Here is a 71,701-nt window from a genome sequence, read left to right as displayed (position 1 = left end):
TTTAAAGGGATGCACACTAAAACGGTGCGTTTTTCTAAGCCTCAAAAAGTGACAATTTAAACATGCTGTAGATAATTATCTGTTGGGTATTTTGAGCTAAAACTTCACATACACACTCTGGGGACATCAGAGACTTATTTTACATCTTGTAAAAAAGGGGCATAATAGTTCCCTTTAAAATAGCTTGAATGTAACGTAACTCTACACCCTTGCCTAATTTAATATACTCTGTTCTATGAATACGCAAATGAGCCCGACTCTCACTCTCCCATACCAGCTCAAAGATCCACTCGTTGATAATCATGTTGATGTGATTGGTTACAAGGTAGTTTGTGACGTCAGAAACACCAGCGATTTCAAATTGCGTTTTTGAGACTTTTTTTTTTACTGCAATTTTAAGGATAAAATACTCAGCAATGGTGTGGATTTTGAATGAATTTGCTCATGGTTTGTCTTAAAGCACATTAAAATCACTACATAGACATATAAACAACATTGCAACAAAAGCTTGATTTTGCCCACAGGGGGAATTAAACTAAATGTAATTTATTTAGGAACCATTTTAAAGAGTATTTTTATTTTAATAATGTGCTGTTTTATATTATATTGAGGCCAAAATATCCTATCCTTTTTCTCTTCTGTGTCATTTCTTGATTAAAGATTCCAGTTTTCTTTTTTCCACAAAGGAATCACTTCTACCAGTTTGGGGAGATTCGTACCATCACCATTGTTCAAAGGCAGCAGTGTGCTTTCATCCAGTTCGCCACACGGCAGGCCGCAGAGACGGCTGCAGAGAAGTCCTTTAATAAACTCATCATTAATGGACGCCGGCTCAATGTTAAATGGGGCAGGTCGGTGACTGACTGTGCAATAACCCGAAAATCACCCAGTCTCATGTATGTGGTGGCGGTACTGAATGTTGCTGTGTGTCGTTTAGGTCACAGGCGGCTCGAGGGAAAGAGAAGGATGGGGTGACGGAGAGTGGAATCCGCCTGGAGCCAGTGCCAGGGCTCCCTGGTGGTATGTGCCAAAGTCTCTCATGCTTATGTTTTAGTAAAATAATATGAATTTATGTCAGTGGTTCTGACTAAAATGTATGCATGTTATTAATTAATTTTTTTATTTTTGGAGCTTGACCTGTCAGTTACACTAGTAAATTAAATAAATTTACAATGGTCATTTAATGATAAATTAAAATAAAAGTATGATTAATTGCACTGCTTATAAATGTATTTTATATTTATGAGGAATTCAATGGATTGCTTTTAAATATTTATTTTATTTATTTAGACATTTATTTATTTAGTTATTAGACCTTTCACTAGTAAATTAAATACAATGATCATTTAATATTAATACTGATTACATTTATTTGTTAAATTAATACATTTTTTGATTTACTTATTGTGAATTGTATGGATTGCTTTTAAATATTTATTTATTCATTTATTTTGGAGCTTGACCTGTCACACTAGTAAATTAAATTTACAGTGATGATTTAGTAATTAAAATAAAACTAAGATTAAATGTACTGCTTATAAAGGTTTTGATTTTTATTTAAATAAATTATTTTGTAATTTATTTATTATTGAACAGTATGTATTTTATTATATATATATATATATATATATATTTATATATATTTATTAATTTTAGTTTGACTTGTCACACTAGTAAATAAAATGGTACTTTTAAGATTATTCCAAAATAAACTTGGGCCCACTGTATATTGCATAAGCTAAAGCAGTGTGTGAATTTTTCCTTTCTCATATATCTTTTCAACAGCTCTGCCTCCACCCCCTGTGTCTGATGAAGATGCCTCCACCAATTACTTCAACCTGGCTCCAACCAGCTCTCCTGCTGTCATGAACCTGGGACTTCCTCCTCCTCCTGGGGTTGCCATGCCCCCACCACCTGGTAAGCTTCACCCCACTCACTTCCCCCTTCCTCTTTTTTTGGCCTGTTAGTAATCCAAGGTGAAGCGCTTCATTTATTCCCATTAACCTCATCTGTTCTTTCCAGGTTTTGGTCCTCCAATGTTCCACACCATGGATCCCATGGCCCCATCAATGCCCCCTCCAATGGGCATGAGGCCCCCTGGACAGGTCCACTACCCATCCCAGGATCCTCAGCGGATGGGCGCTCATGCAAGTCGCCATGGAGGCCCCTAGATAGTCATACAGCTTACCTCACTGTTCAGTGAGGTCCACTGAACAACTGAACCCAGAGTGATGTCATCTCTGCTCTCATTTTTTGGAATGTTTTTTATGTCACTCATTTTCAGAGCAAGTGAGTAAGATGGAATGCAAATGCATACTGAAAACATTAGAATTTAAACCATGAGAGAAAAACTTTTCTTTTTAAGCTTTTGTTTTATAATGACCCTTGATGAAACCGATATCATGCCTTTTCTAGGGCCAAATGGCGAAGAATTGGTTGCAGTGACCAACAATTACCAAATGGGGGCACTATTGACTATTTAAAATGCCTGACATCTTCATTTTTGTTTTTGACACTGTATTGTCCTACACCTCTAGAATATTCCATTGTTCCATATTACAGTTCCCAATAGTGTCCATTTCTTGTCCTCTAAATATAAAGAATGAAGTGTCATCCCGAATTGCTTTTAAGACTTTTTTTAATGTACAGCTGTCTGTTTGTGCTTACATTAAAGATGCTTCACATTTTGAAATACTGTGTGAATGTTTACGTAAACCGTATCATAGCACATAAACAGATAATGTATGTAAACGCTAAATTGGTATTTGATGGCTCAGCTCACAATTCACAGTGGCGTCTTAGGCATCCCTAAGAAACTTAGTCCTCACTTCTGTTTTGCCAAAATTCAGCAGCTTCACAAATCCAGAGACTCTATAACGTACTGGGTTCGCCAGCCCTGTGGCGTACGGTTGAAGTTGGGCCGGTGGCACATCCTGTCCCAGGTTAGGTGTGGCTCTGTAAAAGCCTGCAGCATCTCAAAACCTGGTAGCGGCAGAGTCCTTGCCGTACCTGCTGTCCCACCAAACGGCGTAGGAGCTCTGTAAAGAACAAAAGTGATTAAAAACAATACGATTTTTCCTAACTGATGAGTGGACATGCTAAGAAGCCATTAAGTGCACAGTCTTGTACCTTTGCCCTGTGTCCGATTTTTACTTTAGCTTTATAAAAAAAGTTTTTTATGTTGTGATTCTCCACATAGCTGGTTGGGTTGGTTCATATGGCTTATAACTCTTAAATACTTTTTAAAGATACATTTGGCTTGGGGGAAATTATTGGGAGAAATACTTTCAAAACCAAGGCAATTAAAAAAAGTGGGCACTATTGCTGTTTGAAACCCATTTTACTTCCATAATCTTATGTTCAAATTAAACACTTTTTAACCGGAAATATGTTGGTAGCTAACTAGCTGTTTGTTAAAATTATTCAGTAGCTTGTGTAAGTTAAAGGGTTAGTTCACCCAAAAATGAAAATTCTGTCAGTAATTACTCATGTTGTTCCAACCCCGTAAGACCTTCGTTCATCTTCGGAACACGAATTAAGATATTTTTCATGAAATCTGAGAGCTGGATCACTCCTCCATAGGCTTCTTAAGGGATTGAAACTTGCCAGCCCCGAAAAGTTATTAAAGACATTGTTAAAATAGTCCAAGTGACTGCAGTGGCTCATTCTTAAGTTTATCAAGTGTGACGGCCCATGGGTTTCCATGGGAGATATGGTATGACCATATTCCAATGACCTCTATTTGTTGTGGCTTTTGAGCTGGGCCATAACACAAGCGATGAGAATATTTTTTGTGTGCAAAAAACCCCAAAAATAACAACTTTATTTCAACTATTCATTTCCTTCTCTGGGCCTCGAGTCAGTTCACGAAGTTTAACAGCGTAGAGCTTCTGTTGTTGTACGTCACACGCATCACACACATGACCAGCGTCGGCCAATAGTGAGCCTACGTGTGATATACAACACAGAAGCACTACGCTGTTAAACTACGTTAACTGACTCGAGGCCCACAAAATATCAAAAATATCTTAATTTGTGTTCCGAAAATGAACAAAGGTCTTACAGGGTTGGAACAACATGAGGGTGAGTAATTACTGACTGAATTTTCATTTTTGGGTGAACTATCCCTTTAAGTAACATCAGCAAAACATCCATCAAAGATTACATAACCAAATGTTTTTTTATTTTTTATTATGTGAAGCATTTACAATAAGACCAGGAACCTATGTTTAGAAAGTAAAAGGAAAAAAGTTTTACTTTAATTTACTTAATGCTGAATTTAATGAGGATGCCAGTAGTTGTGCTTAATGGGTACCTGTTGAAGCATTTGTAATTGGCTGGGGTGAGTTTGTAAGGTGTTTCAGGAAGGCTGGTACTTATAGTAGCCAAAAGTGTTACTCTGTCAATGGGCTTTTCCTCCCAGGGGGATTGGTAAGACTTGGGGATCACAGTGACATTGAACTTTTCAGGAGGAACCTCTTTCAGGTGCCCCCCATAACCTGTGTGAAAGAAATGTGGGTTTCCCTTGATTATGGGCACAAAATTGAACTTAATATACTCATACAGAATTAAGATACACTTTTTTCATGTATTTACCAGGTGCAAGCAAGCTTGGGTTTCTTTTTTTAGCGACTGTGCTCTTGAGTGTGGTGACCAGGTTATTTTTTCCAGGCTGGGTGATGTAGATTTCAGAGGTGAAGTACTCGCCGCCTTTCTCTCCTTGTTTGTCTTTCTGACCTTGAAGGCTTTCCACTAAGGGCTAGGTATAGTGTTAAAACATCATCCATTATTTCTGAACCTCACTCTTAAAAATAAAGTTTCTAAAAGAGGGTTTTTGCAGCGATGTAAAAAAAAACTTTATTTTTATGAGTATGGGATTTATAGTTACCTCAGGGGTGTCTAATACTTTCTGCTGGAGGGCCTGAGGAGTACCTTGATTAACTGGTTGATTAAATGCTGCTGGAAGGTGGTCCTCCAGTTATTTCCTAGTTGGTTTACCTCAGTAAACATCTTAAGTTTACCTCAGGGTCTCCAATCCTGTTTAAACACCTAAACTAGCTAATCAAAGTCTTCAGGGCGACTACAAACGCCCAGGCAGCAGGTTGGAGATAAACTCTTCAGGAAGTTGGCCCTCCTGGAGCAGGATTGGACATCCCTGGCCTCACACTCATATAGCTTTCACAACACATTTTACTTCTGTAAAGTTAAACTCTCACAATTCTGTGAGAACAGGATATTCAATGAGAAGAAAATAGGGCAGCGTGTGATTTTCTCCATAAGAGATTGATTGGATCATGAAAAGTGGGGATTGCATGGAGCCGGACCTAAATGTGAGTTTGCAGTTGATTGTGGAGTTTCCTCCTCAATATTTGAAGGCTTTTTGACGTGGAGGCTTTAGGTCACCCTCAAGATAGTCCCAAATGTAACATGATTTATTCAAATATATTATTTGTTATCATTGCCGCAATCTTAAAGTTAATCCGGATAGAAATAATATTTGATTATTCACATTATTCACATTAGGGCAGTCATGGCCTTATGGTAACAGAGTTGGACTGGTGACCCAAAAGTTGCTGGTTTGATTCCAGCACAGGCAGGAATATGGCTGTTTGGCTGTTTGTTAGGTGTCCTTGAGCGAGGTGTCCTTAACCTCCAATCGCTCCCCGGGCGCCACTCAAGGCTGCCCGCTGCTCCAGGTGTGTGTATCCACGTTTGCGCTGTGTGTGTGTTCACTACTCACTACTCTGGATTACCATACTTGGCCATCACGTGTCACTTTCACTTTCACATTACACTCAAATAATAGCATAACTATTTGACTATTGGTTAACATTGGGACCAAATTCATAAATGGAAACAGTATTAAACCAGGAACATTCCTTTAAGTAAATGGGGTCCATTCTGATTTCATGTTGACTTTAACCTTGTGAACACAGTAAGATATCTTACATTGATGTGTCTGTTTGCTATATTCTCCAGGGTGAATCTCTCCACTCTTTTGAGTCTCTCGTGAAACATTATGGATCCTCTGTTTGACAGTAGATTGAGCTCTTCCATCATCAGATCCTGAGGAACACTGATCTTCTTTCCCAGATTCAGACATGCTGATTTACATGCACAGATATGTTGAAACGCATTTTATATTAATCACAGATCCATTAAGAAACAACATTAGAATGTTATAAGCTAGTAATTACAGCACTATAAACTAGTAATATCACATTTAATTCAAAGGTTTGCTTTAATACTGTGTAATCATTCATACTTAATGTCAGCAAAAGCATGTCTAGGATTCTCTGTCACCATTTTGACTCCAATCATGAGCACAATATGTGCGGCTGATTAAATCATTAAATTTGACACAGGCGTCTGGGTGTAACCTCAGCCTGCTGTTTGTTCTGTAATGTTTAAGAGGGTTCAGATCTTTCCCAATCAGGCGTGGATGAGTCATGATCTCTTGGAGTAAAGCATTTAGTCTCCGGCTGTCATATTACATTACAAATACCCTTACTGTTTTGGGAACCGAGTCAAAGCAGTTGAGACATGCCAGAGAAGAAGGTGAAAATTTGGCTTTGTTTTCACTTTACAGACTGTTTTGATTCTTTCCCCACACGTCATAGTGCTGTTTCTTTCAAGCTGCTTTTATTGAATCAGTAATATCCATTGAGATGACATGCTGTTTGAAGAAACTCTGCTTTTTTTTTTTGCTTGCTTCTGATGTATCTTACCTCCATCTGTGTCCGAGCACAGCTCCTGTTGATCTTTCTCCTTAGATACGTCAGTGTATGGCACAGGCATGATGATATTAATAGTGTCCAGTCTTCAATAAAATCAGCCCAGAAGAATCATTTATTTTGAGATTTTTTTCCCACTAAAATTAATCTATTTATTTATTTATTTATTTATTTTAACAAATCCTCTCATTATAGCAAAACTTACCAATTTTAAAATGATGCCAGTCTATGATGTATCCTGTCCAGAGGTAGAAACGCTTGTGTGTCAGATACACTGTGGACCTTCTTTTTTGCCCTGGTTAGATCACGGTCTTATTATAGCAAGTGAAGTGTATATCTAATGGACATGGATTAGCACGGTAGAGCTTCAGCATCCACACTAATGAAAATTTGATCCACTGGCCATAACACTAAGCATTCAGATCAGTGACCGGGGAGGAAGGCAAGACTCTGAGTCATGCCCAAGTCTGTCTGCCTCTGGGGTTTAACACCTTTTGCTGAAGGGATGCCATGGGCCAAGGGACTTCATTTTTTGGTAACATTTTAGTTTATGATCCAATTCTCACTATTAATTAGTTGCTTATTAGCATGCATGTTACTAGTATATTGGCTGTTTATTAGTAGGCCTACTATGCCTCATTCTACATGACCATATTCTACACCCTTAAAAATCCCACCCAATTTCTACCCTATACCTAAACTTAACAACTACCTTACTTACTATCAAAAAGTAGTAATTAGGAGTTTATTGAGGTAAAAGTCGTAGTTAATAGTTAGTTAATGGTGAGAATTGGACCCTAATCTAAAGTGACTCATTTTTTAATGTTTGTCTAAATAGACTTCTGCAGGGATGACATATATTCTAGGCCAAAACAGGTTTTTTTTGTCCAGAAGTTGATTTTTTTAAAGGGTTTTTGGTTGAATGTCTGAAATAAGGTCTGTGGTTAACACAAGCTCAAGATATTTTCACGTTTTATTCTACAACATAAGTATTCTAACACATAAGTAATCCACCCCTTTGCTATTATTTGTCTTAAAGGCGATTGCTAACAAGTGGCTAAATTGGAAGAAGTTGTTGGCGACGATTAAACGGCATCACGCTGAACAGGTAAACTACTCATTAATCCATTATCACAGCCTATAATTTTTTTTTTTTTAAGTTAAGACTGAAAAAGTTGGAAGCGTAATGGTTGTAACGTTGAAGTCAAAGTTCAAAGTTGTGAAGATTATCCTGGAAAAATAAACATGTAAAAATCAAAATTGTGTTGATCACAAATCTAGTTTTCTGCAATAATGCAAAAGCCAATGGAAAAATGCAACTGTTTTTGTCAAGGGAACCAGGGTGATGCTAACTTCCGGGTTGCCCTACAACCATCATCACTGCAGCACTGTGTTGTATCCGCTATCAAATATGCAAGCTTAATTGAATAATATCAGTCGAGCCAAATACCATACAAAAAGTTTTAGAGACACTGGATCTCATTCACTAATTGTGTGTACGCACAAATTAGTTTGATATCTGAGTATGAAAGTTTTTACAATCAAATCTTGAATCATCAATAACTTTCATAACAACGAAATGTATGCAAAAGTTGTATGTATTTGAACTTGTTTTGAGGATGTGGATGGAGCTTGAAGGTCTAGCCACACCCAACCCTACCCATAATCATTAAACATAACTCCACCAATCAGGTCTACAGAGGTGGACCTGGACTAGCAAGACAAAGCAACTAGCAATATTGCGTCTAAAATGTAAGTTATTCAATATTAACTTTCTGTTTATTAATGTGCTGTATAAAAACAATTATCACACTCACAGTCTTATTGTTGATTCCAACATCACTACGGCTGTGATTACATGTTATTCAGAACAACAGCACTCTTGCTTCTGGGTTATTGCTTGAATATCTATTTTAGATCTTCCATAAAGGTTGGAAAACGTGGATAAAACGAACTTGACTACTCCAGGATCTTGCTTGAATTTGAATTCAAGTCATAATCTTAAACTATTAGAAAATGTAGTCACAATTTCATTTCACATAATCATATTTTGATTATGCCCACACAGGGTAATCATATAGAAACAACCAAATCCAGTCATACTGAGACAAAAAACAAACAAACATGGGTTTCACATATCACCTTACAAAGTACAACAGTTTTGCTCAGTTTCAGATAATTCTTTGGTGTGACAACTATCAAAACAACTGAAGAAGACTATATATATTTGTAATGGATACAGGAATGCGTCATCCTTATTTTAGGCTGAAAATCTTGCTTGTGTCCATTATTTATGCCCTGGTATGTCATATCCCTAAAAAATGTAACGGCAACATCTTGATTAAAAGATTGTAATAAAACTCATCTTGTCAAACAAAAATGCTTTGTAAGAGCATAAGAGATGAGAGGGGGAAATGCTTTGTTTTGTTGTTTTCCTTTGTCTCTTTAGGCAGCTAATTTACAAACGGGAAGAAAGATTTTTAATATTATTTCTGTCATGACAACTCTCGCAGAGATTGGCATGGTAATGATCATGGATATGGCAATGTTAATGCATTTGGTCTTGGCGGAATAGATCTACACTGCTGCAATGTAGTCAGTACATTCATGCCAATACATTCACGGACATTGCTGTGAGCATGTAAGACATGCTGTGCCGCACATGTAACATACATGAAATAACCCCCTGTAGCAGATCTATACAGGTGGAGCTGGGGAAGGAGGAGGGTTTTTGAAGGCGCACTGCAGACTGCTAACAGCAACACTAACAGTATTTGAATGTTGAGCAGAAAGCTCTTTGACCACTGATGCAATAGCAACCAATCAGCTGCGCTGTAGATAACGATGCTATCGCTACCAAATTGAGTTAAGGGCCTATCAGCCTGCACCATCTAGAGTTTCATGCCAGAACTTTGTATTACAAAAAGAGCTTTCCAAAGTAAATACTTTATATGTGGTTTACATTAACAGAAGTATTAGAGCAATTGTACAAAATAACACCTGGGAGTAAGCAGATTCATTTCTTCTTATTTACAATATTGTTGCTGATCCAGTTCATGCCATCCTGAAAGAAAAAATAATGAATTAATGTCTAATCATTGGTATTATATATATATATATATATATATATATATATATATATATATATATATATATATATATATATACAGGTCCTTCTAAAAAAAATTAGCATATTGTGATAAAGTTCATTATTTTCCATAATGTAATGATACAAATTAAACTTTCATATATTTTAGATTCATTGCACACCAACTGAAATATTTCAGGTCTTTTATTGTTTTAATACTGATGATTTTGGCATACAGCTCATGAAAACCCAAAATTCCTGTCTCAAAAAATTAGCATATCATGAAAAGGGTCTCTAAACGAGCTATTAACCTAATCATCTGAATCAACTAATTAACTCTAAACACCTGCAAAAGATTCCTGAGGCTTTTAAAAACTCCCAGCCTGTTTCATTACTCAAAACCGCAATCATGGGTAAGACTGCCGACCTGACTGCTGTCCAGAAGGCCATCATTGACACCCTCAAGCAAGAGAGTAAGACACAGAAAGAAATTTATGAACAAATAGGCTGTTCCCAGAGTGCTGTATCAAGGCACCTCAGTGGGAAGTCTGTGGGAAGGAAAAAGTGTGGCAAAAAACGCTGCACAACGAGAAGAGGTGACCGGACCCTGAGGAAGATTGTGGAGAAGGACCGATTACAGACCTTGGGGGAACTGCGGAAGCAGTGGACTGAGTCTGGAGTAGAAACATCCAGAGCCACGTTGCACAGGCGTGTGCAGGAAATGGGCTACAGGTGCCGCATTCCCCAGGTCAAGCCACTTTTGAACCAGAAACAGCGGCAGAAGTGCCTGACCTGGGCTACAGAGAAGCAGCACTGGACTGTTGCTCAGTTTTGCATGTCATTCGGAAATCAAGGTGCCAGAGTCTGGAGGAAGACTGGGGAGAAGGAAATGCCAAAATGCCTGAAGTCCAGTGTCAAGTACCCACAGTCAGTGATGGTCTGGGGTGCCATGTCAGCTGCTGGTGTTGGTCCACTGTGTTTTATCAAGGGCAGGGTCAATGCAGCTAGCTATCAGGAGATTTTGGAGCACTTCATGCTTCCATCTGCTGAAAAGCTTTATGGAGATGAAGATTTCATTTTTCAGCACGACCTGGCACCTGCTCACAGTGCCAAAACCACTGGTAAATGGTTTACTGACCATGGTATTACTGTGCTCAATTGGCCTGCCAACTCCCTGACCTGAACCCTATAGAGAATCTGTGGGATATTGAGAAGAGAAAGTTGAGAGACGCAAGACCCAACACTCTGGATGAGCTTAAGGCCGCTATCGAAGCATCCTGGGCCTCCATCACACCTCAGCAGTGCCACAGGCTGATTGCCTCCATGCCACGCCGCATTGAAGCAGTCATTTCTGCAAAAGGATTCCCGACCAAGTATTGACTATTGAGTGCATAACTGAACATAATTATTTGACGGTTGACTTTTTTATTTATTTATTAAAAACACTTCTTTTATTGGTCGGATGAAATATGCTAATTTTTTGAGACAGGAATTTTGGGTTTTCATGAGCTGTATGCCAAAATCATCAGTATTAAAACAATAAAAGACCTGAAATATTTCAGTTGGTGTGCAATGAATCTAAAATATATGAAAGTTTAATTTTTATCATTACATTATGGAAAATAATGAACTTTATCACAATATGCTAATTTTTTGAGAAGGACCTGAATATATATATTTCAGAGGTTTTATTAAAAAGCTGATACAAATTTAAATTCACTATACAAACCTGTACACCTTCCCCAGATACGGCAGAACAGGCCTGGATCTGCCACTCTCTGTCCCGGTATGTGTGCAGGTTGAGCCCCTCTGCGATCTCACTGGCAGGGGAAGCTGTGGCCAGGTCCTGTTTATTGGCAAAGATGAGCAATGGCACACCCCTCAGGTTCTCCTCATCGGTGAGCTCCGACAGCTCCTGTGGAAGAAGGTCAACACCAAATAGAGGTTAGCATACGGTCAATCCCAATTCATGTATTATTTGTAAATGCTTTAATCCAGAGTGATTTACACTTACAGCATGTTCACATTATAGATTTTTTTGTGTGTTCCCCTAAGGACTGAACCAAAGATCATGGCATTGCTAACACTTAGACTTATCAGTTGAGCTATAGGACCCCTAATGTACAAACTGGAAAGACACTGTATTCATCATCAGTGGTACATGGTTTGAATACAGTGCAGTGAAGTTTGATCATTGTAGGAGTGAGGACCTTTTGCTACATGGAATCTTAACCCTTAAACGCATGAATGTTTCGCCAATCATTATTACATATTCGGGTCTTTAGCGACACATGTCTATATCTATCTAACACGAATGAATCTCTACCAGTCACGATAATATAGAACTCTCCTTATATTAAAGTAACAATTACAGAAGAATACAAAAAATTATATTGTTACCTTTTGGAGCTTTGAAGGGTTCAGTTTGAGCAGATGTTTTATACCATCATCACTGTCCTCGTCAGAGCTCATTTCCCAGTACAATCAGAATCTGGCTTAAATTATCAATCTCAAACTATCATTTTCAACATTTCCAAAATCAATATTTTGATCTATAACAGCTTCTTTACCAGATCCACCATCAAGTGACAGTGACACTAATATTTAATTGCGTTTAGTATTTGCTCTACAGTAAATCTCTGAGCCATTTCAAGTTTTGCTGATGATTCTTCCAATTCTTTTGTTTGTGTATCATTGAAAAAAATCATTTTGTATCAGACGGTCACCGAGTGGAATAAAGTCGAATTGCACTTACTCAGTTATTAAAGATTCAATTATTGTTGTGCAGAAAAAATATACTTACACTGTTACACACCTCTGTTCGTTAGCAAGCCTATAGAATCTTTACAAAAAATGAATGGTGAAACAGGCATTCTTTTACAATTTTATTATTATAAAATCTTGTTTTTAATGAATGAATACTAAGAAGGTTGATTGTTAAAAAATGAATGTGGAGGATCTGCAGGCCTGGTAGTGAATGATGTCTTGGGTCACTAAAGACCAGAGGTATGCGTTTAAGGGTTAAATTCAGATTCTTCAAACTATATTTAATGTAATATAATATTAATAGATATCTTAAAATAAACATTTTAAACTTCAGACTGTCTGGCATGATACAAATGTGTTCATGTTTCACTTCTCATTTCCACCTTAATCAAATGCATTGTTCTCTGTAATGCTTGTTGTTTACACAATACCAAATTCATTATATTTTGAATATTTGGAGCAAGAGCGTTGTAAAATTCCCCTGATTGTAACACTTGTGGTATATTTTTTTATAGATGGGAAGTTAAAATCTGGTTAGGGGTCAAGCCCAAAATAATGCAACGCTGGCATTTCATCACTCTTCAAAATGAGGAACTAATTAAAGATACACAATAAAAAGTTTAAAGCCATTAACATGTATTGTATGAAACTAGAAAGACTGTTTTGAAAACATTTCTTCTGGAAAATTGTCTTAATGGACAGATCTAATTTAGGATTAACCCATATATAGGATCTCTTTTTATTTGATTTGTGCTGACGGCTGCTTCAATTGAGCCTCGAGACAAAACATATCCAGCCTGTGCACATTGCAAGTAAACAAAATTTTGGGCAAAATGCTTGCCGTATAAATATATTAGATAAAAAGCTTTTCAGGGAAAAATAAGAAGCTGTGATTGATTGTCACAGATTGATTCTGTCTAGTCTTACCAGTCCTGTTTCCTCAAATCTCTTTTTGTCTGCACTGTCAATCACGTAGATCTAAAAAAAAAAAGATTCACAAAATGTGCAGTAAATATTCTCACAACATGCTAACTTGTGAATTTTCTCCCTTGAGCATTGCTGTCATACCAATAAATCAGTGTTCTCTAGGTACTTTTTCCAGAATGGTCGAATCTTCCTCTGTCCTCCGATGTCCCACACATTTAGCTTCATGTTATCACAGGTCACACTTTTAATGTTGAATCCCTGAAATAGCAAAATTAGCAGATGATACAGCTGTGGATACTTGTTTTGTAGATTTTCTGTGAATTATAATGATTGCCTAGTTTCAGAGACAGGGCTTAGATTAAACTAAGTAGCTTTTATAAACGTGCCTTAGAAAAACACATTACTCGTGTGCATCTTAAAACAAAACAATGGCTATAGATATTTTAAGATATGCCAGTTGCAAGTGGATTTCAGTTAAAACAGTTCAAACATGCATTTTAGTCCAGGACTAGCTTAAGCCTTGTCTGGGAAACCGGGGGTACATCTCACAATGGCGCTTGGAAATGACTGTATATCACAATTGTGACTTTAACATGATGATTATTGTAGTTCTAGACTAAATGTGAGCATGCATTTACTAGTCTCAATTGCACAAAAACGGATTCAGTATTTCTTCAAATGAATAAAAACCGTGAAATTCATACCACACTCATTCATACTTTTTTTTAGTAGTCACAAAGTAATTACTTATATACTTATCCAAAATTATCTAACATTTACCTTCTCATGTTTTACTTTGAGGCAGAAATTGGCTTCCTTAACGGGAGACTTTCTTATTAAATAAACTCTTTGGTTTGATTGGGCCAAAATCATAAGACCATAGATAAAGGCACGATGTATTTAGACTCCTAGTCTAAATTTATCCTGCCCCTAAGCAGCCTCCAACTACTGAGACTTTATGGTTAAGTAATCTTTAACCGTGGGATTAAAGACACTGTTATGGTGCTATTCTTAGAGAGGATCTTCTCTCCCCACAGGCCTCGGCTCTTTACAGCTTTAACTGGCTGCAACATATAATGGCTGTTGACAAAACTCGTGCTAAACAGCAAATAGTCTCACATTACTCAGGTCCCAGGATATTTTAAGTAATCGAGCAACAGCGTGCCAACATCTTAACTGTTAGCAAGCTGTGCACAGCGGAGTCCAAAATAATCCATGCTGAATGTTGTGTTAACAGCCATAAATTGCATCCACTGTACAAATTCACTGGTTGACAATACTGTCAGTCAATGGTAGATAAATGTACAATTTTTATAATTGACATTAATTAATTTTTACATCAGATGCATTCTCTGTGGCTGATTTCATGCTAACAACCAGCACTAATACACACAGTCATGGCATGCTCTATCTCTGACCCCTCAACAGTAAACCAGACTGATCACATTTGATCCTATTAACTGAAACTTTCTTGGAAGTTTGAGATGCCATTATGTCTATTTATACCATTTATTTGGATAGTAGTTCTTTCTAGGACAGTCCCTTCACCACCTTCAAATGGTTTCCTAGCAGGAGTATGGGTGCTTTTTTGTTTGTCTCTGAGGGTTGTAGGTAGACCTCAACATCTAGTGGGTCGCTTTCGTCATGTCACAGTGTTGTATTATACAAGACATACAGTTGTTGAACCACATCTATCTATTAGGGGAACAAAGGGCAAGATTGTTTTTTTTTTAGTGACAAATGAAACAACTGACATTTAACCATCAGTTAAACTCTTGAAGGTTAAATTAGTACATAGTTTCTAAATGGAAGTGCTTTTTACCTCAGACTAAAACAAAAGTGTTAAATGAAGCCGTGTATTCTGACAAAATATATTTCCTACAAATGCAAACATTTGTTACATTATTATGTTTTTTCGCCAGTGATTGAAAGATTTACTAATTAATTAAATAATTTATCACAAAAAACAACAAAAATAACGGGGTTGGAACAACATAAGGGTGAGTAATTACTGACAGAATTTTCGCTTTTGGTGAACTATCCCTTTAATAGAGGGAATGCATTAACGTCACTTTCCCGCCAGAACACGCCCCCTCAGCCGGACTGAGTGGCAGAAGAGCAGCTGCGTGACTGTATTTAATAGGGGGAAACTGCGAAAACGCAAGTAAAACAAACGATTATCAGTTTAAACTAAAGATTGGACTCAATATAGTTTTCCTCACAACTTACTAAAGATCCAGTGATCATGGATATTGACATGCAGCCAGGAATCGTGTTTCCTGACATTTATATGTGCCTGATTTTGACACCGGGGAAATACATACAGCAAATTTGCCTGTGAACGCTTTATATACAATATAGGCAGGTCTAAATCCAGGTGATCACTTATATCAATCTTATATATATCATCATATCGTCTAGACTTAAAACTTGTATAGTTTTTTGTCCGTGTTTATTTAAAAATGTCAAATTATACAGAATATACAGTGGTAAATAATTGATTGATGAGTTGTCACTGCAATATATAACAAAACAATATATAGAGAATGATTTTACCACTAAATTCAGCATATTGACACAAAAATGATAACTGCAAATCCACCTTTCGCTGCCTGGAGTCCAGTTGTTTCTATGAATTGCAGCGATCTATTTGCTTCTCTTTTCTGTAGCTTTAGGTAGTCTGTAAAAATATACCTCATATTTCTTGTCAAATCTAGTTGTACAGTCAGTCTCAAAGCTTTTTCCCGTTTTAGACGCGTTTTGTGTATTTTTCCGCAGCATTCACGCTGAAAACCAATGCTGCCGCTCAGTCTTTTTGCCACTTAGTGGGCGTAACTGCAGTCACTCCGGCCAACGGTGACGTCACTTGCATTCCCTCTATACTACTTTTCTTTTATATTTTAATAACAATATTAGCAATAGTATATAATAACTTATATATATTTTCTTAATGGAAGTCTGTTTGCACCTTGGACTAAAACAAAGGTAAATGAGAATTTATTTGTCATAATTGTGACTTTAAATCTCACTATTTGACTTGACACGTCTTAATGTGATGTTAAATCTCGCAATTGTGGATTTATTTCTCATAATGGTCAATTTATTTCTCATATTTGAGACCATATACTTTATAAATTGTATGAAATTATACACACACACACACACACACACACACACACACACACACACACACACACACACACACACACACACACACACACACACACACACACACACACACACACACACACACACACACACACACACACACACAGTACAGTATACTCATTTACATAATTACACATTTATTAAACCACCAAAAAGTTACCCTCATTGTCAAAGACCTTTGAAGGGGTTTTTCACAGTAGTATTTGTCCTCGGTCTGCCCTCTTTATCACTGATTAACCTGATTGACTGTTTTACAGTCTAGTGTTATCCAAGATACAGCTAAAAATACACATTGCTTTTATGGCAAAGAGTGACTTTAGCATGAACATTTCAAATTGACTGTTGTATTTAAACTGAAGCCAAACTGTCAAAGGCTTTGAAAATATTTCTAAACACTAAAAAAGCACAATAAATGTGTTAGCCTGCCTCACTAGTAACTTCACACCTTAACAAATTAGTGTTTTGCAAGTCATCTCACATCCTTTAATAGTTGGATAAGCAGTAAACGTACATTCTGTAATGTCAGAGGGCTGTCACTGCTTTCATAACCACATGTGTCTTAAGTTGTAAGACTTTTTTTGATCTAGCATATTGAGAAAGTGAAAAAAATCCAAAGCTTTGAAAGCCCCTCAAAGCTGCTCTTCTCACCTGAGTCGGGGTGATGGTGTTCACATCTTCGGAGGCAAGTTGTTTTAACAAAGTTGTTTTTCCGGCATTATCCAGACCGAGAAGGACTATCCGAAGCTCTAGCTCTGTAGTGCCCTTTAACTTCTCAATGACTGAAAACAAACCCTTGAAAACAAACATTTGTGCCTTAAATAGTTTCAGGTACATCCATCACAATGATGTGTATAACATACATAAACTATTTTTAACTTTGTTCCAAAGAATTTCCAAATAGGCTCTTCAAGCAGATCGAAACATTTACCTTTTGGACTTCTCCCATAGTGCCGTGAATTTCGTGGTAGGAAGATGATGCAGAAAGAGATGGATAGGCGCAGCTACATTCTATGTGGGATATATCCAGGTAAGTGTTGGGTTTTCTTATTGGTCCACTGTTTATTGAGTCCTCTTCCCTCAGAATACGTGTTCTTCACTTTGTAGTGTGCAGTACCTTTGCTTCTCTCAGTTCTTGGCCTTCCTCATATGTGACAGGAGAGGATGTGGAGGTGGGTAAAGATGGGGGAGGGGTAGGATTAGTAGGACACAATTAGCAATCTCTCCGCCCGCCACCCCTCCACTCGTCTCCTCCAGCACATCTCCAGCATTAAAGACTTACCTGGATTATCCTTAACCACCACCTGCTTTAGAATAGGCTTCTGAGACTCTCTTTGCTCCCTTCAGTATGTTGCCCCTCCCCCCAGATGCTAGTGAAGAGTTTCAGAATTGTGAGTGTCTTCATGATGTTATCAGCCAATCAGTGTTATGTCACATGACATTTATAGCGAAGGCAATTTGCTTGCCATTCTTACCAAAACACTAGTGTAAAGGTTATTTATTACCATGTTTGTGTCTTTAGTTTCCGGTTAAATGTCAAATAATAATCCTGCATTGAAGTAAACCAACAAACATTTCCACTATATTTCCAATGCCAAAAACTATTATCTCCCTGCATATTTGGTTGTCCTGCAGACCTTGAAATAGAGAGTCTTTATGTTTAAGATTCCACCTCATATTGATTTTTTAAAACTACTTTACCTTCCTGAAAAAGACCTCAGTATATACAAGCAGGCTTCAGATCTGTTTCTGTAGCAGTAGCCTATAATAGATGTCAACATCAAAAGTCATCATTCCCTTGAAGCAACACTTTCTGGGGTTTAAAACAGTCCTTCCCTCCCTTTGTATTACGCCGAAGAGCCACAATGTTCCTTTCTCCCTGTTAATGAAAGCAGTTGGGGGGCATCTCTATCCACAGAGCAGTCAGAATCCAGACTCACAATGGTGAGTTTCCTGGTGCATCCCGAGTGTCCTTATCATTGCTCTGCAGACGTACTGCACTCTATTGTTGGCTGTTTGCTCCTGTAGGGATTCCATAATATTCTGGGGGATTAGGAACCAATTACTGAATGACCAACAAACTCCAACAAAACTTTGAGAGTTGAGATATTACTCATTCTATGATGATAGTGTCTCTGTCATTTCCAAAACTGTCTAGCATGTTAATTACGACATCATTAGCAATAATTACATTACTTTGAGTCTTCATGATTACATTAGTCTACTAGTCACATATGTGTAGACTCATTTAATATTAATTGATCCCTTAGGAAAGAACAAAATCATAAATGAGATCTCATTAATGTCATTTTCCTGGAGAGCATAGAGATTAGATTCAAGGCAGGAAGCAACTGAACATTTAACATTTCGCTGGAAAACGCTGCCCCCCTAAACACCGGAGGTGGTGGGGAGGAAACAGTGGTGTGAGGGTGTCGAGAAGAAGCTCGTTTTTGATATTGTATTTTTACGCACCCCTTCCCAGGGGGCACACCCTCTCGGTCCTGGGCGCAAAGGCCTCAGAACTTCTTTTTCTTTTCAGGTCCAAACTGGATCTGGTTTAGGCTGGGTGGCCGACAGCCCCAAACCTTGGGCACGGCATGGGAGGAACTTGTCTAAAGCCTCCTCGTGCCTTTAACTTCCCGGAACCTCCCGGGCGACAGTATTTGACTGAGTCGCTGAATAGGCCGGAAGGCTAGTGGCATGGGACATTTGCTTAGTCACAGGTAGAGACAGATCTGTGGCTTGGCGCAGCTCAGAAAACACCTCCTCACTGACGTTTCCCCGACCGTGCCCAGTTCTTTAAGCAGGTCAGCCTGGTATGCCTGCAATATATTGTGTAGGGCAGCACCAGCCTGACCTACCGCCTGAAAAGCTTTCCCTACCAGCGTAGATGTAATTCTGCATGATCTGGAGGGAAGCGCAGGCTTTTTGAGTGATGATAGGGGAGAGATAGCCCCCAGGCATCTCTTCAACCGGGGGCATCATCGTATAATCCTGTGCCTTTGCACCAACAATAGTTGAATATACCAACGTCACAGGCACAAAGACATGGTAAGAATAAGGTTTGTTCCATGATTTAGGTAATTCATCATGGAGATCTTGAAAGAAGGGGAGGGTCCGTCTCACTGATGCCTCCCCTTGGCCACCCGACAGAAATCAGTCGTCTAAATTGTATCGTCTGGGGATCTCTTGTTCCTCTGGCCAGTCTAAATGAAGACTGTCCACAGTGTGAGTGACTACCTCAAGTAACTCATCGTAAGATCTCTCGCCACGAGAGATGCGCTTGGAGGCAGTACACTAGAAATCTATCTCCACACAAGTGTCCTTAGCCCAAAGAAGCACCACTCCAGAAGCAGACTCGAGGACCTCACGAAATGGGAAGAGAACAAGAGAAAGGGGAGGACCCGTCTCCTGCCCTTCAGCCAGATCGACATGCGAACCCCATGATCTTGGCATCGAGGACGCTTCAGGCTTGCTCTTGCCACAAGAATCCTCGCCTGGAGCGGAGCCGTTTGACAGAGAATAAATCGCAGTGCTCACACTCTGCGTCCTCGAGGGCTGATACAGCGGGATGTTCCCCCGGACAAAAGATAGAGAAATCATGCGGATCATCCTCTGAGATGGGCTGTGAGCAGGGCGGCATGCATCTCTTACTGGATTCACTTGACATGATTCTCTTTTTTTCAACTCTTTTCTTTTCGTTTAGAGAGAAAAAGAAAAGGAGTGAAAAAAGGCTTTATTCCTGCCTGCAGGCAAAACTAACTCCTAACAAAGGATATAGTTTGAGAGAGAAAGTTTTCATCACACACGGCACACAATGCGGTTCTGAAGACAAAGGAACCTGAACGCACACCTGTCAAACGTCTATTTATAGCCTCTGACGTGCGCATTCTAATGACGTCATCATCAGAGGTTATTTAAGCCAAATTCTATGCAAATTCACACATTGTCACACTCACAGAAGGGAACAGACAGATGGTAAGGTGAAAACAGTGTTTATTGAGCAGAGTGATGGGACAACAGCGGGAACCAGACAATGGTGAGATTATGGTGACTTGATGAATATTGATGGAGACTTAGCTGGTGATGACTGAAGTGGATTCTCTGTGCAGGTGAACGATGAACACTATGACTGGAGATCTGGATCGGGATGACGGACAGGAGACAGATGGAAGACAGGAGACTTAATGATCTCAGGTGAGTGTTCAGGTAAGAAGTCTGACTGTTTACGTAGCAGTTATGTTCGTAGTAATGTTGACGAGACCAGAAACTGATGTGAGGATGATTCAGGTTGATATAGGCTGTGTTGATGAGGGAGTGCAGGTGCAGGGAATCAGTATCTGGTGATGATCAGCAGCAGGTGTGGTGATGGCTGACTGAGTGCAGGTGGGGACCAGAAGGGATGCTGGGAAGTGTAGTGCAGACAGGTTACAGAGTTGGTGACTGAGCTGGTGACTGTGACACACGTATTCACAACCTGTCAAACAAAGATGTTTTCCCAAAGCGCTGATCCAGCACAGCATTGAGGGTAGCTTTTGATAGGGAACAAATAGCAGGCTTTATATTTTGCAATCATAATATAATTATATAATCATGATAATCATTCACAATCATAATATTTGGGGTTCCGTTGAATCAAAGAGTTTGAGAACTCTTGTGACAAGATACCAAACAAAATATTTTTCAAAGATTTAACTAGACTAGACTATGTTTCTCTTCATATAAACATTTCTGCAAGCTCCACTAATTTTAAATATTAAGCAGTTAGCTCATGTGACTATATCCTATTTAAGGGCATCACTGTCATTCTAAAACAGCACTTTTATACTCATTATTTAATATTTCTTTTGAGAAGATGTGACAACCATATCTTTGAAGATCATGATAAGCACTTTCTTTCATTTTTGCCTAAGGGTCATTAATTACTTTTCCTCAGACGCACAGGAATACAAATGCCTTTGTTGCTGGCTGAGCTCATCTCTCCAGCTGCAAGAGCGAGGGAGAGTGAGATGGTGAACGGGCTTATGGCCACACGGATTGCTGCACTGATGAACTGAGAGGAACAGGTGTCGACCATTGCAGAACAGAAGGAGCTTTGGTGACGCAAAACAGAACTGGTTCTGGATGGTTTTTTCAGTCAGGACCTGCTTTGGGCAGTTTGGACGATTGACTGGACATGTTTGTTAAGAAAAAAATCTTCATAAAGCTTCCCACAAATCATAGTCTCCATTTAAGAGATACCCATAAGAGGTCCCATAAAGAAGGACCTTTTTTGAAGAGCACCAGTTAACAAGAATGTGAAAAATTAAACCAATTGAACTTGACATTAAATGATCACCATAGATTGCCATTGAATGTAAAAGAGCAGTTTTCACATTTTGATGAATCTCTTTGTATTCCACAGGAAAAAAGACACGAGGGTAAAGATGATAACAGAGTTTCAACAAATCACCTGTGAAAGGCGTGCTGCTGATATTCAAATGCAAACGGATGAGACTAACACTAACACTTTTTTATCACAACAATTGTGCATTTCATTTCTGTCTAGATGGTCATTCATCCTCAGGTTTCTCTGGATGATTGTTGCCTGAATGTACGTCAGTGTGTTTTCCTTCTCAGTGACTTTTATACCCAGCGGCGTTGTGTTTTATGGTGTTTGCGCAGTGACACGTTGTTTCTGTGAGCCAAGAAGTTCTAGCTCAGGTTTTGTGTTAGGACTGGTCTCCAGCACACAGCCAGCTTCATCATGGAGATCGCTCTGTCTCACCACCAACAGAAACCATCTGTCCAGTCAAGGGAAAAGGTACCAAATTTCCTCTTCACTTCTTACTTGTGATATACAACTGGTAGGGTGGAAACATCTGGTCATGATACTAAAATATTGGATTTTTTTTTTCTGTTGAGGGTACAGTTATACAAAATTAATACTTTTTCTTCTTTTTTTGCTTCTCACATCTATATTTGTAGCTATTTCTGAGTTTGGATTTGGGCCAAATTGAAACATTTGAGTGTATGTTTAACTGTTTACTTGGTCTGAATGGTAATCAATTTACTTTTCATAAAAATCTATGTATGTGTATGTATGTATGTTTGCATGTATGTGTGTGTGTGTGTGTGTGTGTGTGTGTGTGTGTGTGTGTGTGTGTGTGTGTGTGTGTGTGTGTGTGTGTCTGTTTGTCTGTCTGTCTGTCAGATCCTAGTGATAACATGTGGAGAAAATAAGTGGTCTAAGCACGGAGCCCTGAGGCACCCCAGTGACTAGATGTTCTATATACATGATACATGTTGTATATTCATAGATGTTATATCCTCATACAATGATTTAATTGTTTCGGTTATATTTTTCCATAAATATTTTTTATTAAACCGTAAATTGATTATTCATACCATGAATACATTTTATTGTACAGTAAAGCTTTTATATTGTGATGTTGTAATATATGAAAATATATTTTTTTGCTAATTTTATGTCAGAGGACCTTGAGTTTCAATGAAATCACTAGAGGGTTCTCAAACCTCGCTCGACGCAACACTTTACGAAGGACTCTTGGGAGACACAACACCCTGTCAGACAGTCAGCCTCACAGCCTCAACAAGGTAAAAGCTTTGACTGATTTCAGAAGAGCCCTCATTTCCTCATCCTTCTACTGTTTTTAGGCATGTGGAGTTACTGCAATGCTAGCCATTAGCTGAAGATCCTATTATGACCTTTAAATGTTGAATCATCTCAAAACGGTAGATTTGCTTTGACGAAAACCTGATTGAAGTTCACCAACAGAAGTGCTGTGGTACATGGTATTTTGGTCATGATTGCTTGAGTGATAATGTTTTATCTAATTGCCGTGTGCTCTTTCAGAATCTGACCGGGACAGTGCAAAAACATGTCAATAACAACAAAACAAATGTTAAATGTCACAAATACCCAATCATTTAATTCCAATGAATATTTTTCTACACGAATGACCTTATTCATTATGTAATGATGGAAGAACTGCAGCCATGGTTTCACTGTAAAAAAAAAAAGTTCAAAAAAGAGCTCTGTCTGAAACATGCCCACACTTCCTCTTGCGGCATGTTACCATGGTAAGACTTCCTGCTCGAGCAGGAAGTTATATTGTGTTCAGAGCTGTCTCAAACGCACATCAGAAACAACTCACTCATGCGTTTAATAATCTAAAGTACATGTGATTCCAAGGATATGTCTCTGAAAGGGAATAACATTGAGATATCCAACGGACTTAAGGTATGTTCAAAGCGCCTGACTAAAGATGTATGTGCAGGTCTGTGTGCGAAAACACAGCGCTGTCACAGAATATGAATATGGCAATGAAAATGCATCTGTTGAGAATGAGTTTAACATTTTTTTCTTCTCAAGAAGTATTTTTTAACCATATCAGGTCAAACCATACGGTTAAAAGTGGCCTTGAACTAACTAATGTAGAGTTGGAACTATTTTCTTTTATTCAGGGGGCAAAAAAAAATGTTTTAGGCACTTGTGCTTGATTTTTTTTCCTACAGATCATTGAATATGTAAGCTTTACTACATTACCCTCAGGGAATGAGATGATCAGAGAACAATAATATCAGTTAATATCCAATTTGAAAGAAAAAAGAGCAGCCATTTTATCTCAGACTCCAATTGTGTGTCTCATTTTGTTGCTCGTGAGCTCTTTCACTCAGCCTTTCTGGTGCTTGTGTGTGTCTCAATTGCCTGCAGGCATTGAATCAAACAAAATTTATTTCCAAGAAATATGTACTTCAACTGAGTCACTAATACCACTGATGAATGTACGCCATGATCCATATATTTTTGATTAGTTTAATTATAACTCTGATCGATATCATTTCATTTTCTCCAACAGACACTGGCTGTTTCAGATGGAGGTAAGTTATTCATTAATAATGTTTTTTTTTAGAGGAGGCAGAGGATGCACGATAAGTTGTCCTCCATCAATGGCATCAGGGGGAAACAAAGGTCAGCAGTCCATGCGGCCATGTGTTTTTATACTTTATCCACATTGCCGGCGAAGAACAGTTCTAATGGAGTCATACCTCTGGGTTTATCACTTTATCAGTGACCTGTTTACATCCGGTTTTGGGGGTGGGGGTGTAGCCACATCAGTTTCTCTCTCTGTTCAATTGTCATTGTGAGACAGAGAGATTGGGAGAGAAAAACAGGTGGGTAGGCCGAAAGGCAGACAGACAGAGGTATAGAAAGTCATGTGACTGTCTGGAAGTGAAGACAATCATCGATCGCACCAGTATAATCATCAAGCGTCTGATGCTAGTCATTCATAAAGTGTGACTCGAACTCATGCTTGGGAAATTCCTCTACTGCACATCAGCCACAAAAACAAGTGACGAGTGATGTGTCGGAATAAAGGAAGAGAACTATAAAGAGTGTCATCAACATATTTTGGGTTGAGACAGTTTAGCAGCATACAAACGTTGATGGTGTCATATTGGCGAGCTCTTTCTTTAGCGTGTCTCACACGTTCCCATAGCCTGAGGAAAGACAAAACAGGGCTAAATCAGCTCATGCATCCTTTGACAAAAGATTGAGATTCGCTGACTGACATGTGTGTACACTGGATTTTATTTTCACGGTATTATGTGCCGTGCTTTTGAATTGACTTCACATTCAAACGTAAAAGTGTTTAGAGCCTAAAACAAGATGACACGAAGAACTGTGCAGAACTGACGTGGTTTTTTGCAATATATCGAAACAATATTTGCTGCAATATATATATATATATATATATATATATATATATATATATATATATATATATATATATATATATATCAGATAAAAGGGGACAGATCAACAGCAAAAATGGGATTGCTGTGAATTCAAATTTGTAGCATGTATGTAAATATTTTATATTTAGAATATTTGTCATCTCTGAAAAGTAACCAAATTTGGCCCTGTACGAAAACTTAAGGTGCTCAATCTCAGCCCCACCAGCTGGTAGTCCATCTGATCCATTATTTATCCAACTAATGACCAAAATGGTTACCCTAGAAACAATGTAAAAACAGCAATCAGAAGAAGAAACACAGACTACCATGAAGTCATCTGGTCTCTGCTATAGCATCACTAATGTTAGACCACTAATAAAGTGAAACCATAACTACATTTGTGAAAAAGTTAGCATACGTTTACAAAAAGTATTATATAATTTCAAAGAATAAGAATGTACTGTCTTTAAGCACTTAATTGCATATTAATTACAATTAAATTAACATTTATTATAGTTTAAATTGATATTAAATGCATTTAGAGTGTTTTTTGACCCGCTTAAGGACTTAAGTAAATCTTTATATGTAATATAAGTAATTTCTTCTATTATCATTGAAATGTGGTTCAAATGTTCTTTCAAATGTACTGAAAAGCATTTATTTTAAACTGAAATATATTTTAGTGTAATTTCTATTAAAACTATTTAAATATATTTGTAATCACACAATTGAAATAATGTAGCTGCAATTTAGTACACATAAAATATATTAACTTTAAATGTAGGCTAATATAGAATAACAAACTACAATTAAAATGATAATCAAGTACTTTACATGTGCTTTAGTATGTTAGTCAACACATCAGAATTAGTTTACTTCTACAAAAGATTATTAAACAAAAGATCATTCAAATTTAAAATATACAGTAACACTTTAGAATACTGTTCCTTCATTAATGATTAACTACACAGGAACAAATGAGTAACGCACTATTAACATTCCAGTAACTACTATTAACTAACAAGAAACTCTGATTAACAAATTAGTCGAATGTTCAGTCGAATGTGGTAGTTCACTATTAGCTAATCAGTAACTACTATTTTTTTCCATACCGCCCAGAGAACTACTATATACAGGTTCATAATTAACATGAATAATGCATAATTTATAATAAAAGGTAACAGTAACCCACTAGTGATGACTCAAGTATTACTACATCCTTCTTAAGGAACTACTAATTATTTGGATCAGTATTCTAAAGAGAAAACATGTAAGCTTTTGAGATTCTTGTAAGATTTTGAATAGTAATTCCTTCCGATGATTTGGTAACACTGTAGTCATTACTAGTGTGTTTCCATGATCTTCACTTTAGAATACTGATCCAAATAATTAGTAGTTCCTTTGAGTCATGACTATCACTAATGATCACACTTTAGTCATTATACTATCCAAAACCTTACAAAAACCTCAAAAGCTTACAATGACTTCAGTCAATATTAGGTAGTTATCAAGCTTTTCACTTTAGAATACTGATTCGAATTATTAGTTGTTCCTTTAGAAGGATGTAGTAACACTTGATTAATTACTAATGGGTTACTATTATCTTATATTATACATTATGCATTATTCATGTTAATTATGAACCTGTAGTTCTTTGGGAGGTATAGAAAATGTAGTTACTGATTAGCCAATAGTGAACTACCACATTCAACGGAGCGCTATGACTTACTAATTTATTAATCAGAGTTTCTTGTTAGTTTACAGTAGTTACTAGAATGTTAATAGTGCGTTGCTCATTTGTTTCTGTGTTGAGTTATTTATTAATGAAGGAACAGTATTCTAAAGTGTTACTAAATATACTTTAAAGTAAAACTTTGGTGGTGGTGATGGCGCAGTGGATAATACACATGCCTTTGGTGTGAGAGACCCAGGTTTGAATCCACTGTTAGACACCAATGTGTCCCTGAGCAAGACACTTACCCCCTAGTTGCTCCAGAGGCGTGCGACCTCTGACATATAACAATTGTAACTCGCTTTGGATAAAAGCGTCAGCTAAATGAATAAATATAAATGTAAAACTTTTCATTTTAGAAGAAGTCATACAAGTGTACTCTCTTTAAGTACTATTATGTGGCTTTTCATTTCCTTGATATAATTTCCCGCAAGTACAGTTTTTAAAAAAATATATAGGCTACTATTAAGATTTTAAGTACACAAATAAAATGAAGTGCTCTTATTTTTCACAAGGGTATCCAAACCCTTAGTGTTGCATGGCATGGTTCATGTTTGCTCAATAGTTGGCTATATTTAATGACTTAGTATGATCCACTTTACTTAAAGGTTAATGCCAAACTTGATCTAATATGTTACGGTAAAGTGGGTCCCAATTTGCATACTTATGCACTATTCTATGTCATTTATGTCATGTAGTATAGATAGAGAGAGTATTGTGTTCACACTGAAAATTCCCAATAGAAAAAGTGCACTTTAAATACCTGGATAATGCACTTAATTAACTGAAAAAACGAAGTGTGGAATGTTGGGCCCTGTCCCAAATGGCACACTTCATGTGTACTTTCAGTCTTGTGGACTTACTGCCGAGTCCATGAGACCGTAGCGTGTCCCATTTAGTCACTTTAGGTTTTAAAAGGGTGCTCACGAGCGTCCCCTTTGGTCATATGAGCCCTTGATGCGCACTTTTGCTGACTCCGCAGCAGACGTCTACCCGACAGTCAAAGCGGCATTACGTCACAAAAGTGAAGACTCAAAAGAAAACAGCGAGTTTTTAGGGTGTCATTTGGGAAAGGGCCTTAGACAATTCACAAACTCAACTGTTGCAGCTTTAATTACGTAGCGGAGGGGGAGGGGCTATTAAATTACGATGTTGAATGACAAAATAACCATAAAACGTTCATACACTACACCGCTGAGTATACATAAGTACATAGTGTAAGTGCATAGTGTATAATGCGTCATTTGGGACGCAACTGTAAACAGACCCTCACAATACACACAAATGCTTTAAGTTCAAATGCTAGTGCTTCTCAACATCCTCTCCGTGTCCGGTGGGTGTTAGAACTGAATGTGGTGGAGACCGATGAGCGCACAGCGACGCAGTACTCCAGCAGTAACTCCAGTCTGCCCACCGTGCCCAGTGAGGGGACCAGAGGTGTGGGTCAGGTGGCCAGCTGGGCCGTCAGCTTCGAGAGGCTGCTGGAGGACCCCATGGGTGTACGCTACTTCACGGTGAGTGAACTAAACAAGTGTTATTCGAAAGAGTGAATATTTCTGGACATAAAAAAAGCACATCAAAATCTGAGCAAATACACAGATGAATGGGCTTTAGGGGAAGATATTGATTTGCTTACTGTGTTGGTTATTTTCACTAATGGATCTTCTAAAAAGTACTTGAGTTTACTGGGTGGGAAGGTTGCTGAATGATCTACTAACTTCTAATATTGTCAATTTAGTGCTTTAAAAGTAATGCAATTGGACCAATTCAAAGTTAAAGCACCACTTCTACTACAGGCAACTCAAGTAATATTGATATAAGTGTGATTAATTGCAATATAGATTAATAGATTATAGATTAAATTAATATAGATTTAATCGAAAGACAGCCCAAAAAACAGGATGTTTTCAAAACATTTCTTGGTGATTTTCAAGCAGATCTACTGAATACAAAAGGCTGACTGTCTTACTCGGCAGAGAAAAGCAGAAGCGGTGTCCTAGAAATAAGCCTTTGCTTCTAGTTTCTCGGTGTACACGTCATATACTTCTGCACTTATTCACTTCGTAATAAACAGATTTTCGTAGAGAGATGCTGCCATGTTGCTCGACGCTCTCATTTGTTTACCGACCACGCAGAGCAAGCAACTCAACCCCAATTCATTGTGAAATGTGTAAAATCAGAAGAAAAAAAGGAGGTGATGAGGAAAACAGCCCACGGTATGAGTCACCGTAATTATAGGTAAATGAGGAGGTGTGGAGAATGTTTCAGAAGGGAGGCTGGAAGAGATTTTGTGATGGGGGGTTGGAGCTCTGAGATGGATAAACCTCTGTAAATTCCTCATTTGTTGGCCAACAGAAATACCAGCCAGAGCCAGAAATTAAATTGTCCAAATTGTCTTGTTTTTAATAATAATACAGGTGATAGTAATTATCATGCCCACCGACACATGCAGTTCATCCAGATTTGAGGCATATTCTTAGCGTTACATTTTGTCTGTATGCACCAAAGGCATTTCTGAAATCTGAGGTCAGTGCTGAGAACATCTTATTCTGGCTGGCGTGTGAAAAGTTTCGCAAGATACCTGCCTATCAATCAGAGCAGGTAAATCTCCGTATTGTATATCTAACCACTATTTTATCATTGTTTCTTTTCCCTTCTAATTCCTACAGAAAATGTAAATATTACATTTGTTTTCTTACCCTAGCTCAAGAGAGAGGCGTTGTCAATTTATAACAGCTTTCTGTCCAGCAACGCAACTTCTCCCATTAACATAGATGACAGGGTACGAGTCGAGGAGAAAGATGTTCAAAACCCTCATGCTGACATCTTTCAAAAAGCCCAACAACAGGTTTGTGACATCATATCAGGAAGAAATTTAAATCGAAATAGATTTCAAGAGCATTTTGTTGATAAGAATAGAGTATAGGGAGGATTGACCTTGGTGAGCTAGATCTGCTATGCTGGCGTAAGCGAATCCCTAATGTTGAAACATGCTCAGAATTACAGAGATATTAGGATACATGCTGCTTCAAGGTTGAGAGAACCCTGTAGCAGATCTAGACAGGTGGTTCTGGGGAGGAGGAGGGCCAAAAAAATAAATTCTCATTTTGCACTGAAGCTACTGAGTGGAATGTGAATAAAGGTTGTGTAGATTAGAAAGATAAATCGATTGGCTGTACTGCTGGCTCGAGAGATCAGCTACTTGAAAGAGTTTTATGACTGAACAATGCATCAATGCATATTATAGTTTTTTTTTTTTAAGATTATGCTCTATTATGTTGTTAAAAACATTATTCATTGGAGCACAGGTCTATTTAATGTTAAAATTGGTTATAATTCCCAATTCTATTTTCAGAAATTTTCAGAAATTGTACATTTCATATGATCAAATTATCATTATATTATTATTCATATTATAATACTACTTTGGATTAACCCTTAAATGCATGAATGTTTCGTCAATCAGTATTACATATTCGGGTCTTTAGCGACCCAGGTCTATATCTAACAAGGATGGATCTCTAGCTGTCCCGATAATGTAAAACTCTACTGATATTAGAGTAACAATTACGAAGAATAAAATAAAGCATATTTTGTTACCTTTTGAAGCGTGGAAGGGTTCAGTTTGAGCAGATGTTTTATACCATCATCACTGTCCTCGTCAGAGCTCATTTCCCAGTACATTCAGCATCTGGCTTACATTCACGATCTCAAAAATATTCTTCAAACAATCATTTTCAACAACTTCAAAATCAATATTTTGATATATAACAGCTTCTTTAACAGATAGACCATCAAGTGACAGTGAATCGAAAATTTTCAATACTGATGAAATATTTTGCTCTAATATTTGACACTATTAATTTCTCTGCAGTAAATTGCTGAGCCATTTTAAGTTTGGCTGATGATTCTTTCTATTATTTTGTTTTCTGCCTGCGGTAACTATGAGTGAAACGTCACTTTATCACTTTGTATCAGACATTGCCACATTGTGGAATATGGCTGAATTGCACTTATTCGTCAAAGATTAAATTATTGTTGTGCATAAAAATATACTTATATACTGTTACACACCTCAGGTCATAAGTAACCATATACAATTTATTTTTTCCAAAAATTAATGGGAAAACACATTCTTTTTTTATTTTATCGTTTTTTTCTTGTTATATTGTTTATAATGAATTGAATTTTTTATCAGGTTATATCACAAAATCTAGTAAAATTACTAAATTTCAGGAGTGCCTCAAGTAAATAATTTCATCACAAGGTTTCAAGAAAAAGAGTTTAGGAGCCTCTCCTCATGACAGTGCATCCCAAGTGCACAAAGCGTTCCATGTACATGGTTAGTGATGCAATAATATAAACTAGAGAATTCCCATTACAATCAGCAAAGTTGTTTTCACTGCAAGAAGGCACTCAGCCTCAACAACAAATTAGTAGATTTTTGCATCTGTCAAACAAGCAGGGGGAAAAAACTGACACTTGATGCTATTCCAGTTTTGCCCATTTGTGTGGTGTAAAAACAAAAATATGTGTCATATTGAACAAGTTGTTATATTCGTGACGAAGACAAATTTGTTTTGTCGTGGTAAGGCAAACCACTTAAGAACAGACAGCAATCATGACTCAATTATCCAGAGCTACTAAAAGCAATTAACTCAAGAGCCCACCCTCCTTTAGACTCCCTCTTGAGCAGAAGCGTCCTCCTTACCTAACCTCTCCATTCTCTCTTCCCACTTTCAGATCTTTAAACTGATGAAGTTTGACAGCTACACTCGTTTCGTGCGCTCACAGCTCTATCAAAGCTGCATGTTAGCTAATGTGGAGGGCAGGCCTCTGCCAGGGCTGGACCCTCGTGGCAAACCCCTCACGTTAACGAAACTCACCAGCAGCACTTCACCCAGAGAGCAAGTCAAGTTCGATAAAACTAAGGAGGTAACTTGATATCTCAATGTAAAATATGACTGTATTTGTTCTTAATAAGAGATTTATATGAGTTTGTTGTTTTCCAGAGCTTAAAGGCGAAGACAGAGGCTGATGATGTGGTAGAGAGGAGGAAGGTCAATCTGCAAGGCATTATAGGAAAGGACAAACGCAAAGAGAAGAGAGGGTCCTGGGGAGGTGATTTTATGATGTCAAACCCCACCTAACCCACACATGGTTTAAATAAAGGACAAATTTAACAAAATAATAGGTTGTAAGACCATCTAGTAAAATCTCTGTTCTCTATTGACCATTTCCAGAATCACCTATCAGCTTCAAGACTGGACTTGTGAAGAGTTCAGAGGTAACTTGCTACAAAGTCTGTAGATACCAGCATTATGCAATGCCATACCAGGACTGGTATCAATACATATCTGTTGTTGCAGGTTGAGAAATTAGTGGCACGCTCTGCAGACGGAGGGGTTGATAAGTATTGCTGTGTCTTCCTGCCCGATGGTACGGCATCTCTGACCCCGGCCCGACCTGGTGTCACCGTCCGCAAAATGCTCACCGGCGTATGTGAAAAAAGAGGCCTTCCTCTGTCAGACATCATTATTTATCTACAAGGCAAAGACAAAGTAAGAAGTGCAAAACATTTACATGTACATTACTAGACAAAATGTCTATAAATGAACTTCTTTACAAAACAATTTTTTTATTGTGATCTCCCATTGGGTGTCACATATAGCAACCGCTGTCATTGGACCAGGACAGCTCTGTGCTGAAGGATCAGCAGGTGTTTTTGGAACTGAGGGTCACATTTGCGTGAGTGTTGTGCAAAAAAAGTCACCCAAAAATGAACATTCTGACATAATTTACTCATCCTCATGTTGTTCCAAACCTGTATGCATTTCTTTCTTCTGTGGGACACAAAAAAAGATATTTAGAGGAATGTTGGTGACCAATCAGTTTTGGTTGGATTCCATTATGTATTTTGTCCATAAAATCAAAGTCAATGGGAACCGAAATTGTTTAGTTACCAGCATTCGTTAAAAAAAAAAAAATCTTTTGTGTTCCACAGAAGAAAAAACATCAGATTTGATACAACATGAGGGTGAGTAAATGATGACAGACTTTTCATTTATGGATGGACAATTCCTTTAAATGAAATCAATCAGTTTGAATGGCCTGTGGTCACCAGGTGTTAATATGTGCATGTGTGTTTCTCGTATAGGGTAAAGGTAGCATTCGCAGGTAAGACGGTGGCTGTTGTGGTGAAGTCCAATAAGACCCTGCAGGACGCCCTTGCGACGATGCTTAACAAATACCGCCTCAGGGCACAGGACGCCACTGTTACAATGGTGAGGGGGGTCTATATTGGCCAGAACAAGTATTTTGTTCTTTGTTGAAACTAATAGTTTGACCTTTTTTGATGGACCACAAGATTACATGTAGACAATCACTGAGTTTCTCTTGTTATTAAACTGCAGCTGCAAAAGTAGGACAGTGCCAGTACTGAACAAAATCATTTAATGTTTTATGTTCATCAAAACTCTTACACACAGAAACGTGAAAGAAGCAATACTGTCAATATGCAGAAGAAATCTCCACATGCTCTAGTATTCATCATAGTTATGTACGGTAACATCAATCAACAAAGAATTGTGCCTTCACACCCCTAGTGACCAAACCAAAGACTCTCACTGTAACTTTATGCTATTTAGACATACTAAATGCTAATAAATATACTTGTCATGCAATCCTAATACCAATTACTAAATACTATGAGAAATGACATTGATCTGTCTATACCCACATTTGCAGCATAAGCCATGTGCTCACATGTTTTCTGTCCTCTGTTTTCAGAGTGGAAGCGGACAGATAATAAGTATGAACACAGCTGTCACCTCTCTGGCCAATAAGACACTAATTCTAGATAAACGTATGTAACAATTCTATTTTAAATTCTACATCTTGCAGGTTTCATTTTGTATGTCTACTGAACAACTGAATTCACTGAGTGGGAAGACAGACAGACACATGGATAGACCATAGGGATAGACAGACAGACACATGGATAGATAGACAGACACATGGATAGATAGACAGACAGACAGACAGACAGACAGACAGACAGACAGACAGACAGATAGATAGATAGATAGATAGATAGATAGATAGATAGATGGATGGATGGATGGATGGATGGATGGATGGATGGATGGATGGATGGATGGATGGATGGATGGATGGATGGATGGATGGATAGATAGATAGATAGATAGATAGATAGATAGATAGATAGATAGATAGATAGATAGATAGATAGATAGATACAGAGATACAGAGATAGACGGAAGGACAAACAGATAGATAGACAGATATTGTATTGAGCCATGGAATTTTCCTTTTTGAGCTTGAATGGACGACAATGATATTCAAATGATTTGTTGTGGGCCCTTTCCCTGTGTCCCTGCACAGCATTAAAACTCTCACAGACTGCTCACAATTATATAACCAGTTTGGGCCCTAAATGTTACATTAGGAAATGAGGATTTTATTCTTACTCTCTGGAATCAGTCTTAAAGGTACAGTTCACCCTAAAATTAAAATTCTAAGCTGTTGATCAATGTAATCACTCTTGCAGGTGTTGATCTAGCCAGCGGCTCAAAAGGGAACTTCTCAACTCCTTCATTACAAGTGAGTCTACTGCTTTAGAACAGCGTATCTCAATATCTTGATATTCTCCAGTCCTTCTCTGAGGTATAACCTCTCCTGCTTCTGTCACCAGGATCGGAGAGGTGCTGTGGATGCGAACATGTTCCCTCCAGGGAATTCTCGATCAAATGCCCGACAGAAGAACCCTGGATTGAGGAGAACCTATGACATGGAGGGTAAATGATGATTACCTCGTTTCTATTTGCTGGTCTCTATAGTACCGTAGAACACAACCTGGTTATCGAAATGTCTTTGTCTAAATGTGCTTATCTCGGGACTTTCAGGTTTGGTGGAGTTATTAAATCGAGCACAGACCTGCAGTGCTGATGATCAGCGAGGTCTCCTGAAGAAAGAACATCTAATGCTGCCTCAGTTCCTTCAGTTACCCCTTGAAGAGGCTGAGAACAACAGATCGCTGGAGGAGTCCTGCTCCAGTATGGGGTCTCTTGAAGTGGATTCTCCTGCGGGACAATCAGACACATTAGAGGAGAGACCATCTGAGAGCCAGTGCTCAAACCCAGCCCGAGAAACTGTGGTGTGAGCTTAATGGACCCGTTACATCCTTTGCTTCAATGATCAGTCACACTGGAACATGAAGAATAGAGAATAATGTTTCAGGGAATTGAATGTGACGGTCTTTAATGATGGACACTTGTTATTAGGATTATTATTTTTTTTGATAAAAGCAGATGCTAAGAAATATTGTTTACAGTAGATGTGATTCTGCACATGTTAATGTCTAGCTGCTTGTATTTATTTCAAATTGATTCACGTAACAAAAATACATTCTATCTGTTTTAATGAAGACATGCATTGCGTACTTCCCTTATAGGTTTCATTGAGGTTTTCAAAACCATTCGAAATTGGTTTTGGTAACACTTTATTATGTACACTTTACTACATTTAAAATTAGTTGATGCGTTAGTTATCATGAATGAGCAATTAAAGCATTAAACTGGGTTCATTTTAATTTATAAATGTAAAAAATTACTTTTAATTTTAAACCTACTAGTTTATGTAAAAGTTAACATCATTATTTTTCATGTCTTTAATGACTTTAACAAATCCCTTAATGGGAAACAGGATATTTTCAATAAAAAAAAGAACAAGACTTTTTCCATTGTGACTTGATCGGATAATAAAAGTACGACTCCATTCCAGAATGAAGTCAGACCTCCTGAAAAAATACCTTCTAGTGAGTACTTTTGACTAAAGTATGACTAGAGCATCTAATGGTTCCTTTTCATATTTGGTAATATATATATATTTTTTAAATAATTAGTAAATTATTAGTAAAATACATAACCGCATTAACCGTCCTGAGATATCGTGGCAACTGTGACAGTCACAGTCACAGAGTTAAACTTTTGTTTTAATCACCGGAGGGATCTCACCATATGAAAACAGATGGGGAGCTTGCTTTTTTCCTGCTAGACAGGTAAAACATGTTTAAATTAGTTGGCGGAAGTTTTAGAATAACTAACATCCTTTAAATTACCTTTGACTGGAATTAAATTAAGGCAGTATGGTTTTAGAAAAATTGCATTACCCTACAACTGTAGTCTACAGATTGTAGCCTAAAATGCTTGAATGGATATTTTGTGATTATTTAAAGGTACAAAATTAAACTTTTGGCCCTCTAGCGGTTAAAAAACAAAACTGCACGTGTTTTGTGGAAGAACATTGTTTTGGTTGTGCTTTGGCTCTGCGTGACTGTGCGGACGAATATGGTAATCCTACAGCTCATATGTGACCCTGACAAAATCTGGAATCTGAGGATGCAAAAAAATCAAAACATTGAGAAAATCGCCTTTAAAGCTGCAAAAATAGATGCTTTGTATATTTACGGAAGGAAATTTAGAAAAATATCTTCATGGAACATGATCTTTACTTAATATCCTAATGATTTTTGTTATCCAGGGTCACATATAACATTCACTACTACTATGCTTAATAGATATAACCAGTTTAGATGTAAGTGGATCTCAAGCTGACTAGCTGAAGACGTTACTGTAGCTATACCCATTAATAGACATGGTACTTCCTTGAAAATACATTCCAGCACAGCGCTACGCAATAATGAAATGATCCTTCACAATAGATAATGCTTTATAATGAACTCTGTTAGAGAGCTACATGACAATTTATCAGTTCAATAAAATACCTTTCTGACCTGTTGAGTAATAAAAACACCATCCCCGCATTGCTTTTGCAACATTTAAAATCCCTCAGTTCTCACCTTCTCCGAAAAGCCAAGCCAATGTTGATTCTTGTTTTATTACGAGCTCTGTTGAATTCTCTTTTTGCCAGCAGACTCGTGAAAAACATCCCATTAGGTCTAAAATATAAACATTTATAACAAGCTTACGATAATGAACCAGGGTAAGACAAAACACATTTTGGAAGAAGGATTGATGATGTATTTGACTCATTTAAAACAAACAAAAAACAAACAAACAAAAAAGTTTACCTTTAACCAATAGCCTGTGAGGCTTTAAAGGGTTAGTTCACCCAAAAATGAAAATTAAGTCATTAATTACTCACCCCCATGCTGTACCAACCCCGTAAGACCTTCGTTCATCTTCGAAACACAAATGAAGATATTTTTGATTAAATCTGAGAGGTGGATCACTGCTACATAGGCTGCCAGAGGGAATGAAACTTGACGGCCCAGAAAGTCATTAAAGAAAATGTTTAAATATTCCATGTGCCTACAGTGGCTCAACTATAAGTTTATCAAGCGACGAGAATACTTTTTTCCCGAAAAAAAAAAACATAATAACGACTTTATTCGACTACTCCTTTTCTTCCTTGTGGGCCTGAGACGAGAGTTCAAGAGATTTCCACGACGCATGCGCGAGAACTGAGGAGAGAACGTTCTTCTTCTAATACTTCTTGTTCAGTTCTCGCGCATGCGTCGTGGAAATCTCTTGAACTCTCGTCTCAGGCCCACAAGGAATGAAAAGGAATAGTCGAATAAAGTCGTTATTATGTTTTTTTTTTCGGGAAAAAAGTATTCTCGTCGCTTGATAAACTTATAGTTGAGCCACTGTAGGCACATGGAATATTTAAACATGTTCTTTAATGACTTTCTGGGCCGTCAAGTTTCATTCCCTCTGGCAGCCTATGTAGCAGTGATCCACCTCTCAGATTTAATCAAAAATATCTTCATTTGTGTTCCGAAGATGAACGAAGGTCTTACGGGGTTGGTACAGCATGGGGGTGAGTAATTAATGACTTAATTTTCATTTTTGGGTGAACTAACCCTTTAAGTGACGTCAACTGTGAAAAGGGAAACATTTCAGAGGTTGTTTTAAGTGATTACAGATTACATTTTGTTGAAAGATTATGAAGATATTATTTTGTTTACAATAACATCTTCTGATGAATTTCCACAATAAGACCATGGTATACCATCAGTTTTAATTTTTGTGATGATTTCAGTGGCCTAAAAGATTGATAATGACTGGGGTTCTGTATGGAGATTCAAGATCTGAGTTTCGCTCGCTCCTGATGTGTCTTTCGAAGACATGCAACTGCCCCGGGGGTGAATGAAGAGAGAATGACAGAAATGGAAGGGGTTGAAATAGAGGCAGGGAGGGAGATGGCGCTAATGCATGGAGTGTATTCTGCTCGTAACCTTGATGCTGATGGTTCCCTAGAATTTAATAACACACAGAGAACAAACACACACACACACACACATTTCCCCCTAGTGCACCTTGTCCTCGGGAAAATCTTCATCAGGGACGTTATATTTATCTTCTCTGAATGGACAGCATGTAGGTAATCGGATGACCAGCCCCCAAGCTGAGGCACTGATAGAAAGAGAAAAAGAGAGAGAACGAGAGGAGGGATGGGAAGGCAGGGAGAGTGAAAGAAGAGTGAAGGGAGGGAGGCGAATCTGAGGTGAGGATTCTGCCTTACATCACTGAGCGTGTCTTACTGAGGATACAATTGTTACTGTTCTAACTCGTATGCAAAGGTCCATTTTGTGTTGTTTCAAACAGAACTGCTGCAAGACTGTGTCTGTCCTCAATGAGTGAACTCTGAAATATCAATAGGTAAGACCACCTTAATAAACTCCAATTCGTAATATGTCTTTTATATTATCTTTTGTTATGCTAATTACAGGATACACAGCGTATTTTTCTTTTTAGATTAATTTATGCATTAAAGAATTGCAATTATTATTTTAATCTGGGGTATTGATGTCATTTTAACCCTGTGTGTGTGTGTGTGTGTGTGTGTGTGTGTGTGTGTGTGTGTGTGTGTGTGTGTGTGTGTGTGTGTGTGTGTGTGTGTGTGTATCCTGTACACACACACACACACGCACACACACACACAAACACGCACACACACACACACACACACACACACACACACACACACACACACACACACACACACACACACACACACACACACACACACACACACACACACACACATGCTTGTTTTTCTTTCATGTTCTATCCCCCAACCCAACACGTAACCATTTTCAGTTTCATTAAGTCATTATTTTGCATGTTATTTTTTTGTCTTCCATCTGGGACCCTGTTTACACCTGGTATTAAGATGCGTTTTGGTGAATCGGATCACAAGTTGACAAGGGAGACACATTCCTGTTTAGACTTGGTGTTTTAATCCGTCTCTTTTGTCCTCTTTCAACCACTTGATGTCCTGATTTCTTAGAGGGGAGGGTTTATGGGCGAGTTAATGTATTGGTTTTTTCAGATCTTTCGATCTAATGGACAAAATAAGCTCGCACAATTTACATATAAATGCGACCTTAGAGAGAGCAGCAGCTTTCGTTTAAAGCAGTTTACCACTATACCGCGGGAATTCCTTGCTTTTCAACCGCGGTAAGAAAAAATCCATACCGTCCCAGCCCTACCTCTACACGAAAAAAGCAAAGGAAATACTTTTCTACCAGAAAGACTTAGAGTGCAGGTAAACATTTGCATGGTATTTATTCTATTAAAAATATAAACAGGTGATTCGTGTTTAGTAGTATAGAAAAGTTATTTAGCGTAGGCCGCGTCCTTAGTCCGAATCCTGGGGATGCAGATTTGGCTAATCCTGCCTGAAGATGAAGGCAGGGGCGGAGCCTACCCCTGATGGATGGACAGGGGCCAACCTGGTGGTGGTGTGGAAGATGGAGAGGAACATCATCAACTGCAAACGATGAACCAGTAGCAGCCTTCAAATACGTGAGCAGAAGTTGTGTTGAATTGCCGTGAATTTCATTTTATCCTTCATTCTAACAACTTTTATTGGACGTTTATGGATTATGACTGATATTTGACATGCACAACATGGACCGATGCACACAGCGGCGCTGTTTAGGACGGGTTGGTGTTAAAGAGCTGCTAACAAAGTTATCTTTTCACATAATGTTCTCTCTCTTAAAATGTAAGCGAGTGTAAATGTCAGCATTATCATATATGTCTAAAGAATTGAAGTCTGTCAGGTAAAAGAAGAGCTTATTGATGCAGTTCAGTCTGTCTGATATTTTATTCCAACCGTTACTCCTGATCGGAGGCTGCCGTAAATATTTAGTTGGAACGTAGAGTTACGTTTAAACTAAGTTCAACCGGCCCCAGGTGTCAAGCAGTGATTGGCCAGACCAATTAGAATGAATGAATTACATGGCATTAGAGTCTTCCTGGTAGAACTTACGCTAAAAGCATCAGTGTTTAGTACATCGTTGTTGTGTAAGTGTATGCTTAGACACTGTTTACATCTGTATTTAGCGTCTTCCACTTGTCATCCGATCGACCAAAACGTTGCTTAATACCAGGTGTAAACAGGGTCTCGGTGACCATTAGTCAGTCATCATAATTTAGTTGATTGTAGGATTTACTATCCTTTTGGCGTCAATTGGCCCCACATAATAGCCAAACACCACAGCCGCACTCTACTTCCCACAGCTAATTCAAATTAGCCATTAGCCAAATGAATTTCACGATGTGTATATATTACTACAGAATTTATATAATTTTGCTTGTTAAAATGATCTTAGTTTTAATTCTTTCTTAAATATTAATCTGTTAAACAATCAAAGGCTTTGCTGATATGTAATGAAGGGGTCAAAAGATACTTATTAGAATAAGTTGTGCACAGAGGTGTTTGGTGGTGTTGTTACAGTATATCAGACAGTCCTGCATGACCAGTCACAAGAAAAAAGAAATATAAGAAGAAAAATATGAATCATGAATTAATTAATTGTTCATGATGCGATCTATAACATGCATTTAGAAAATAGAATACTGAGACTTAAGACACCGACACCAAAGACACTGCCCAAAGTGCTTTACATGAATTGAGATCAGTTTCAAGGAGTGACTCCCATCAAACTGATTTCCTTTAATGTATTTGATTGCGACGATGATACTTCCTGATCTTCATATTTTAATAGATATCAATTTTCTGTTTACAACATTTTAAATGCTTTCAGGGTTCAGAGATCGTGCACAGCATGATCTGAGATGAAGATTTAGTTGGCTTGGTTTATGGAACATAATTCTTTTTGACTCATCTTGATCTTGATCCATAAGATATTGTTCATAACACAAAGATGTAAAATACACAACAAAGACAATTTTAAACAGTGCAAATGATTCAGTGTCATCAAAAGGTGAGGTCAACCAACTTGAGTCAAGCTAATACAGTACTTTTCCATCACTCAACAGCAAACTCAACAGCATTGTTGTAACCGTTCTTAATGTTCTCCAGAATACTGTGCACACGCATACAAATGTACCCTTCTCTGTTTTGAAAGATGAGAAATCACATTTTGAGACAAGGGTCCCTGTAATCTAAACCCACCCTGGAGGGACACCGCCCGTCACATTCTTTCCTTCATCTCTCAGGCTCCTGGTACTAGCTTGTTGCCATGGTAATGCGTCTGGAGCTGTAGAGTCCTAATTGGACTCAGTCCTGGGTGAGATTTTGAATGGCTGCTTCCATGCCTCGCTCTTGTTTGGAATAACTATTGAATACTGGTTAAGGATACTGTTTTACGGACATTCACAAAATACCGAACTAAGATGCAGGGCTGAAATCGGAGCCCCTGTTATATAATTACTTATTTGCATCTCTTTTTATAACCGTCTTTCCCTCTCGCCCTGTCCGTTTTTCCATCCATCCATCCATCCAATCTCTATAGCTCTATCTCACCCTCATAGTCTCTCTCCTGCCAGCAAATACACATGCATGCAGGGCTGAGGGTTTAATGAGTCACAGTCTGCTGTCTTCTAGGTGCTGACATTTGCACCAATATCATGTTTGAGCTCAGACTCGCCTCAGCTGGTGGCCTTCTTCCAGATGACATGACATTTCAAGAGTCCTGCTGGGTGACATACTAGTTCCTCTAAAATTATGTTTATCCAATAATACCAATACTAAATTGTAGGCTACCAGTAGTGGCTCCTGATCGTACATTTATGTAGGGCAGATTCTGAGTCTTAGCCCTAGTTTTTAATAAACATTTTGTGAGCTTTATATTCTAATCACAGAACACATGCAGAAAACTTTAACCCCCCGGGCAGAGGTCTAACGTCCTTACATTATTCAGCCTGAGGGTTATTCAGCTCTAATGATGATTGACATGCACGCATAATGGCTTAATGTAGTATTTATTGCCTCTGAATGTTGTTTTAGAATGTTAGCTACAAGTTGTGAGAATTCTGGTTGGGGAAAGGATTTTTACTCTCAGAACAAACTTAAAACAAACACAACAGAACTAAATAAAGGCTATTCCCATTAGCACGTTTAAACTTTTGTTAATACTATACAAAGAACAGACCAACTTTACTGACCTGATGCATACTAATTTAAACAAAGCTGAAGCAGACTGAAATTGTCTTGGTCTGGAGAGAGGTTTACGTGAGGTAGCGGGAAAATAAATGGGGCGGTCTGAAATCTGCCCCAATGGCTTTCAATTAGAGCGTGCAGCACTTCCATTTTTCACCACAGATTTACTTGGGAAAATTGTGGGGCGCTGTAGAGCTGGTGAGGACTCTGAGACCGGCTGGCTGCCCCGCTTAGTATCATGATATATGCCTGCCAAATCCCTGTGCTACATTTTAATATATCCTGCTCACTGTACGGCTTAAAATAGTCTACAAAATCCCCCAAAAAATTTTTATTGATTCAGCTTATATAGACGTTTATGTTTTGTATGAGTATTTTGGAGGGGCACTGCTCCACGAGCTGCCGCTGAATTGTACTATGGAATTTTGCTGTTTCATAAACTGCTTAGTTTATAAGTTGATTGTATTGTACCTCCATGTTCAATCTCTGTCTATGCATTGGTCAGTATTTGAGCTACGATGTGTTTGTAATTTAAGAGCTTTGAAAGGTGTTAATGAGTCATACCAGTGAAAGGAAAACTATTCACAGAGCAAATAGATGCAGTCTAGGCTTAGTTTGCCAAACCCTGAGATTAGTAAAGGCATTTATTCAATCAAGGTTCTGAGCAGTCAATAACAATAGAGGTTTAATAATTTCATATAAACAGAACAAGGACAGAGATTATTTATTTGAAGCAGAGATGGCATTTATGAATGCATTTAGAAAACATCAGTATTTCTACACAAGCAGTTTCAGATATGATGAGTGCAGAAAGAGAAATACCTAAGCCAGTCCCAGGCTTATTTCTGCTTCAAAAGCTTGGTGCTTTGGTAAAGTGGGTCCTTTGTGTTGCGATGATTAAGTGACACAATATGAAGACATTGACTTCACTGCTCTGCTCCAGATTCTGAGAACTTTAATTGAGCAAATGGTTTCTTAAAGAGTCCATATTATGCCCTTTTACAAAGTGTTGATTTTGTTTTTGGGTTCAAAACACACATTATTTTTCTGCATATTTCAGATTGTTGCTGCACCTCTCTTTCCAGTCTGTCAGTAATGCTCCATTTAGTTTATGCCTCTATGAAGCCCCTCCTTCAAAAAAAATGTGCACTGATTGGTCGGTTGGACCAGTGTGATGTGATTGGTCAACTGCTTTGAGCGTGTTTTAAAAATGTTTCATCCCTTACCATAGCCGCCTTAGATCCAGGCTGGAAAAAACAGGACCTCTTGGTCTGTCACATGACTGCAAGGAGCGCATGACAAATGAGAGTCAAACGAAAAAGTCTTTATTTCGAAATCCACAGGGAAACGTAGGAGATAAACAGAGAATACTCAACAACATACACAGACGTAAACCAGACGAGATCAACTTAACTTAGACAACTTAACTGAAAGAAACAGGGAGTATAAATACTAGAACAAATGAGGGAACTAATTAGTTGATTAACAGAACAGGTCAATGGGATAACTAATCAAACACATTGGGAAACTGGGTTAAACAGGCAGATAAGGAAGACAGAACCAAAACACAAAGAAACATGGCCAAAACAGAACATAAGTCGGACATTACGCCCCTCACGAAAAGGCGCGTCCTCGCGCCATAAATAGTCCAACTGAGGAGGAAGGGCAGGGGGCTCTGCAGGAGGACGTGGTACTGGAGATGAAGGCGGAGCCGGGGGAAGACAGAGGCAGACGAAGCCAAAGGTGCAGGAAGGACGACGTCTGACCATGGCGGAGCCGATGGGACCGAGGGAGCCCGGTGGTGCCTAAGGATGATGGTTTCTGATGGAGCGATGGGTTCCGAAGCTGGAGGCGGAGCCAGGGGATCCTTCTTACTGGGCGGACCTCTGAGGCAGATCCTCACAGTATAGTGTAGGAGGTCAAGGTAACCAGCGGAGGTGGGGCTGTGGATCTGGCTATCAGAGGAGGTGGGAGAGAGAGGCTGGTAGGGATCACAAGCGACATGAATCTGGGTGGAACCAGCAGGGAAACAGGAGATTCAGGGCTAGGTGGAACCAGCGGGGAAACAAGAGAGTCAGGGCTGGGCAGAACTAGCGGGGTAAGGAGAAATTGATAATTATTTGAAGGAATTATTGGCGATGTTTGAGAAAGATAATTACCTGAGGCCATAAAAATCAAATCTACAGTGGCAGGGTTGTGGGGGAGGCTTTCCTCCAAGCTCTTGAACTCCACAAGCACTCCCTCAGTGGCACACTGTGTTGTGGGCTCACGCACCTGTTCAGACTCTCAGTGTGGATCTGGCTTCGGGGCGATGTTACACTCCATCCTCTTTGCGTCCTCATGCTCGTCCATCAAAGCAGGCCGATCTTCATTGTGTGTGGTGGGCTCTCGCAACTCTAGCATGCAGTTTGCGGGTGTTGGATGGCTGGTCTCTGGATGTGGAGCAGGGCTGGTGTGGTCTTCAGCCAGGCCAATGGTGAACAGGGAATCGTTGTTCACCAGCACCCACTCCACGAATGCAGAAAAATCTTCCTTTGGACCATCCGCTGGAAGGTGTGCCTTAGACGCACTACCCAGACCGCTTGCTCTGTGTCTTTTACCACACTAGCCTGAGCGAGCGGTCCGGGTAGTGCATTTGACACGCTAGCTGGATGAAGTCTCGGGTGTGGTCTTCCAGCGAATGGTCTCCAAACACAACAACTGAACAGTTGGAAGGTCCATGGAAGGAAAAAACAAAAAACAAAACATAAAAAGCATCTGGTTTAGGTCTGATCTTCTGTCACGTAATGTGAATGCAAGTTAACTATGCCTCTTTTTTTGCGTATGCCTTGGGTGGTGATTATTTAAATGAGGGATATATTGTGACATATACGTTACCTGAAGAAAACCCTGAAAGACAATAATCAAGGTGTTTCAGGGAGTTTACAATGCTTAATGATAGAGAGAATTACTGCCTTTGGAGTGACTTTGTGCATTGTAGACAATTTTCATGCTCAAACAGCAACATTACGCAGTAAGGAAAGTTAAAGGGATAGTTTACCCAAAAATACAAATTCTGTCATCATTTACTCACCCTCATGAATGAATGAAACCTTTATTGCCCCGAGGGGAATTTGTTTTACACTCATGGGAACCACAATAAAAAAAAAAACACAACAAACATAGAATAAATATATAAATAATACACATCTAAAATGTTCAACAGCTTAAATGAATCAATACATAGATATATATTCAATAATGCACATTTAAAAAAAATCTATGTGCCCATAGATGATCCATTTAATAATTGAATGCTCCTCGGCACAAATGATGTAATATGTCGTTTAGTTTTTGTTCGGGGCATTCTGAATCTACATCCAGAGAGGAGGAGGGAAAATTCTGTGTGAAGTGGGTGCAATGGATCCTCCAGTATCCTCAGTGCCAAATTGAGGGTATGCTGGTCAGTAAGATTTGTGATGCTTTTCATGTCGTTCCAAACCCATAAGACTTTCGTTCATCTTCGGATAAGAAACGCATTTTTAATGTAATCTGAGAGATTTCTGTCCTTCCATTGACAGTCCACTCAACTATCACTTTGGCGCTTCAAAAAGTTCATAAATAGATCATAAAACTAATTCATATGAATCAAGCAGTTTAATCCAAATTTTCTGAAGAGACAGGATCTCTTTATATATTGAAACGGATTGGTAGTGACTTTTGCATAGCACTCACGCTCACGTTCTCTCACGTAAAAATGTAGATGTTTTGGGATATTCAAATTCAGGCTTTTGTTGACGTGCGCTTTCAGTGGTGCCTTTCTTGCTTCACTTTACCTCAAAAGCCATGTCTCATTCTCAGCTACGCCTACAGTACCTTGTCATGGGATTCCCGCCAGGAGCAATTTGGAATCGGTTTGTTCGGTGACAAATATTCCAGAGAGACATGGTACAAAAAGGTGTGAAAGTGAAGCAAGCTTCTAAAGAAGAAGATTCATAATCTCTCTAGACCAATTACGGTTATCATCCTATTAAACTAATGAGTGACATTCAGAGATGAAATTTCCTCTTTGTGAAGTATTGTCATTGCTAATGTTGTTGTTCTCCATCTCTTTTATATTTTCAGATAACCAAAAGCATTGAATACATTAACTAGAGACAGCTGATTTCCTCAAGCAAAGACATGGAAAGGACAGAGAATAAAGTGAGTGGAGACTGAACCAAATGCTGAGAGCATAACAGAAGAGAGCAGAATGGTCCTAATTGAAAACACAGATTTTTCATAAATGAAAGTTGATGATTTTCTGGTCTGAGCCCATCTTATTCTCATTCTCCCAAGGTGTCCAACATCTCCCCACAAAAACAGACAGTGAAAAATAGATCCAAGTCCACAGAAGAGGTACAGCAAGCCAAAAAGGTAATGGCTCCGCAGAATGCTAATATCCAACACATTTCAATTTAATTTGAAGCTCTCACACATCTTTAATGTCCCTTATGTGCATGCATATGACAATGTGGCTTTCATACATCAAATAAGATGAGCAGGGAACTGTCTCAGTTGTCAGTTTTCCGTTTTTACAAGCAGTGTGTCACTCTACTAAAGATTTCAGCAGCTGTCCAGCACCATCTAGTGATATGGTCGAATAATCTTTAAATGTGTGTGGGTGGATTTTCTTGGGGACAAAGTATCTCTTCCATTTTTGAATCCATAGTGGTGCCCTCATTTGAAAAAATTTGCCTAATAATAATAACAATACTTTCTTTTTTATTACTTTTTAATATTTTAACACTTTTATTATTATTATTATTATTATTATTATTATTATTATTATTATTATTATTATTATTATTATTATTATTATTATTATATTTTTTGGAATGTACAAAGTATATCTGGCTTTCTTTGAGCGCATATAATTTGTAAAAAATATTTCCAAAAAAGAAAATAATAATTAATACTAATAATAATTAACTTGTAAAGGGATTTCTATGGGCTAAACACTGTCAGTAAATATGTGCAAAATTGAAACTTTAGCTCGTCACTGGGCCAATTGACAACAAATCCCCCCGTTTATTTTTTTAACAGGAGTGTAGAAAAAACTTTATGAATGCAGAAAAAAAAAGGTACTAATATGCACTAGCTAAGGCAAGATAGGTTATTAAAATGTGTATTAAAATGTTACCCCAGTCGCAAGAAAAAAGTCATTTTTGGACAGTGTATGTCGTCATTTAGATAGCTGGGCGAATGTGCATGTGTTCAGAAATCCTCTTACTGCATTCTAAAGTCTTTGGTTTTTGCCCTGCTGCCACAGGCCTTTCACACACCACAAAAATCTCTTCCGGCTAAACCAGTAACCGAACAACTAGAGGTAAACATGAAATTATGGATTATGGCCTGCTTTAGAGCTTGACTTTGAAAAAAATGAGATCAAAGATTAGTCCCAAGACCAGTCAGGACTGCTTCTGCTGTCAGAGCTGCTTTATAATGTGTCTCATTTTTGAGTTTGCTGTTTGATATCCTTGAATATATTGTGTCTAATGGTTTGTATATTTTATAGGAGACCTCAGAACTGAGCGCCTCATCAGAGGAGTTCAAATGATTGCCGGATTCAAACTTCGGGGCTTTGAGATTTAGAGAGATCAACCATGGGTCATAACAAGAGGATGATTCAGTGTCTCTGTTTATGGAATTGTGATTTTAGTTTAGTCAGCATAGAAGAAAACCAACAATAATCATGTGTAACTTCTTGAATTTGTATTAGCCTGATGATGTTTGTGAAATAAATGCAGAAATGGACAGTGATTTGTGTGTGCAATTCATAGAAGGTTAATGCATGCACAGTTGAAGTGGCTTCTAAAATATATAAAAAAAATAGATTTAAAAACAACTTTTCACAAACACTATCATAATATTCTAAAAAGTATATTTTACATTTGAAGTACATTGAAAATGGAAATTTTCTTAATCTGATTTTTTTTCATGTGTTCCAATAAAAATATCTAAAATATTTAAATAACTAAATATCTAATCCAGCAAAATATCCTTAAGGCTTGTAAGTAAACAGCCACTGTTATGACTGGCGAACAAAAAGCAGACAGAAAGCATTATGAAATTATTTACTTACGGTTTGGAATGCAGCTGCTTTTGGCTGCTTCATCTTTCAACAAATGTTTCTTTACATTTACAAAAATACGGATTTACAACACGATTCTAACAGTGTGAGGTGGAGAAGAAACAAATAGTGATGCTGGTGATTTAATGACTGAATTAAACCAATGTCATTAAAATCTGGATTTCTATTCCAAATTTTTCCATTGCAGTCAAAGGCTAACAACCATGCCAGTGTCCCCTGACTGATAACAGACAGACAGATGCCGAGAGTTCACATCATGAGCTTTCACCTACTCGAAATTATTTCTGCTTATTTGGCACTGAAAATTACTGTGGGCCGGATCATTAGTGCTGTTGTTTCATTGTCACATCACCACAGTGAGCTCAAGGCATGAGTACGGAATGATCCTGAAGGGCAGGTTACCCGAAGCAGATTACCTGGGTTAGAAAATTAGAGTTTCAGGAAATAATGTGCTCAGAGTGACACTTTATGAGGAAACAAATCAATACTGTCTAGCTTTCATTTCATTGTTTGTGGGTGTTCATGTTTGCCAGCTGGCTAAGACGTAAATTATAGGAATGTTTGGGGGGAATGTTATTTTTAACGAAGTCACTGTTATGAATGTCCGACTAGTTTCTGAGAAAACATTGGAAAAAAATAAAACAAAACTGAAAAACATCTTGAGAGATTAAATGAGAATTCTACAGTTAATTGTAAGATAATATTGGGATAACAGGGGTCTGGTGAGGTAACACTTTCCATAAGGTTTCATTTGTTAACATTAGTTAACTACATTAGTTAACATGAACTAACCATGAAAAATACTGGTAAAGCATTTATTAATCGTAGTTAATATTAATTTTAACATTTACTAATACATTATTAATATATGTATATATATATATATATATATATATATATATATATATATATATATATCTGTTAATATTATTTAGGCAATATGGTTACACTTTATTTGGATGGTCCACTTTAGACATTCCACTAAGTATAAGTAACTTTGCAACTACATGTCAACTAACTCTAATTAGAGAATTAGTAGACTGTAGTAGTGTTTTGGTTAGGGTTCAGGTTAGTAGAATAAGTTGACTGTAGATAGCAGTGTTGGAGGTAGTAACTCATTACAAGTAACTCGAGTTACTTAATCAGATTACTTTTACTTAAGTAACTAACGCATTACTTTTAAATTTATAGCAAAGTATCTGAGTTACTTTTTCAATAAGTAACGCAAGTTACTTTGTTTTCCCATTCATTTTTCTGACAGCTCTCTTGTCCTCATGTTGAGACAAATTGGGAGTAAGTGCAGAGATGTTGTGTGTGACCATGATGGTTATTGAACAACGTAGTTCTAGACTAAATGTGAGCATATATTTACTCATCTCACCATCTCATCAAAATAAAGTATTAGCAGATAAATTGTCATTACTTATTCACCCTCAAGTTGTTCCAAACCTGTATGAGTTTCTTTCTTCTGTTGAACACAAAAGAAGATATTTTAAAGAATGTCGGTAACCAGTTGCCATCAACTGTCTTAAAAATATCTTCTTTTATGTTCAATAGAAAAAAGAAACTCATACAGGTTTGGAACAACATCAGGGTGCATAAATGATGACTACATTTTCATTATTGGGTGAACTATCCCTTTAAGCAGACAGTCATCTAATATTCTAATGAGAGTTAGTTGACATGTGGTTGCAAAGTTACTTATAGTCAACAGAAAGTCTAAAGTAGACCACTTAAATAAAGTGTTACCGTAAAGATGATTTAACTTGAGCTAACATAAACTAAAATTAAAGTTCAGGAACTAAAACGCTTTCAGCAATCAAAATATTGATTTTGAAGATGTTGAGAGTGATAGTTTTGAGAATATGCTTGATATCATGAATATGAGCCAGATGCTGAATGTACTGGGAAATGAGCTCTGACGAGGACAGTGATGATGGTGTAAAACATCTGCTCAAACTGAACATCAGCCCTTCCAAGCTCCAAAAGTTAACAAAATATGCTTTCTTTTATTCTTCTGTAATTGTTACTCTAATATAAGCAGAGTTTTATATTATTGCGACAGAGGTCCACTCGTGTAACTAAAGACAATGTGAAATATGTAATAATGTTTGGCGAAACATTCATGCATTTAAGGGCTAATGCCAGGTAATGCATTAACTAATAATAATAATGGGACTGTTTAAATGTGACCTGTGAGGTAATTTCATTTGCGGGGTCGCTCATTCCAGAACAGTGAGTGGCCGGATTGAATACATCAGGGATTTTATAGTTGATGAGAGTTTATGTTATTCATTCATGGATCTTAGAGTATGCAGTGAATTATAGTGTAACTGATTATTTGACACTTAAAGGGGTAGTTCACCCAGAAATGAAAATTCTGTCAGTATTTACTCACCCTCATGTTGTTCCAACCCCGTAAGACCTTCGTTCATCTTCGGAACATGAATTAAGATATTTTCGATGAAATCTGATAGCTGGATCACTCCTCCATAGGCTTCTTAAGGGATTGACACTTGCCAGCCCCGAAAAGTTATTAAAGATATCGTTAGAATAGTCCAAGTGACTACAGTGGCTCAATCTTAAGTTTATAAAACGACGATAATACTTTTTGTGCGCAAAAAAAACAAAAATAACGACTTTATTTCAACTATTCATTTCCTTCTCTATGGTCCTCTAGTCAGTTCACTAGTGTAAAAGCGTAGAGCTTCTGTTGTTGTACGTCACACGCATCACACGCATGACCAGCGTCGGACAATAGTGAGCCTACGTGTGACGTAGCTCTACGCAATCACACTACGCTAACTGACTAGAGGCCCACAGAGAAGGAAATGAATAGTTGAAATAAAGTCGTTATTTTTATTCTCGTCGCTTGATAAACTTAAGAATGAGCCACTGTAGTCACTTGGATCAATTTAAAGATATCTTTAATAACTTTTCGGGGCTGGCAAGTGTCAATCCCTTAAGAAGCCTATGGAGGAGTGATCCAGTTTGGTCCAATTTGTCTCTTTATGCATTATGCACAAGTCATGCATTTTAGTATCTACAATCAGACGATTTAATTGGAAAGCATAGAAGGTCTGGAAAAATACCATTCATCAGTGTCTCACCACTTGGTGTCCCACTGTCCATTCATACATTAAAAGAGAGACATGAACAGTTATTGTTCTGCATATCAAAGTGATCTGTCACAGCTAAAGCATTCTGAATAAAATAAAATCATTTGAGGTTTTAGTAAATGTACAACTTTCATTTCCCCATGTTTTTCTATTTACTTTTTAACTATGCACTACATAATGAGTGACTTTGTCCCCCAAACTGAGATAGCATGTATAAATGCTGGCTGAAAAATGAATACACATACAGCCAGGTGCGCAGAGCATCATTATATGATGAGGTATGTATTGAGCATGCCGTTTTCTTATATATCTTATATATGCTGTGTGTGATTGCTTCACAATCAAGACTGTAGTTATCAACAGAATTATTCTTAAATCAAAAAGAAGAATTAAGAAAGCAGAACTAAGCAACTGACCGTTTCAGAGCTTTTAATGTCCAGGAACAGAATGAACTTTATAGTTATTAATGTTCAGTTTTCAAACGGTCATTACGATTTGAGTAAGATGCATACAAATGCTAACTTGCTAATTGGTAACACATAAGCAGACAATGCATGCAATGGTGGTAAAATGCATCAGTATGGTAATAAAGCAAAAACGAGACATCAATGATGTTTTTGTTGAATGACGGTATTAGGAGAATTAAATCAAATGTGTTTCTCTTTTCTGAATCCTGGATAAGTGAAAATGGATATCGCTAAGGGAGGATGAAATTAAAGCTAATTTATATTTTCATTGAATTCACAAGTCACTTTGTGCACATTATACTGACTCTGTTGCTTCATTATAAGATTAATAATGTTTAATTAAGATAAATATAAATCAATACGAATATTTTTTCCCTAGCGGTGATTTATGGCAAGATGCCCCATAACGTCATCTGAGCCATAGAAGAATAAAACTAGGACTAATTTACCTGTCTTACAACAAAGATCTCAGATCAGTCCATTAAATAGTAGGTGAGTATGATAAAACAAATATAAAATTCTTGATTAAACTGTAATCCCTAAAAAATTCTTTGAAACAGACTTTTTATCCAGAACCATATCTGATGGGGATGATGGAAAAACACATCTTCATCAATATTTGCAAGATACCTCTTCTTCTCTTCTTGTTGTACATGTTCATCTGTTCTCTGGACATCCTGAGCTCAGCCTTTCAGTTAGCTGGAGGTAAACTTTAACATATCTTTGTTTTACATTTTCCACTGTTCACTGATATAGTAACTATATTGTAAACACCATTATTCCAAATGAAATATTAAAAAGCTGGTTACTTTGTTACCACTAATCTCAACATCACTTCCTCAGAGAGGAAAAAAAAAAGCTTTGATAGGGATGTGTTGTATCTTTGGATAGGTAAGGTTGCAGGGGACATATTAAATGACAACAAAATCTTTTCTAACCCTGTGGCGGGACTGGTGGTCGGAATACTGGTTACTGTCCTGGTCCAAAGTTCCAGCACTTCCACCTCCATTGTTGTCAGTTTGGTCTCCTCCGGATGTAAGTCAGATGCAGTCCTTACAAACCCAGTATCGCTCTGCATAATCCAAAAACCCATATGAATATTATCATTCCTAAAGCACAGCACAGCACTCTGGAATACTCGATTCTCATTGGTCAATTGCTAGCGGGCTGATATTTTTAATATTCAGTTTGTGCATTGAATATGCTTGCTTATATTAATAAGAATTATATCAAATTGAATTTATACATTCTGTATAAGTTTATCCCTGGCTTCTTACCCCAGTAGGGGCAATTATGTTATAACTAAATTAGCAAATGCTACTGTTTATTTCCTATAATAACACATTGGCTGATGCATAATCATCCAGCACATGCTAAACGTATATCTAAATATGTTACCATTTAAAAGTAAATCCACAATGTTCTTAAGGGCGGCATCCTATATTTCATCAATAGCTCGGTGAATTCACACAGCTTCATAAAATTGAAAGCAATATAATTACAAACATTTTATGCATAAAACGAAATAAACACGCTACTTGAAAAGATAATTTCATGACATCAACTCTACAACATATAACAGGCATTCATACTATATAGAATGTACTTTTAAATTGGTCGGTAAGTGTCAAGACAGTCAAGACAGTGTCGTTTATGGCATCGCATCCTGCCTCACTCAACTCTCGCTACTTTCGTGTTTCTCATATCACAATGTGAAATTGTTCTCTCTTATTTCATGCAAATGCAAATGGCGGCATCTTATTCTTGAGTCCCAGTTATCGATTGCAGTGACAATGATTAATAGGCTATTACTGTATTATTAAAACCTAATGTTCTTCTTGTTGCTATGCGGATTGTTTTTTTAAAAAAATTATATTGTACTGGACAAGGTGCGTTCATGCCATGCCATAATTATCATAATTATGAGTTGAAAAAAGCATTCACATTCTTTTAATTACAACTTGTAAACTGCTCCAACGTGTACCATGTGTGAACACTGTACCACATGTGCACTGCAGATTAATTTTGACATTGATATTGTTGCCATAGTGCATAAATCCGAACAGCTCCGAGTACAATGTCACTGTTACAATCTCATAATTACAGCAATTACGACGGGGCGTGAATGCAGAATATTTGTCTCTTTAGTGGAAGCTTTAGGATTATGTAAAATTTGAATGTAGGATTTTTTGAAAATTATAAAATAATTGAAACTAAAATTAAGATTTTTATTTATTTGGATAGAACTTACTTCCTGAGAATGAACATTTTGTGCTCAAGCAGCCTCCTGTTTTTTTCTCTCAACTGCCTAGGGATGATTGTTATTGAAACGTGACACACATCTATCGATCAGGTTTCTACATTCTGTGTTTCATGCAGTGTTGGATGTTGGATCTGCCATTCCCATCATCATGGGATCAAACATTGGCACATCTGTCACCAATACCATTGTGGCTCTGATGCAGGCAGGGGAGAGAGAGGAGTTCAAACGGTAGAGAGAGCATACAGTACCTCACACTGTCAGCATTCAACCATCAATAAAAAGTTTGGAGCTCTTTAATGTCACTTTCTGCGTGGGACTGTTTCAGAGCCTTTGCGGGTGCCACAGTGCACGATTGCTTTAACTGGCTGTCAGTGTTGGTGTTGCTGCCGCTGGAAGCCGTCACTGGCGTGATGAGGCTCGCGTCGGAGGCGGTGGTTGAAAGTTTCAACATCGTGACCGGAGAGGATGGTCCAGAGCTCCTGAAAGTCATCACAGAACCTCTCACCAAAAGTATTATACAGGTGCAGCATTATTCTGTAATACAATTTGATTGGTTGTTAGAAATATTTGTTCCAGGACTAACAAGGATGCCTTTATTTCTTCTGTGAAAAAGAAAAAAGAAAAGTTTTAGTACACAGTTGAAAGGCTGTCAATACTGAAAAATGACAAAATCACCATATCATAAAAGTGGTCCATGTGACTCAAGCTATGCAATAAATGTTTCAGAGAATATTGTTCAACATTTTGGTCTGTTCCTCACATAAATCTGGCTTCAGAAGACTTAAGTGCCATTCACACCAAAAGACGATGACTATAATTATAAAGTTTAATAATCATTCTAATTCTATGAGAATACGAAAGTCCACACTAAATCCAGGGGCGTCATGCAAGCCAAAATTCTGGGGGGGCACAATCTGAGGCAATTGTTTTCTGAAGGTTAGACTAGGCTAGCTATCGATAACGTTACACTGACACAACTGAAGTTAATGCTCTGAATTCGCAGCTAATATCAAATCCATAACTTTTTGATCAAGTTAAAATTTCCAGGTCAACCACAAATAATCACACTACCTTTTAATATCATCCGATAACTAATTCAATGCCGATTTGTTGCTTTGCCCACTTACCACTTCAAGACCATCTGTAAAACATTGCCAGCTCAACGTGCGAGACGAGTGAGTTGTTTGAACATACACAGCATAGATTCTAGAGAGCTGATTTGATATACACAGACACCATATTAGGAAAAAGGGGCGGGCTGATGCTGACCGATTTATTACACATCCAGAAGAATCAGGCATGTGATTGGCTAAGGACAAAAAAGCAGGAAAATATACCGATTTTGTTGTTTTATTAACATTAAATAGATCTCCCAAAAATTTTAATTGCCATAATTTACTCTCTCAAGTTGTTTTAAACCTGAATAAGTTTCTTTCTTCTATTGAAGTTATTTGGAAGAATGTGGGTAACCAAACAGTTGATGTACCCCAGTGATTTCCATAGTATATTTTTCGCTATGGAAGTCAATGGGGACCAGCAACTGTCTGGTTACTCACGTTCTTCAAAATATCTTCTTTTGTGTTCAGCACAAGAAATAAATTAATATAGGTTTGGAACCACATTACAGTGAATAAATAATGACAGAATTTTTATTTTTGGGTGTACTATCCCTTTAAGGACAAGCGGCTGCATGTTTATTATTAGGGCTACTGTCTCTTTAAGAACTGTACGCGACACGTCTAATATACACGCATTTGACAAGCAGATTTCTCTCAATTTTCTTGGTTTGCTTTCAGTTTAGACATAACCAATTTATGTATTTTAATCCAATTAATCCGGAAAAATCACATCCCTGAGAATACATTTGAGTCTTTATAGGCTCTGGTAATTATGGAGCATAATAGGAATAAAGTTGTGACAAAAAAAATTATCAGGGAGGAAAAATCTGAGGGGGCACGTGCCCCCTCACTTTGAATGGGCATGACGCCACTGACTAAATCTATAACTATAAAGAGACAAAATTCGCAATCCCTTTCAGAGTTATATTTTCCAGATGATGAATGATAAAAAACATTTACAGTCAATCAGAATCCACACAAATATTTAGAGCTTAAGCATTTAAAGCCACAGACAACACAAACCGCAAAGCAGAACATAATGTTATAGTGTATTGGTGTGGACTCTAATACAAAGTTCTGTCGTGGAACTCTAGATGGTACAGGCTAATAGGGCCTTAACTCAACTTGCTTGCAATCACATCATTATCTGTAGGGCGCAGCTGATTGGTTCCTGCCGTATCAGTAGCCAATGAGCTTGCTGCTCAACCCTCAAATACTGAATACTTTAGCATTTGCATTAGTAGTGCAGCGCCCTTTCAGAAACCGTTCACCTTCACCAGCTCCACCTGTATAGATCTGCTACGGGTAATTATTGTATATTATATTGTACAGCAGCAGCATGTCTAACTTTCTCACAGCAGTGTGTTGTGTATGTATTGCGGTAGCAAGTCCCGTACTTGCTTTGCAGCAGCAGCGTAGCAGATCTATTCCACTAAGACCAAACATATCAACATTGTCATACCCATTACCATGACTGTTATGATGAGGTGGAAGCAAGGAGGAAGCAGGATCCAATTGCAGCACACTTTATTTAATAAACTCAAACTACATAATAAAGACTCTGGCTAGGGCACAAGACTCAGGAACAGAACCACCAACATCAAGGTACAACAACACAACATTAAGAACTCACAAAGACTGAACAAGACACAGGGCTTAAATACATACTGGACTAACAACGAGACAAGGGACACCTGTGAACATTTAAACAATCAACCAATGACACAACAGACAGGGGAACACAAGGCAAGATCACATGACTAGAACAGGGGATCACATGACAGACAAGAACCAGGAACAAGAAACAAAACCCAAACTGTGACAATGACAAACACTCCGAGAATTGTCAAGACAGAAATATAGTTATTGTTATAACTGTCTTGTTCATTATTAGCATAAACAGCACTTTACAGTGCAGTCACTTATTTTGTTCAGTAAAATTTTGCAGGTGAAATGTCATTTTGATAGGAATCCACACAATGGTGAATTCTGCACGAGGGTGAAAGATTTACGCACACAGATTCCTCAACAGGTTCAAACTGGTCACATGGATTTACTTTGGTGACAAAAAGAAAGATGCTTGGTTTGTGTGGTGAGCGGTGCGGGGCAGAGAGCAGTGGGAACGGAGCGAGGCCGGTGGTGCGAATGCTAATGTCTCGAGTCCCACTGTGTAACGGCTTTCAGATACGAACCCAAGCCCAGACAGTATTCTATAAACACAGTTTTATTGATAAACAGAAAACTAAAACCCACAAGGGGGCAAACGAACATTGACAAGGCAAAATTAATACTGACAAGACTAGATGCCGAACTTGACAATGAACATACAACAATTCTGACAATAAACTTGACTTGACAATATACTAGACTGGATTACTTACAGACAGGATACAAAACGAACAAGCACCGAGTAACAACCACAAGGAGATTATATAAGGGAGATAATCACAAGGGCACAGGTGATACTGATGAAACAATAAAGACTGAATGAGGAGAACAAGGGGTGGTGGTAAAGAAACAAGACAATGCAAACACGCAGCCCAAACAACAGGCCATGTGTTTGCACCCAAAATATGAGTCTGTCATGATCCTGCCTCAGGACTAGAATAAAACAAGGATAGAGGACAGAATCATGACACACTGAGGAACACCGGAAAGATAAAGGGAGGAGTGATGACAGTGAAGGATGAGAGAGGACCAGGCCTGAGACATTTATCTTCCGTGAGAGGCTGATGCTTCCGTTTTGTTCTTTTTGTTTATTTTGCAATTAAAGTTGCGTTTAACATTCGCCCGTTCCCGCCTCCTCCTTCCCTTAACACAAAACTTGTTACAGTTTGAAAGTGACTTCTGTGTGATTTACAGAATCACCACAGTATTGACAACAGACAATGGACCTTTTTTGTAACAGCACCTTTAGAATGTGACACGCAAGTCTTATTCGCAACTTTTGTTGTGCTCTTATTTAGTTTTTTGACCTTTTTGGAGCTTGACAGCCCTTCATAATTATCCACTTTCATTGAAAGGAAAAGATCAGCGTGACCGTTCTTCAAAACATCTCTTTTTGTTTTCAATGGAAGGAAGAAAGTTTGGAATGAGAATAATTAAATAATGAAAGATTTTTAATTTTGGGTGATTATTTCATAAAGTATGTGGCCAATTGGGTGCCATTATAAATAAAAAGAAAACTGGTCATTAGTTTTCTTGTTAAATGCTTTGGAGCTTGTTAAAACTTGTGTAGCCTAATGAAATATCACACTGTTTACACTCTGGTACTCTTCAGTCTGTCATTAATCTTAGATTTTAGAGTTAAAAGAAAATATTATTTTTTCCTTTCAGCTGGATAAGACTGTAATCATTGGTATAGCCACAGGGCAAGAGGTGCTGCGCAATAAGAGCCTGATAAAAGTTTGGTGTCAGACACGGATCACGGTGAGCAACGTTTCTGTTTATCTACAGATGAAGATTTTTGATGCCGAACATGAGATTATCTACATTTTTTTTATCCACAGATCCAAGAGAATGTTTCTTTTGCACATTCAGAAGCCTCAGCTGTTCCAACCACATCACTTCACCTGAATGCCGAAAAATGTGAGTCAAAACTCTATCAAATTTCAAAGGGATAGCGAACAAAATGGACAAAAACACAGCAAAGAGCCTTCCTTTGATCAATCGGCATTTAGTCATTTCATGCATACTTTTTTTTAAATAAAACAGTATTGTTATCCATTTTATCTGGCTTCAAACTGTACGATTTTTTAATATAGAGAAATGCCTTATTCACACAACGCACCCTTTTTTATGTGAAGAAAAACTCATTTCTGAGTCCCTCTGTTGGCTGTTTGGCTCTTCTGCATTTACTCAGAGCTCCGTCTGGGCTAATAACTGTCATTTATTTTGTGTTAGTACATCCTGCGATAGAAAGCCTCTGAGTCAGATGCTTGTGTAAAAGACTAACTACACATTCGACATCAACAACAGTAACAAACAGCATGCATGCTGTTTTAGGAAGCAAGATGTTTTTAAACTTTCAGTGAGCTTTTGAGTCATCCTGCCTCATATATTGACTTTGAGACAACAAAATTTTATAATCTCATGAGCCATCATAATGAGAAAAAAATTGGTAATATATTCATATTTATCAGGGGACAGTCTATGACTCAAGCCCTCAATTATAATCGTGGGCTTCATTTATAGAAGCCACTTTTTTGTAAGAATCTGAAATCCTTTTTCTACTAACACATCCCATAATCAGCAGCTGATGGGCTAATCACTGTTAACATGAACACATGCCTGTCAATGTGTGACTGATGGGCAAATTTCCTCAGGGGAGTGAAGATGTAAATGCATGTGTGTATTGGAGCAGGCACTCATCTATTTGTGGAGACGGGATTGTCTGATCTGGTTGTGGGCTTGATTCTGCTGTCTTCTTCACTGCTGGTGCTTTGCACCTGCCTCCTTCTGCTGGTTAAGCTTCTCAACTCCCTCATCCAGGGACAAGTGGCCAAAGCTATCCAGAAAATCATCAACACAGGTAACTACCAGTTTATACAGTTAATGTGATTTTCTGGAGCTGTGTGAAGTGCTTTAAAAGATTTTTCAGATATTATTTTTCTTATTTGACCACATTTGTCACTGTATTGCACCTCAACACATTGATAGGCTCTTATGAATCTTGATGGTCCAATCGGCACATTTATGAGATTTATTCTGAACAATTTAGTTTTTTTTTTATATTGTCATAATATATCTGTTGGAGATTAAAATATGTCTATTTTTTATCATTGTATTAACTTCATTTATTAGTGATTTATTATTTATTTTTATTTTAAGTCTCATAATACTGCTCTATATATATATGTATGTATATATATATATATATATATATATATATATATATATGTATGTATGTATATATATATATATATATATATATATATATATATATATATATATATATATATATATATATATATATATATATATATATATATATATATATATAATTCAACTAAATTTTCAAATTGCATGCATTTACATAGAATTAGGAAAAAGATTTGGGATTAGTTTACCCTGGGGTAAATTAAATTTGCCAACTTTTAGCAAATATTTCTGTTTATTTCCCTTAATAATTGAATGCTGCATAATTATCTTGTACATAACTCCTCTCGAAATATGTTATGATTGAGGAGTAAATGCATACTGCCCTATTTAAACATTTCCCTCATGATGGGGTTAATGACAGAACCACCCCTGACGCAGAACCTGATTTCACCAAGAGCAACATGTTCCTGGATCAAAATCTCTGTTGATCCTGGAAAAACATTCCAATCAACCAATCAGATTTGAGAGACAAGTTTATGCCAATTTTAGGTTTACAACCAGGGTTAGGTGCTTAGTGTTATTCACCTATCATTTCTCTCTGATTTTTGGGATAACTTATGGGTAGGATTACATTTTCAGACAGGAATGCTGTTCCAGGATCAACAGAATATGTTGATCCAGGAACGCATCTAACTTGAGTTTTTGAAAGAACTTATAGGCTCCAATAAGCACTTTGTCAGTTTCTAAGACTGCTTCCCTTTTCGAAAGCATGCTAAAAAGTTCATCCAGTGTTTCAGTCTGAGAAACCCTGATGGGAGCCTCAATTATCTGAAGAATCAAATTACACAACTGGTGTGCACATCCCAAACACCCAGAATTGGGCGCAGGTGCAGGACAACTGAGTAATACAAATGAAAAAAAGAAGTGTGAAGTCCGCACACTGAAAAAGCTGCTCCAAAGAATTTATTAGCAAGGCAACGTTTCGACCATCAGGTCTTCATCAGGCACAATGGATTGTGCCTGATGAAGACCTGATGGTCGAAACGTTGCCTTGCTAATAAATTCTTTGGAGCAGCTTTTTCAGTGTGCGGACTTCACACTTCTTTTTTTCATAAGCCTCAATTATCTTGTCATTTTTCCAGCATTTTTAGGAGATAAACAAATCACTTTCCTGCAGACTTTCCTTCTCCGTTTGGATGGTTGACTGGCTACCTGGCCATTCTGGTTGGTGCTGGCATGACTTTTGTTGTTCAGAGCAGTTCGGTGTTCACTTCTGCCATCACTCCTTTGATAGGTGAGTCTTTCCTCCCTAAGATGACCAGGCTGAACCTATGGCCAAGGATATCAGCAAAGAGTTTGAATTTCTTCTCTATAATTTAGCTGTGCTTCAACATAACCAAAGAAATTCATTTCACCCAAGATCACCTCTGAGTAATGCACTAATATTTGCATTTAGACACCACTGAGCCTCAGAGGAGTTAATCTTTAGCCCTCACAGGGTTGACTGTTGACTTCCACTCATTCGTATTCACTATGAGCTTTGTGCTCTGGGAATAAATGGTCTGCTCAGGCCGTTGAATAATGTGAAGGTTTTACTCAATGCGGTAACTCATGCACTCGATTTCCCAGAGAAATGACAGACATAAGTTGTTGTGCTTCAACAAATAAGAGCGAGGGAGAGAGAAATTATATTGAGGAAAGGAGAAACAGAGCCAAGTGAAGAGAGATGTTCACTTGATGCTCAACCCTCTCTAATCCACCTGGCCTTCTGATTGATAGACGAGTAATTGTCTAACTTTGCTCCTGGATTTATTGTAATTAGCTACACAGTGATTAGACTTTCTAGTGAGGCATGACAGATTATGGATCCACAGCATCCTAATTACACTGCCTGGGAGACCACTAATCCCACAGAGCTTTAGAGCTGCCACACAAGCCATAATGTGTGCAGACTATATTTTTCAAACCTTATTTCTTCTTCTCAAAGGCAAACCCAGGTAGTATTTCAAACAAGTGCACTGTAAAAAAAAAAAAAAAAAAAAAGTTGCTGCCTTACATTTTTTACAATCTTTACAATCAACTTGGATGTTTAAGTCATTTTAACTTTAGTTACATTAAACTGATAAAACTGGAAACAAAAAAGTTGAATCCTTTTATAACTTTGTATAAAAAGTTTGAGAATTGCTTAACTTATTTTGATGAGTATAAGCAATCAAAAACGTGTCGTCATAACTTATGGATCATATAGTTTTTTACAATGTGAAGACTTTTAGGGGCTAATGACAAAAGAGAGTGTTATGATGTCACGGGTGTTTGCAGGAAGGCAGACGGAAATAGGATATAATTCCACAACGAAAGTTTTAATGATAACATAACACAGAACAGCAGAACAGGCAGCAACACACACTAAATATAATGGAGATCGGACCAAGACTGACTGAACAGACGGAACTAATTACAAACCGTGGGGACGAAGGGATGGGGCGTAGCCAGAGGAGGGCAGTCCAGAGGTGAAGGAAGGTTGACAAGCGACCAAGACGAATCCGGGGGCATGAGGGAGCCTGGCAGAACTGGTGAACTGATGGGCCACGGCGGAGATTAAGGAGGTAGGAGCCAAGGGTGAGCCAGTGGACTGATGGGCCGATGTGGAATCCTGGACGCGGTGGCTGCAGTTGGATCCCAGGGATACACTGTCCAAGATGGTGCTGAGGACTGGAAGCCCCTTGGCGAGCCCACCATTCCACTGGCGTGTAGAGGACGAGTGATGGGGCTGACAGGAGGCAGAGGAGATGAGGATGACGGCTGGATGATGAGAGGTGGCGGGAGAGGGAGGTTGGGTGGGGACTCAGGAACAGACTCAGGAACAGACTCAGGAACAAATAGAAGAATAGAAGGCTTAAAGGAACAGTATTTACTTGAACTTGAATTTACTTTTACTTTTGTAGCAAAATCGTCAAATGTCTTCACTGATCAATTTAAAGGTGCTGTATGTAATTATTTTTAACTCTACTAAAGCACAAAAATACCATAACATGCTAAATTCACATACTTGTATCCCTGAAAAACAATGCTACAGCCAATTATTCTACTTTGAAATTCTGTGTTTGAATGTCTGTTTTTGTTTTGGTCTGTGCAATCCCTCCCGCTGAAAGTTTACCCAATATTATTTCGACACCCAGGGTTGCCATTTGGCAGAAAACACAGAGTATTGTAGCCATTGAAGCCAGCAAACAAAGTAGGTCAGAGATCGCAGATTCTACCCGACCTAAAAAGCCTCAGCATCCATCTAAAAAGCGATGCGTGTCCTCTGTATGTAAACCCGCGTAAGCGTGATTAGGAAGAAGTGTGAGTACAGTAACTACCCTCTCAAATATGTTGAATTTATACTGCAGTACACATTTCAACCACTAGCTATCAATATTACACGGCACCTTTAATGAGTCCTTGCTGTATAAAATGATCAATTTCTTAAAAAAATATTAAAAACACCTCACTGACCCAAATTTTTGAACAGCAGACTTTATTATAATATAACATTTTCATTCTTTGAATGAGGCTTTTTTCCATTAGGATATGAGGACATTTTTAATTTATGACCCCGACCCCCTCACACACACACACACACACACACACACGCACACGCACACGCACACGCACACGCACACACACACACACACACACACACACACACACACACACACACACACACACACACACACACACACACACACACACACACACACACACACACACACACACACACACACACACACACAAACACACACACACACACACACTGATGGTGCAGCATATATAAAACACTGAGGGCTGAGTGTGCTATTTAGAACAGGGCCATTTTCATAAGGTAAATGTCAGTTCTGTCATGGTCATACATGGTCATCCAATTTTCTCTTAATTAGGCTAGATTCACCTTACGGGAAGGTCTCTTTGTAACAGAAATTATCTGCTCTGGTATCTCTCACATTCATTGTGCTTTCAGGTATTGGTGTTATAAGTATCGAGCGGGCCTACCCTCTGACCCTAGGCTCCAATATCGGAACAACCACTACAGCCATCTTAGCTGCATTAGCTAGCCCAGGAGACAAGCTAGCCGCGGCCTTTCAGGTGATGTCTTTTGAGACCTGAACATTGTCACAATTAATCAGTGCCTGAGTTAGAGCCCTCTAGGAATGGTGGATTGATCTTAGAATATTGATGCTTCCGATAATACGTAATGTTGTATAGATCCAATCACTCACTTAAGATTACAGTAATTAGAAAACAACATCAATCTAACTCTTCAATCAATTCCTGATGGACAAAATTAAGTCCTACCCTACATTATTTCCTTGTTTAAGAAGTTCACTCAGATATATGTCACAATAGGGAAGAAAAGACGATCAGAGCCTTTGGGCCAGATTTACTAACAGCTTGCGCCACCGCAAACCCTCTTTGTGGCGTTGAAAAAAACTACTGTCAGGATTTACTAAAGACACGTAGTGAAAAATTTGTGCTGAAAAGGCATGGACAGGGATATTTTTTGTGGCTGACCTTATTGCATATGCCTTTGTAGGAGTTTCCCTTTCAGAAGTATTTAAATTAAGTATGCAAGGTTATATATAAGGTTTGCAAAGGACAATTTACTATTTGGGCCATTATTTACCACTGAAAAAAAGCATGTCTTCAGATCAGATGCTATTTTTAGCTGCTCTTGGTAGATTGCATTTGTCATTATGGAAATGATTCGGCTGCTTCTGTGTTTCTTTGCACGTCGTCAGTAGATCACGTGTTGAACTTTCCACTACCATCTGCGCTTTAATGGGATTGTGCTCTAATGCTAATTTTTTAATGAATGCTAATGAATTATGGCTTTCCAATTTAATGATAATTGTCTAAAATGACAAATTTTATTTTTTTGATTTTTTTATTGTCAAGGAATAAACATTAAATAAACATCAACATTAAATAGACAAAATTTATTTGAAAAAAATAAAACAAAAGTGAGAAACAGGCTTGCAAATTTATCCTAAATTATCTCTTTTAGTTAATAAATGGTAAAATTGTATCCATTTCATCCATAAAAAATACAGATATACTGTATATTTAATAGAGATATTGGTATCAGTAGGCGATATTGGCCTTAATTCTAAGGATTTGAAAATAAGTTGTATTGCTCATTCCTAGAGACCTATTATTCAGATAGTCTGTTTGTAGTCAAGTCAAGTCAAGCCACCTTCATTTATATAGCGTTTTAACAATATGGACTGTTTCAAAGCAACTTTACAGTGATAATAGGACATTAAAGTAACAGAGATTGTTTTGGCTTTACAGCAGCTCTAGAATAAAGTTATTGTCCAGGTAAAGTTAGTTTTGATTGATTCACTTCCGTCAAATCACGATCATTAGTTATTAACTTAGGGGCCGCTAACACAACACCGTTCTAACAGAAAATTCTTTAATGCGATCCGGCCGCTCATTTGCATAAAACAGTGCCTGGTGGCTCTGAGAATTTTTGTAAAGGATTTTTGTAAAGCAAATAAAACAATGTTCCATCCCTAATGATGCTCTACACATTGTCTCTCTCAGGTTGCTCTATGCCATTTCTTCTTCAACATTCTGGGCATATTGCTTTGGTACCCAGTTCCTCTTAGCCGTCTACCCATTCGCATGGCACGATTTTTGGGTGAGCGGACAGCAAAATATAGGTGGTTTGCTGTGCTGTACCTGATTCTGTGCTTCCTCCTTCTCCCATCCATTGTCTTTGCCCTCTCCATGGCTGGATGGCAGGTTCTGCTGGGTATCTGTGTGCCATGTGTTGCTCTCCTCCTCTGCATTGTTGTTTTGAATAGACTGCAATCGGAAAAGCCTCACCTCCTGCCTTGGTGGCTGCAAACCTGGGACCACCTACCTCTCTGGATGCACTCACTCAAACCACTGGATACCATCATCACAAGAGTCACATTGTGCTGCAGGAAAGCCCGGGACAGTGATCAGAGCCGCACGTCTCCCGAGGATCTGTCACAATTGACAGAATATGAAGCTGAAAAAAATCATGCCCCTTTGGCACAAAATAGCCCAACTTTGATTTATGATTATGAGACTGAGACGGGGGCTTTTTTTGACTCATTGGATGGCAAGAGCAGCAGGTTGTAGACCACATGTGGTCCATTAAATGCTTTTTGGCTCTTAAAATAGTTTCTCTTTTCATATTGTGATTAAATGGGTTTCCTCTCTGCACTTTTTGTGAGTTTTTCTGAAGCAAAACTACCCAAAACAGCCACAGAAATTCATTCAAACAATGGGGTACAAATTAGGGCCTCTTACTAAAATGTTTTTCCCTTTGTTCAGTGAAAGGAGATGTGTAACATTCAAATAAAATGCTGCTCATCAGTAATCATGCCACCGGCCTCATGCCGCTCTCTCACGGCCCTCGGCCTCATCCTGCTCGCCACAATTTTATATCAAGTTGTCTATTTTTTTTCAACCCTGTGACCATGTCTAAATACAGTTTAAAACTACAGTTTCTGTAAATTATCATTATTATGTAGGTTAATTTTAAGTAAGTTAATTTTATTAAAAGAGCATTTAAATTCAGCTTACACTGACCAAAGTGCTGTACAATTTTTTTTATAAAATACAATAAAAAATATGTAAAAAAATTGAGTAAAAAAAAATCTAAATAACAGTAAATAATCAATAAGTTAATAGTCAGGAAAGGCTAGAGGGTAAAGATGCGTCTTAAATCAATTTAAAAAACATAAATAGAAGGAAAATGTTCGTAATTTTAACGGTAAAAAACTCTAAAAAAAGCAATGGAAAAGACATGTTAAGTGCTTAAGGGGTGGTTCAGGATTTTGGACATCGGACCTCATTTCCAAGTTAGCCTGGGTGTTATCTATCAGTGGAGACATTTTCTAAATTTTTCATCCAGTCCTTCCAGTTGCATAGTTCGCCGGTGCTAGGCTAGCGCGAGTCAACGGTATCTGCTAGCATGCCATTAAAAAAAGATTTACCCAATCCACAGTACACCAAAAGCAAATAAATTATAACGCCAGACTATCGATGTAAATGTCTGTTGAGAGAATAATGTTAGAAATCAAACTTAGTTGGGCTCTTGTCCCTTGACTTTCTATCTTTCGATTTTTTCAGATTGCTTTAACTGTGTTTATAAAACGCATTCGTTATGGTATGAAAATCAGAGAGAAAATGTGATTAGGTGTTGTTGGCTATTTATTGATGATGGCATAATCATCATGTAGTGGCCTGATTCACTGAGCTCATAAGAGTCTTATCTTTCATTGCATGAGGAATGTTTAATACTAATATATTTCACGTTTTTGAGTATAATAGCTGTGTGACCCTACTGCCTTCTAGCCAGCAGTGACTAACAGTTAATCTGAAGAACTTTAAAAACACATGGTGTACAAAAAAGGTTTTGAACTACTGTACAATTTAGACCAATACAGATATCAAGAATCAGCGTATGAATCTCAACAACGGTGACAATCAACAAAATAATCAGATAAAACTCTGAACATTACAAAACAAGCTACTAAAAAGTTGCAACAAAAACAACAACAAAAATAAAAGCAGATAATAATAATAATAAAAGAAAATACAAAGGCAATTCAGTATAATTTATTCATGCTGCAATGCATGCTAGGAGATTTTGATTAGTTTTGATTGATGGCTCCTTTCATGCACTGCACTTATATCATCACAGTTGTTGAGATTTATATACTGATTCTTGATGTATGTGTGGGTCTTAAAGATACAGTAGTTCAAACCTTTTTTGCACACGTTTTTAAAATTCTTCAGATTATCACAACACTGATTGATCACTTGCTGTAAAATTATAGGTCTACTATAATCAATAATGTAAAATAATGACCCATATAATCAAAGATAAGAACCTATATGAGCTCAGTGAATCAGGCAACTACATGATGATTATGTCATCATCAAGAGATTAACCAACATCACCTGATTCATTTTCTCTCTGATTTTTTTTCCATAACAATCTTGTCGTGTCGTATAAACACAGAGTTACAGCAGCCAGAGATAAAGAAAACACTGATCACCATCATGGTAACTTCAAATGAAACAATAAATCATCAACATCTAAACCTCTGTTAATTCTCAAACAGACCTGTAGATGTATGACAGAAGTAAAGCCAATCTGGTTAGTAATAAGTGAAGCTGGTAATGCTGTTTGTGGAGTTGTTTAATCCTCCTCTGCTGAGATTTAATGTTTTATATCTTCAAGTTGATCTAAGGCTATGGCCGAAGTCATTTGTAGTTCTACCAGAAAGACTCGGGAGAATAAATACTGTAACAATAAATACATTTATTGATAGCCCAGCAAGCAATAAAGTTCTTTGGCGTAGGCCCCGTCCATAGCTCGCAATCCGAGGGTCCGGACTCTGCATTTCCTGCCTGAAGACGAAGGCAGGGGCGCAGCCGACCCCCCGTGAGGTATAGGAAGGGGCCATCCTGGTGGTGGTGGGGAGGATGGAGGATGGAGGGGAAGGGACCATCCTGGTGGTGGTGGGGAGGATGGAGGTGCATGAAAGCGTCAGCATCTGTGAACTCAGACATGTGTAAGTACTGGTCTTTTATACCACAAGTCTTAGACACGATTGGATAGATGAGAAGGTAATAAGTGACGTAGCAATTGAGTCTTCCTGGCAGAACTTAACGCTAGAGCTTCCATTTCTACCAGAAAGACTCGGGAGAATAAATACTGTAACAATAAATACATTTATTGATAGCCCAGCAAGCAATAAAGTTCTTTGGCGTAGGCCCCGTCCATAGCTCGCAATCCGAGGGTCCGGACTCTGCATTTCCTGCCTGAAGACGAAGGCAGGGGCGCAGCCGACCCCCAAAAATAGGTGGAATAATAATCCACCGGGACGGAGCCCACCCCCAAAGAACGGTAGAGGAAGTAAACCCACCGGTCGTGAATCCTGGAGATCCTAAAATAGAAAAGAAATTAGAATTAGTGTGTTTTTTTTTTGTTTTTTTTTATTTTTTAATTTTTTTTATTTTTTATTATATATTTTATATAGCCATCTTTGAAGAGTCACGTGGCCACGGGCTATCTTTTGATAGGACACATGGGCCACAGGCCATCTTTTGATAGAACACATGGGCCACAGGCCATCTTTTGATAAGACACATGGGCCACAGGCCATCTTTTGATAGGACACATGGGCCACAGGCCATCTTTTGATAGGACACATGGGCCACAGGCCATCTTTTGATAGGACACATGGGCCACAGGCCATCTTTTGATAGGACACATGGCCACAGGCCATCTTTTGGAAGAACCCGTGGGCCACAGGCCATCTAGATGGGACACATGGCCACGGGCCGTCTAGAACTATAGTGTGAAACGCCGTTAAAGCAGACACTTAGCCCGCAGGCCATCTTGGTTTAGTAGCTAAACCATGCTATCATAAAAAGTGCCAGCCACTTTGGCAAAAACACCACCACCAGTAGATAAATAGGAATTTACCTAGATCATGACTGGAGAGCTTGCTGAGCTTCGAGAATAGATTTTGAATCTGGTCTTATGTAGGATTCAAATGCCGAGGAGGACCACCTGCCCAGGATTTTAATAGCAGCTGGAGAGATGCCACGCTCGGCTGCTGTAGTAGCGGCTCCAATCCTGAAGGAATGTCCAGTGAACTGAGAGGGGGATAAGCTGCAGCTTTTGAGAACAGAATTGAGGTAGAACCTGAACCGGTTTTGAGAGAGAGGTGCTCCGTTGGGTAGAATGAAGAGGGGAGAGATACCGGAATGTCTGGGACGGATTTTAAGGAATTTAGCCATAGAAGAGAAGGGGCAAAATTCGCTACTGGTTTTAGAGATCGTTAAAGTAACGCCTGAACCTTTGGAGTCGTTCTTAGAATGTTTAAGAAAGAGTGTGAAAAAATTAGGGAAAAAAAATAAATCTGAAAAGGAAAGACCGCGGGCTGGATCGAATGTATTGGTAGGTGAAGTAAATTCTCCTGGACGCATGAAACCGTAAAAAGCTGTTAGAAAAACTGCTTCTAGCAGAGTGTTAATATAAGTGGAAAACGTCTCAGGTTACGACTGTAACCTATGTTCCCTGAGAACAGGGAACGAGACAATACGTCAACGACGCTATGGGGAACGCCTCAGGCGTGACAGGTGTCTGAAATCACTATCAAATCACGTCAATCATATTGACCGGCGACAGCCCGTGAATCATTAGCGTGAATGATTAACGTGCGACCTGGAAGTATAAAAGGGCGCCTTGCAAACATGACAAATCACCTTATCGTCTGAAGGGACTGTACGGTAGGCAAGCACCGCGGCATGGCAGGGAGACGTATTGTCTCGTTCCCTGTTCTCAGGGAACATAGGTTACAGTCGTAACCTGAGACGTTCCCTTTCGAAGGGAACTCAACAATACGTCAACGACGCTATGGGGAACGATATACCAACGCCGCCATGCTAAGGGGAGTGCATGCCAAGTGGCAGTGACAACTGTCAGAACCAGCAACTTCAAATGAAACGCTAGAACCACTCACCCTCAGGTCACACTGGGCTGTCAGTGACAGCATTCCCTACGGTCATAGCCCAAGCTACAGCCTCACAGAAAAACCTTCATAAACATGGTTAAATGAAAGGTCTACCTGGGCCGGCTCCGGGCCTGGAACCTCAGCTTCCAATTAGAAGGGGTCCCTTCTAGGGAATGTGGCTAGGGAACCCAAGGGAACCCCAGCCAGTCACTATTCAGGGGAACGTACTCACCCCGAAATGCCACCAGGACGGCCTGACCTGGCGCCAGTACATAGACACTTAGTCAGGCCAAATCCTGTCTGTCTGAAGACAGAGCCTCTGGACAAATGCCTTAAGTAAGGCATCCAACCCGAGGGACTGCGAAGCTGGCAGTGAACCACTCGGCCCGGATCTCAGAGACGGGATATCCCGGAGAGTATGACTCAGCATAGTGCTTTCCGACCCTTGCTAGCGAGGGGAGTTTCTCTACTCGATCCACGGATCAACCCAGTGTCTGTGTTTCAAAACACTGAGGAGGCCTGTGAAGGCCTAAGGGCTGATCTAACTGGGAGGCCTCACGAGAGGCCTACGACCGTCTGACCAGACTCAGGAAGCCGCATGCTCATAGAGACCCTCGTGAGGGGAGCACAAGGTCTGC

The 71,701-nt window shown here is 38.3% G+C and overlaps 5 protein-coding genes and 1 long non-coding RNA gene across 10 annotated transcripts in view; 4 read left to right on the top strand and 2 right to left on the bottom strand.

Moving 5' to 3' along the window:
- Window positions 1-2,692, top strand: part of rbm22 (RNA binding motif protein 22) — a 9,940-nt gene extending 7,248 nt beyond the window's left edge. The window contains exons 8-11 of the mRNA XM_077195507.1: window positions 687-851; window positions 938-1,020; window positions 1,786-1,917; window positions 2,023-2,692. Of these exons, the coding sequence (XP_077051622.1) occupies window positions 687-851; window positions 938-1,020; window positions 1,786-1,917; window positions 2,023-2,171 (529 nt within the window). The 3' untranslated portion in view covers window positions 2,172-2,692. The remainder of the gene's footprint in view (window positions 1-686; window positions 852-937; window positions 1,021-1,785; window positions 1,918-2,022) is intronic.
- LOC143701869 (myozenin-2) lies at window positions 2,621-7,100 on the bottom strand. The gene is made up of 6 exons (XM_077195567.1): window positions 6,940-7,100; window positions 6,729-6,820; window positions 5,950-6,104; window positions 4,597-4,759; window positions 4,316-4,499; window positions 2,621-3,038 (listed from the first exon to the last, which is right to left on the bottom strand). Exons 2-6 carry the CDS (start codon window positions 6,796-6,798, stop codon window positions 2,855-2,857), a joined length of 756 nt encoding a protein of 251 aa, XP_077051682.1. The 5' UTR covers window positions 6,799-6,820; window positions 6,940-7,100; the 3' UTR covers window positions 2,621-2,854.
- A 1,385-nt stretch (window positions 7,101-8,485) lies between these two features.
- On the bottom strand, window positions 8,486-17,919 carry arl3l1 (ADP ribosylation factor like GTPase 3, like 1). Its single transcript, XM_077194773.1, has 6 exons — window positions 17,612-17,919; window positions 17,332-17,475; window positions 13,657-13,773; window positions 13,516-13,566; window positions 11,552-11,737; window positions 8,486-9,798 (listed from the first exon to the last, which is right to left on the bottom strand). Exons 1-6 carry the CDS (start codon window positions 17,627-17,629, stop codon window positions 9,751-9,753), a joined length of 564 nt encoding a protein of 187 aa, XP_077050888.1. The 5' UTR covers window positions 17,630-17,919; the 3' UTR covers window positions 8,486-9,750.
- A 5,864-nt stretch (window positions 17,920-23,783) lies between these two features.
- On the top strand, window positions 23,784-35,600 carry rgs14b (regulator of G protein signaling 14b). The gene is made up of 15 exons (XM_077195417.1): window positions 23,784-23,923; window positions 24,543-24,564; window positions 28,499-28,668; window positions 29,663-29,755; window positions 29,859-30,002; window positions 31,898-32,089; window positions 32,167-32,275; window positions 32,398-32,441; window positions 32,524-32,715; window positions 32,826-32,902; window positions 33,312-33,438; window positions 33,944-34,019; window positions 34,725-34,777; window positions 34,869-34,971; window positions 35,080-35,600. Exons 1-15 carry the CDS (start codon window positions 23,879-23,881, stop codon window positions 35,334-35,336), a joined length of 1,704 nt encoding a protein of 567 aa, XP_077051532.1. The 5' UTR covers window positions 23,784-23,878; the 3' UTR covers window positions 35,337-35,600.
- A 2,657-nt stretch (window positions 35,601-38,257) lies between these two features.
- LOC143701249 (uncharacterized) lies at window positions 38,258-49,397 on the top strand. 3 transcript variants are annotated; one of them, XR_013189982.1, is made up of 6 exons: window positions 38,258-38,704; window positions 38,806-38,859; window positions 46,718-46,795; window positions 46,931-47,008; window positions 47,904-47,960; window positions 48,150-49,397. It is a non-coding gene; the product is annotated as an uncharacterized LOC143701249 (long non-coding RNA). The 3 variants fall into 3 exon arrangements; XR_013189976.1 differs by having other exon boundaries at window positions 38,781-38,859; XR_013189970.1 differs by having other exon boundaries at window positions 38,260-38,859.
- A 2,683-nt stretch (window positions 49,398-52,080) lies between these two features.
- slc34a1b (solute carrier family 34 member 1b) lies at window positions 52,081-66,750 on the top strand. Of its 3 annotated transcripts, none has more exons than XM_077194770.1 (12): window positions 52,081-52,122; window positions 52,691-52,799; window positions 52,885-53,016; window positions 53,203-53,346; window positions 54,691-54,802; window positions 54,900-55,095; window positions 59,029-59,121; window positions 59,202-59,280; window positions 60,056-60,223; window positions 61,691-61,807; window positions 64,514-64,638; window positions 66,100-66,750. In XM_077194770.1, the coding sequence occupies exons 3-12, from the start codon at window positions 52,896-52,898 to the stop codon at window positions 66,664-66,666; spliced, it is 1,722 nt and encodes a 573-aa protein (XP_077050885.1). In that variant the 5' UTR covers window positions 52,081-52,122; window positions 52,691-52,799; window positions 52,885-52,895; the 3' UTR covers window positions 66,667-66,750. The 3 variants fall into 3 exon arrangements, with proteins under 3 accessions (XP_077050885.1, XP_077050883.1, XP_077050884.1); XM_077194768.1 differs by having other exon boundaries at window positions 52,691-52,803; XM_077194769.1 differs by having other exon boundaries at window positions 52,691-52,803; window positions 52,872-53,016.
- The last annotated feature ends 4,951 nt before the right edge of the window (window positions 66,751-71,701 follow it).

Source organism: Siphateles boraxobius, unplaced genomic scaffold, assembly GCF_051911475.1.
Source record: "Siphateles boraxobius isolate OS27281-9 unplaced genomic scaffold, OSU_SipBor_1 11, whole genome shotgun sequence".
Lineage (NCBI taxonomy): Eukaryota > Metazoa > Chordata > Actinopteri > Cypriniformes > Leuciscidae > Siphateles > Siphateles boraxobius.
Note: the sequence above shows the minus strand (reverse complement) of the source record. Positions and strands in the feature narration are given on the sequence as shown.

Bases quoted from the DNA above. Each gene is read 5' to 3' on its own strand.
- LOC143701869 (XM_077195567.1), bottom strand. From the start codon at position 6,798: ATGCCTGTGCCATACACTGACGTATCTAAGGAGAAAGATCAACAGGAG. The intron at 4,760-5,949 runs GTAAGATATCTT...CACTATACCTAG, and splicing joins TAGCAAACAGACACATCAAT to CCCTTAGTGGAAAGCCTTCA. The intron at 4,500-4,596 runs GTAAATACATGA...TCTTTCACACAG, and splicing joins CCCAAGCTTGCTTGCACCTG to GTTATGGGGGGCACCTGAAA.
- slc34a1b (XM_077194770.1), top strand. From the start codon at position 52,896: ATGGGGATGATGGAAAAACACATCTTCATCAATATTTGCAAGATACCT. The intron at 55,096-59,028 runs GTGCAGCATTAT...TTTTCCTTTCAG, and splicing joins TCACCAAAAGTATTATACAG to CTGGATAAGACTGTAATCAT. The intron at 59,281-60,055 runs GTGAGTCAAAAC...GTATTGGAGCAG, and splicing joins TCACCTGAATGCCGAAAAAT to GCACTCATCTATTTGTGGAG.
- rgs14b (XM_077195417.1), top strand. From the start codon at position 23,879: ATGTCTCTGAAAGGGAATAACATTGAGATATCCAACGGACTTAAG. The intron at 23,924-24,542 runs GTATGTTCAAAG...TTTCTCCAACAG, and splicing joins AGATATCCAACGGACTTAAG to ACACTGGCTGTTTCAGATGG. The intron at 33,439-33,943 runs GTGAGGGGGGTC...CTCTGTTTTCAG, and splicing joins AGGACGCCACTGTTACAATG to AGTGGAAGCGGACAGATAAT.
- arl3l1 (XM_077194773.1), bottom strand. The intron at 13,774-17,331 runs GTGAGAAGAGCA...TTGCTATTTCAG, and splicing joins ACACCATCACCCCGACTCAG to GGATTCAACATTAAAAGTGT. The intron at 13,567-13,656 runs GTATGACAGCAA...TTTTTTTTTTAG, and splicing joins TAGAGAACACTGATTTATTG to ATCTACGTGATTGACAGTGC.